The sequence below is a fragment of the Equus quagga genome, chromosome 4 (genome assembly GCF_021613505.1).
Source record: "Equus quagga isolate Etosha38 chromosome 4, UCLA_HA_Equagga_1.0, whole genome shotgun sequence".
NCBI lineage: Eukaryota > Metazoa > Chordata > Mammalia > Perissodactyla > Equidae > Equus > Equus quagga.
In genome coordinates this window covers 5,095,358-5,167,446 of record NC_060270.1, presented here as the reverse complement: position 1 = coordinate 5,167,446, position 72,089 = coordinate 5,095,358, and the positions used below count along the sequence as shown (strand labels likewise).

Below are 72,089 nucleotides of genomic sequence, written 5' to 3'. Positions count from 1 at the left end.
GTGATTATTAAATACAGTTGTCTCCAAATAGAGATTGATCTTTTCTAGGCTGCTTTACTAAACAAATAATCAGTATGAAAGAGGTGGGAGTTATATAAACACATTCTGAAAAACTTCTGGAAATTCGGAATTTTTGTTCTAACCGGTTCTTGAACATGATGACGTGTCTTTCTGGTTAAGTTATATAAAAACTGTTTTTCTAGGTAAATTCTTTCATCCCTCTTATGAATTTATTAAATTAGCATTTATTAAGTGGAGCACAGGGTACTGGATGGTGAGCTGTGTGGTCCAACAACAGACCACAAGAGGAATTAAAATAGAGAAGTTCATTACTCACCTGCCCAGGAGGAAGTCCCCAGTACAACTTGAGGGGCCACACAGGGAGGTCAAGGCAGAGTGCAGATAGAGAGGGAGAACCAGGGGTACATTTTTTTATTAGGGTCCGCGGGTAGAGTGCTTTGGGATTCCCAGGCTAGGGCCAGATTAGTCAATTCAAACCAAAAGAGCAGTGTTTTAATCAGCCCCACGGGGGTTTTATCTAAGGGGCGCATAAGGGGAAGTCACCCCGAGATAAGGAAGATTGTTGATTGTAAGGGATATTGCAGAAGTCGTATAAGGAACTTAACACTTGCTTGTGACTCTGTGGGCTGCTATCTAGGGCATGTGCCTGCATGAGGGGCCTAGAGTCAGTTTAAGGCCACTGCTGGCTGCTTGGCCGAACAAAATGGAGACCCAGGCCGCAACACCATGGAGTAGCTTAGCTAAATTCTCAACACAACTCTTTACACCAAACCCTTCCTGATGAAAGGTCTAGATAAGAATAAAAAATGATTGGGGAAAAAACATAAAGTTATGATTACTGAATGAAACACACTGATTTTGTAATACCACAGAAAAAACAAAAGCCCAATAGCTGGCAGATGCAGGGGAAGGAGGGCACTAATGATCTCTGTTTCTCCTAACTGCTCCTGAGCGCCAGGGTTGTCTTCTCAACATGGTGTGAGGTCTGGAACTCAAATTGACTGCTGAGCCTACGACCACATCTGACAGCACTGACCATGAGACAGCAGGGAATGTCCCCGGCACCTCCATTTCCATGAAGAACACTTCCAGATGTTGTCCTCATTCGTGAGGCAAATGAACTGATGTCAAAGACAAGCAAGATGGACTGAGACTGACTGCCTTCTGGAAGTCCTTCTAAAACTGAGGACTCAGCTGAATTATTTGGACTGGACAGAGAACCCTAGGGCAGAAGGACCCACAGTGGGAGGCCACACCGGAGGCCCCATTAACCTGTATTGCCTGGCTGATGTATGTCCCCACTGGGGCAACTTAACAATTACAAACTTTTTGCTTCCAAGGGTACTTTCCGGGATGGTCCTTCCTGTATGTGCATCTTGACTATCGTGCACCGCCTCAGTCCCGGAAGGCAGGAGGGGCAGCTTCAACTTACCAGTCAGAGTTGTGCTGTGCTTGAGTTGATGGCTCAGGCCAGGTAAAAAGGTTAATACAACAACTAAAGGAGAAAACCACCTGGCTTTCTAAGATTGACCTTTACGGTTAATGGGATTTGTTTCAATTGTCTAAATCCAGGACCCCCGGAGGGCATATCAGAAGTCAGTACTGCAGGTTGGGTTCACCCTGCTGCGTGAGGTCCTACTGATAACAATCTTGCTCTAAAAATGTCTTGGCCAAGAGGGTGGACTTGGCAGAAAGAGTTAATATAGCAGCCTGACTGCCTATCCTTAGGAAGGCCTCCTTGCAAGGTTGGCCCTCGACTGGTCTCTGGGAAGCCGGCTGGTAAACAGTTCCTTGCAGTGATGGAAAACTTTCCCTAATGATAAGAGCAGCTTAAACTGCTTGTACAACCAATGTGGTTTATGCTGAACAACTGCTTGTCTTCTGGAAGCCTGGAACTTTGGTACATACTAGGCAAGTGTGCCTAAATGACCAGCATCCAATAAAGCCTTGGGCTTGGAGTCTCTGGTGAGCTGCCCAGTGAAAAGCACTTTGCACATGTTGTAACAACTCATTGCTGGAGGGATTAAGCACTTCCTATGTGACTCTACTGGGAGAGGACTCTTGGGAACTTGAGACGGGTCTCCCCCGGACTTCACCCATGTGTCTTTTCACGTTGCTGATTTTGCTTGGTATCCTTTCACTGTAATAAATCTTAGTGGTGAGTCCAACTGTACACTAAGCCCTGTGAATCCCTTTAGGGAGTCACCAAACCTGGGGTGGTCTTTGAGACCCTTAATACAGGAAGGAAAGAGAACTCTTCAACCTTCGGCCAAATTCTCTCAAAGCAACAAGATATAAATTTACCCCCAAAAGAAAAGGAATTCAGTCTACACTATACAAAACTAGTCCACCTCCATTTTTTTCCTAGTTAGGTCCCTTTCTTTAAAGTAAGAGAGAAAGATTGCGCCTGCTCTGCCTGGCCCAAGGTTCTTAGGACGAGCCCGGGTCAGGGAAGGAGCGGCGGCCGCAGGTGTCCGCAGTAGCACTGAGGAGGACTCTCTCCTGGCCCGTCTGTCTCGGAAGCCGGGCCTGAGAGAGGCTCTGGCCCAGCCTGGGAGGCCAGCCCCGCTCCCCTGGCAGGGGCCCAGACACCTGCTCTGAGGACATGCTGCCAGGGGCACAGGACTGTCGGAGCGGCCCTTTTGACCCCACTCTGATGCTCTGCCTTGCCAAGCCCGCAGGGTGTACCCAAAAGCGTCAAGTGGCCGAGATAGCTGCAGCTTTCTAGAGAGCCTGTGTTTTCTTATTGGGCTTAACGTGAAAGGAATGAGCTTCCCTTGGAGGGCAGGAAGCTTGTGGTGCCCGTGTTCTCGTGAAGCAATCAGACATCACGCGTGCCCAGGGAATCGGTAAAAACGAGCCTTGGGCTGCGTAAAACGAGGGGGCTTTCAATGCCTCCTCCACGTTCGCTGCTTCACAAGACTGCAGGAATGAAAAGGTGGTTTGCCCTTCATAGATTTCATTCTCTTTTTCATTTATTTATTTCCCTTTATTTCTTTCTTTCTGCACAGCCCCTATTGTTATAGTAACTAATTTTTTAGTTCATTTTTTTCTTCACAGTTAAAGGGAGGAATTATTCCTCACCCTGCTTTCAAGCTCGCCTGAGCCACTCTCATTCTGGAAAAGAAATTATGCACAGAAGAACTATGCTGCTACACCTTTTCTGATGTAGTCAGAATACGCCAATGGTTTTTAGACAGTTTTCAGTTGCCAGAAAGCAGTGCTTGAATACTTGAAACTGTGTACTGTGTTCTCTTTAATGTCCTAATTGTCAGAATGTTCTTCTGTAGACAACATGTCATAACATAATCATGCATTTCCAAGATTGTTACCAAGTTGCACTGTGAAGTCTGCCACCCTGTCAAGGTGGGCATCAAAGGCAGACTCTTTGTTGTTTAACCAGGGGTCCTAAAGCATGTCTGTGAGGGTGCATCATCATCATTTTTTATTCCAAAAGGCTATGCAGCTTACATTATGAAAACTATTTTTAAAATACACCGTTGATGTAAAAAAATAAATGAGGGAAAGAAAGCTGTGTTTTCAGAGGTTTTCCTACAAGAATATTGGTTATATAAAAATCCAGCTACTTTGGCATGAAGCATCATTGAGTTCTGCAAGATTTTGGCTAATAGTAGGCTTCATAAATTTGAGGTTGCTAGATGTTGGAATGGGCATGTGTAAGACAATACATCACTTCTTCCACAGAGACCTTTAAACACAGCATCGCTCCTCACCAGCCAGGGATGGAATCTGTGCAGCCCTGCCTCCAGGAGTGCTACTAACTGTATGCCTTCTCCAGGTCTTTTTGATCTCTGAGCATATATTATTCTAAAACAGATTGAGCGTACTATTTGCTAAAATTACTGCTCTGTAACGAGCGTTATCAGTTCAGTTCATCAGTGTGCTACACTTCAGAGAAGGCCTCCTCCCAGTCAGGAGCTGCAATTTCGCAGAGTCTCGGGGCAGCGTCTCAGCACTTTCTCTTAACTTGAGTCCACCAGCCTCTGCATAACAAGTGCTCCAGAGAGGAACTGGGGGAACTCCAGGCCTGGGGGGGGTCTCCTTTTTAACTGGGGTGAAATTTTGCAATGTACAATAAAGCATTGGATTGCCAAAAACATAAAGGAAATTGTGACAAAATACTTATGACATGTATAAGAGGCTTTAAAAAATATTCACATTCTCTGACCCAGAAATTTCTGAGTATAAGAAGTATATAATCAGAGGTACATACAAAGGATACTTGTTCATTAGAACATTATTTAAAATAGCAAAAATGTGGAAACATCTTAAAAGTATAACAATTGGAGATCAGGCTAATAAATTATGACATATTCATACAATGGAATTCTATGCAGTCAAAAAAAAATCATGGGATTTAATGACACAGGGAACTTCTCAAAATAAAATATTTGGTGACAAAACCAAAATATAATACAGTGTGATGGTTAATTTTATTTGTCCACTTGGCTGGGCCATGGTACCCAGATACTTGGTCAAACATTATTCTGGATGTTTCTATGAGGGCTTTTGGATGAGATTTACATTTATATCAGTGGGATTTGAGTAAAGCAGATCGCCCTTCCTAATGAGGGTGGACTTCATCCAATCAGTTGATGGCCCAAAAAGAACAAAAGACTGACCTCCCCTAAGCCAGAGGAGATTCTGCAACAGATTGCCTTTGGACTGCAACTGCCATGTTGCCTCCTCCTTTGTCTCCAGCCTGCTGGCCCACCCTGAAGATTTTGGACCTGTCAGCCTCCATAATCACATGAGCCATTCCTTAAATCTCTCTCTCTCTCTATGTATATACAGACACATATATATACACATACCTGCATATATATATACACACATCCTATTGGTTTTGTTTCTCTGGAGAACTCTGACTAATAATATAGTTTATTAGTATGATCCCAAAAGTCAACTATGAATCATGGGATTTCAGATAATTTTATTTTCTCCTTTATACTTTTTTTCTATTTTCTAAAGTCTGTAAGTGGTCATGAATCACTTTTGTAAGCATGAAAAGATGTTATTTTAAAATGAGTAGTGCACATCATACTTAATGGTGAAAACAAATCTTTCACCGGAGATCAGGAAAAAAGCAAAACTACCCACTCTCACCATTCTTATTCAACATAGTACTAGAAGTTCTAGCCATGGAGGAAAAATGGGAGGGAGAGGGGAAAGCATACAGATTTTAAAGAAAGAAATAAAACTGTCTCTATTTGCAGATAATGATTGCCTATGTATAAAACCCAAGGAGTGTACAAAAACACTCCTAGAACCTATAAGTGCGTTTCAGCAAGGTCACAAGATATAAGATCAATACAAAAAAATTAATTGCATTTCTACATACTAACAATGAACATATGGAAATCAAAATTAAAAATATGCCACTTATAATTGCTTCAAAGAAAATGAAATACTTAGCCATAAATCTAACAAAATATGTATAGAATCTGTGTGCCAAAAATAACAAAATGCTAATGAAAGAAAGGAAAGAAGACTAAATAAATGGAAAGGCTTATTATATTCATGAATTAGAATAAATAGAATAAAGATGCGAATTCTCCCCACACTGATCTGTGGGTTTAATACAAATTTCTATTGAGGTATTTGTACACATAGAAAATCTTATTCTAAAATTTATATGGAAATGTAGAACACATGCAATAGTTAAAAACAATTCTGGAAATGAAGAACAAAGTGCGAGAATCACACTATGCAATGCTAAGGCTTACTGTATAGCTACAACAATCAAGACAGTGTGGTATTGGCAGAGGGAAAGACACATAGACCAAGGGAACAAAATAGAGAATCCTGAAAAAGACCTACATATATACATACCCAACTAAATCTTTTACAGGTACAAAAGCAATTCAATGGAGGAAGGATAGCCTGTTCAATGAATGGTGCTGGAGCAAGTGGACACTCAGTTTAAAAAATGAATCTTGGGGCCGGCACGGTGGCATAATGGTTAAGTTCATGCTCTCCACTTCAGCAGTCTGGGGCTCATGGCTCGGATCCTGGGCATGGACCTACACACTGCTCATTGAGCCATGCTGTGGCAGCATCCTACATACAAAATAGAAGGAGATTAGCACAGACAAGTGACAGTGACAATTTTCCTCAAGCAAGAAGAGGAAGATTGGCAAAAGATGTTAGCTCAGTGCCAATCTTCCTCACCAACAACAAAAAAAGAATCTTGACCTACATCTCAGATATTACACAAAAATTAACTCAAAATGGATCACGGATTTAAATGTCGATTATGAAACTACAAAGCTTTCAGGAAAAAAAAACAGGAGAAAATGTTTAAGATCAAGAACTAGGCGAAGTATTCTTAGACTTGACATTAGAAGTATAATCCATAAAAGGAAGAATTGATTAATTCCATCTCATCAAATTAAAAACTTTTGCTCTGCAAAAGACCCTGTTAAGAGAATGAAAATACAGGCAAAGACCAGGAGAAAATATTTGCAAACCATGTATCCAACAAGGACTAGTATTTAGAATACATAAATAACTGTCAAAATTCAACATTAAAAGAACAAACAATCCAATTAGAAAATGAGGAAAAGACAGGAAAGACATTTCACTGAAAAGGGTATAGAGATGGCAAAAAAGCACATGAAAAGGTGTTCAACATCATTAGCTGTTAGGAAAGGCAAATTAAAACCACAATTAGATATCACTCTACACCTATCAGAGCGGATAAAACTTTTAAAAATAGGGTTAACACTAAGTGCTGGGGAATAAGCAGAGAAGTTGAATAGCTCATACATTGATGATGGGAAAGAAAAATGGTACAGTCACTTTGGAAAATAGTTGGCCAGTTTCTTTTAAAGCTAAAAATGCAACTACCATGTGATCCGGCAATTGCCCTCTTGGGCATTTACCCTAGAGAAATTAATTATGTTCATGCAAAACTTGCATATGAATGTACAGATTTGATACATACAACAACTTAGACTGACCTTAAGAGAAGTATGCTGAGTGAAAAAGTCCAGTCTCAAAAGGACATATGCTGTATGGTTTTATTTATATAACATTCTTTACATAACACAATCCTTGAGATGAAGAACAGATGAGTGGTTGCCGAGGCTAGGGATTGGGAGAGGGTTGTGGCTATAAACGTTTAGCATGAAGGAGCTTTGTGGTGATGGAACAGTTCTGTATTTTGATTGTGGTGGTAGTTACACAAATCTATACATGTGTTAAAACTGCACAAACTGCAACACATACAAATGAGTGCATGTACAGCTGGAGAAATCTGAATAAATTCCACAGATTGTATCAATGTCAATTTCCTGGTTTTGACATTGTTCTGTAGTTATGAAAGTTGTCAATATTGGGAGAAGTGGTGTGAAGGGTACATGAGACTTCATGTACATTTATTTGCAACTTTCTGTGAATCCCTAATTATTTCATAATAAAAGCAAAAAGAAAAATGGTACCAAGAAAAAGAAACTTCTCTAAATGGGTAGCTACAGGATCAAAATGAAACTGAGCTAGAGGTATTCTGGGAAGATAAGAATGAAGACAGCATAGGTTTTCAATCTCTCTGAATCCCCATATAAAAACCAACAGAACATCTGTAGAGGAAAACACCCTGGACAACTCCACAACAAATACAGGTGACAAGGTATCCTCCACTATCAAGCAGAGGGTATGGGGTCCAATCACCAACAGCTGAGACCTAGTAGAGCCATCCAGGGAGGGGCAAAAAGAAGGAAGCAACAGGGCATCTGCTTGACCTGAGAACAGGAGAACCACAAAATAGCCAATAGTTTGGAAAGCACAAAGGACCAATTTGAGGACAGCGCTAACTTTTATCCAGCAACGTTGCTGAAATATTTTATTGGTTCTAGTATGTTACAGATTTTCTTGGATTTTTCTATGGAGACAACCATATTGTCTATAAATAATGAAAAGTTACTTCTTCATTTCCAATATCCTTTTATTTCCTTTTTTGTGTCATTTTGGCTAACACCTTCAGTACTATGTAATGGAACCTGGAATCCCTAACTGGTTCTTGACTTCAAAGAGAAAACTACTACCATTTCACTGTTAGGTAAGATATTTATTTAGACTTTCAGATGACTTTTGTCAAGGTTCTTTAACAAAATGTTTTCCTAATTGTGTCACAAGCAAATATGGCAAAATACTAACATTGGTTAAATTTTGGTAGAATATGGCGGTAGATTGTAAATAATTGCAACTTTTTTGCTACTTCTCCGAATGAGAGTTGGAGTATAATTCACCATCCCATGAATCTGTGCTAGCCTTAGCAACACGCTTGACCCATAAAATGGGGTAGAGGTTACGTTTTGGAAAGCTTTGCAGCCTCCGCCTGGGGCTCTTGGAATACTCTCTCTGGGAAACCTGAGCTTCCACGTGAGCCTGACTACCCTGACTGAGTGCTGGAGAGGCCACAAGAAGGTGCTCCACTGGACACTCTCAAATGAGGCCAAACTTCAGGTCATCTACACCAAGGACACTGAGAGAAGCCGTCTTGAACCCTGCAGACCAGCCCATCTTCCAGGAAAGTAAACTCTGTTGACACCAGCAGAAGAGAAGGATCAATCAAGCCATGCCCAAATTCCTGGGCAACAAAATTGTAAGCCGTATAATATAGTTGTTTTAAACCACTACCACTCGGGAGAGTTTGTTAAGCAGCAATGGATAACTGGAACATAGGTACAGAAACTGTTTTTTGTGATTTTACATTTTCTCATAATTTAACAAAATCGAGTCTCTTCCTCGTTGTTGGAAATTGAGGCTATTTTCCACTGGTTAGGAAAAACAACAAAAGGTAGAGCTAGGGAAGCATAGCCCAGAGGACCTCAGCTCAGCGCTAGAGCAGCTAAGATCAGGTCTGCAAAACCAGGGCTACTAGTCTTAAAGGAGTGAACCAGAAAACAGTGTGCTTTACAGGTGGATACTCCACTGCAGGCTCATCACTTAGTGATGGACCAGCAGCTTCATGCAAGTCAGAAAAAGGGGCACCTTTCTCCAGGCAGACTCAGCCCGACACCAGCATGTGATGCACAAAGTGCAGGCTGGACCTCAGCACTCCCCTTGCCCCAGCACCCTTGTGCAGGGCACAATTAGTATAACCTGCGTGTAATAACTTATTCATAAAGTGCAAGGCAACGTTTCTACATCTGCAAATGACACAAATTCTTGTGGGTGGCAATGAACTAAGTTAACAAGGATGGAAAGATCTTACAAATCTTTGTGAGTGGGCAGAAGGGTAGCAAATGAGCGCATAAAGTGTACATATGAGCTATCAGTCACAGCTAAGGAGAGGGAACTAGGGTTATTGTAGATTGTACCCTGAAGACAAATGCAGGGGCTCCTTCTGACAGCAAAAAGAGCAGCCACTTGATTGAATCATAAAGTGACATTCCCCTGAGAAACAAAGCAGTACCACCCACTCAACTGATGCTTTGATAGAAGTTGAATAGGGCAGAAACCGTCAGGAGAAAGTTGGAGAAAAATTGCCAGCATGAGGGCTCAGGGAAAACAGGGGCTTCTATATATCATGAGTGGGATACAAAGGAAAAACGAAGCAGGTCCCAATGGAAGCAGCTGCAGTGGCGGAGGTGGTGGCAGCAGTGACTGCAGCATGGTTGGGACTGGGAACTAGTGGCTATGATGACAGTGGTGATGGAAGCAGACTATTTCTGGTGATGGTAGCAGTAGCAGCAATTGAGTTGGCTTCCCAGCTGATACCAACAGTGTTAGACAGCAGTGGTGGCACTAGACAATTAACGTTGGCAGCAGTAATGGAGATGAAGCAGCAGTCAGGAACTTGTTCAACAAACACTTCATCAACTCTTTATTCAGCACTGACCATATGTCAGGTACCAGCTTGGGTAGATAAACAAGTTAACAAACACCCCTTGTATGCACAGCCCTGTAATAGATGCAGGAGTACAAAGATGACTAGAACATGGTCCTCACCCTTCAAGGACTCAGAATTGAGTATGGGTAGCACAAATGAGAACAATAATTATGGCAATGTGGTGATTGTGGGGAAGAAATATAAACTGCTGTATGGTCCAATGCAAAGAGAACATATTCCTTTGCTCTGACATAGAGCCTTAGAGGATGCAGTGTGTTAAGCACTGTGCAAGATACAAGATAAATCAGACATATATCCTGATCTGGGATGCCTGTAGTCCAGTGGATGAGGTAGGACAAGTATAATTCTATAAAACAGGGTAGCAAGTGATGTTTTAAGAAAGTTCCAGAAAAAGTATTTTGGGAATTTAGAGGAAGACCTGCATACAGTAGGCACTCAATATTGTTTTAAGTAAATTAACATTATTACTACATCTTGAATGCCATTTTTTCCTTCTTTGATACTTTAATATCATTTATTCAAAACAATATTTATAAGGTGCCTACTATAGCTGTTATGGATTAAATGTTTGTGTCCCCTCAAAATTCATCTGTTGAAGTCCTAACCCCCAATGTGATGGTATTTGGAGATGGGGCCTTTCAGAGGTAATTAGGATTAGATGAGGTCATGAGGGTGGGGCCTTCATCCAATGGGATTAGTGCCCTTGTAAGAAGAGACACTAAGAGCTTGCTTTTTTTCTCTCTCTCCCCTTGGTGAGCACAAAAAAAAGAGGTCATGTGAGGATGCAGAGAGAAGGCAGCCATCTGCAAGCTGGGAAGAGAGCCCTCACCAGAAACTGAATTGGCCAGAACCTTGATCTTGAACTTCTCAGCTTTCAGAACTATAAGAAATAAATTCTGGGGGCTGGCCCCGTGGCCGAGTGGTTAAGTTCGCGCGCTCCGCTGCAGGCGGCCCAGTGTTTCGTTAGTTCGAATCCTGGGCGCGGACATGGCACTGCTCATCAGACCACGCTGAGGCAGCGTCCCACATGCCACAACTAGAAGAACCCACAACGAAGAATACACAACTATGTACCAGGGGGCTTTGGGGAGAAAAAGGAAAAAATAAAATCTTAAAAAAAAAAAAAAAAAAAAGAAAGAAATTCTGTTGCTTAAGCCACCCAATCTATGGTATTTGGTTATTGCAGCCCTAGCCGACCAATACAGATTTTGGTACAGGGAGTGGAGCCCCTGGCCCCTAATAATTCATGTTCTTCTCACATGCAAAATACATTCATTCCATCCAACAGACCCAAAAGTCTCAACTCATTCCAGCATCTACTCTAAAATCTAAAGTCCAAAGTTTCATTTAAATATCATCTAAATCAGGTATGAGTGGGACTTGATATATAATTCATCCTGAGGCAAAACTCCTCTCCAGCTGTGAACCTGTGAAAGCAGACATGTTACGTGCTTGCCAAATACAATGGCGCGACAGGCATATTATAGACACTCCCATCCCAAAAGGGTGAAACAGGGAAGAAGGCAAGGGTGATGGTTCCCAAGCAAGCACAAAACTTAGCCAGGTAAATTCCATTAGATCGTAAGGGTTAAGAGTAGTCCTCTTTGGTTTGGAATTCTGCCCTCCAGATCCACTGGAGTGGCAGTGGCACCTTCACAGCTCTGGGGGCTGGGGGGCAGCCCTGCCCTGAGCTCTCTGCAAGTGCCCCTGAGGCACTGGGCAGGGGCATCCTAGTGGCCCCCCACTTTGCAATAGAGGAGGAACTAACCTTGCCCTCTGCATCTGTGGGGGGAGTGGTAGCCCTGACTTTTGAACAGCCTTTGGATCGTTCTTCTTCTCTTTTCCTGAATAAAGCATCTTTGAAGCCAAATAGCACTATGGTCGCATCTTGTGAAATCCCCAAAGTCCAACAGCCTTCCTTCATTCCTCTTTTGTTTTTGGTCCTCTTTAGTCCCAGCTGGCGGTGTTTTGCTGGTATAATCCCATCTCCATTCCCGGCTTTACTGAGATGACTAAGTCCATGAGTTATAGCCATAATCTCTTTATCACATGGTTGTTCAGCCACAACCTTAGTGTTCTCTTCAGGACAAGCTTTCTCATTTTTTGGAATATGGATAGGCTAAGAATTTTCCAGGGGCCGGCCTGGTGGCATAGCAGTTAAGTTCTCCTGCTCTACTTTAGTTGCCCGGGGTTCGCTGGTTCAGATCCCGGGTGCGGGGCTACCCACCACTTATCAAGCCATGCTATGGCAAGCATCCCACATATAAAGTAGAGGAAGATGGGCACAGACGTTAGCTCAGGGCCATTCTTCCTCAGCAAAAAGAGGAGGATTGGCAGCAGATGTTGGCTTAGGGCTAACCCTCCTCAAAAAAAAAAAGAATTCCTTACAATTAACAGTTCCTTCCTCAATTGGCCGGCACTAGCCAGGGGTTGAATTGCCGTGGGGGAGTGGAGGCGCTGCCCTGAGCCATGCCCTTCCAGCTGCAGGTACGGTCTCCCGGCTGCCTGCCAAGCTTGGCCCCTGCCTGCACCCCCCAGCACTGCCCCGGCCGAGCCCACCACTGCTTCAGCCCTCGGCCTAGGCCACTCAGGCAGGCACCCAGGGTGGTGGCGCCTGCAGCCAAGCTCCAGGAACAGCCAGCCAGAAGCACCATGAAATGGATATTCACCAAGAAAACCATGACAACTTCATGCTTCAGAAACTGAAGAACAGGGAACTGCAGAGTCCTGGGCCAGGGCCCTGACTGTAGACCACCATGTCTCTTTGCACATTGCAATGTGCTGGCTGCGGTCTCTCCAGCAGTAAAGCACCTCATCTCTATCGAAGATGTGAAGACCACGAGGAGCTCTTTATCACCCTTGACCACAACCAGCTGAGTACAGGCCTGGTGGACCAGCTCCTGGACTACTTCTACAGTGGCAAGGTGGTGATCTCAGAGCAGAACATGGAGGAGTTCCTTGGCGGGCCCAGTATTTCAACATGATGTGCCTTTGAATCCACTGCAATGACTTCCTGATTAAGACCATTAGCCTTGTCAACTGATTGTACCACCTCACCTTGGCCGAGATGTTTGGGCTCAAAGAGGTATCAGACTTGGCCTAGTCTGGCCTTCACGACAACTTCCATTACTGGACCAGTCCTGAGGGCTCCGTGCAGCCTGAGGGCTTCATGCACTATCCACCTCTCATCTTCAGCTGCCTGCTTCAAGATGAAAACTTGCATGTGCTCAACGTGGACCGGGTTCTCAGTGTACTCATCATTTGGGTGTACTTCTGGAAGGATGAGTGGGAGAAATATTTCATGAAGTTCTTTAGTTACATCAATCTCAATGCTGTCTCCAACAAGACGCTGATATTCGCCAGCCACAAGTTGATGGGCATGGAGAACAGCTCAGCCCACACAACCCTCATTGAGCGTGTCCTTGTGGAACAAAAGCAAGAGAGGCCATCCAGCCTGCTGAGCTACCAATGGAAAATAATATATAGATAAACTGCATCAATGTTAAATTCCCTGATTTTAATAACTAAAATGTGGTTATAAAAGAGAAGGTTCTTGCTTTTAGGAAATATATATGTAGTATTTAATGATAAAGGACTATGATGTCTCCAACTGACTCTCAATTGGTTCAAAAAATAATATGCATATATATACATATATACATATATATCTATACACACACACACAAACACACATAGAGAATGATAAACCAAATAGGGAAAAATGTAAACAGTTGTGAATTCAACTAATACAGAAATTTCTCACTCCATATTTGCAACTATTCCATAAGTTTGAGATTATACCCAAATAGAGTCACCAAAAACAAGTATAACATTCCCATCTTCTCATGTTACACATCAAGTAAACTGGCACATTCCAAAGTTTCTCTCACATAACACTAGTTCCAAAAGATGCTCCCCATAAAAAGTGGATTCTGGAGGCAAGTAAAATTGAGACCAGATGCTGTTGATGATGTTCCCCGCCCGAAGGAACACATAGTATAAGAACATAGTAAAGATTTGGAGATGTCCTGAACTAAAGGAAACTGTTCAACCCAGCATTTCCCAAGCTTTTAACAAGTAAACCTTATGTATCTTATGATGCTAATATCAGCACAACTAGCACTCCAGAAAATGGAAGGGGCTGACTGGTTTCCAGTAGCTAGAGGTAAAGCAGGCAATGCCCAGGCCTTCTGAGCCTGGGCCTCCTACACAGGACTGCTGGCCTCAGAGAGTTGGCTAGGGACAAAATATAGGTTTGCTCTGTGCTAACCAACATCTCTGAAAACTGAGCCTGCAACCCTGGCCTTGTGCTCTACCTGGCTGGACTAATCCGTCTAAACCATGCCACTGTTTAACACGAAAGCAACCACAACAAGGACACAAGAAATATATCCTTGCTTCATAAGTGTGCTATGTATTATATGTATTACAAGTTGTTCACTTCATGTATTACTTTACATATCTTGCTCTCTGAATAGACTGAACTCTTTAGTTAACAAGATTATTTCTTACCTCATCATTTTCTCCCCAATGCACAATGCCTGACTCACTACAGGACACCAGCAAATGTATAGTGATTACACAGTGAATTCATCATTGAATAATTACCTCTGCACCCAGATAGGATTTGCCTTGTATTAATTCAGGTACTACATAAGCAGACTTCTACAGCATGTCTGTAGGTAGTAACCCTAGTTACCCTGGCAATAAGATAGATACAAAACACTTCTAATTACAGCCCTTAAGAGAATTAAAACCTTGATAAACATTCTTTCAGCATAAGCAAAGAGAAGCTAGATGAAGGATTACCCAAATAAGAGACTTCTGCAGCCAACTCAACGCTCCCTGCCTACATGCATGCATGCACGTATGGCTTTCTCTTCTCTGGATTTCCAATAACGCTACAACCTGGAATGAGCAAAATCTTTTCCCCCAAAGCTCGGCTGAGTCAGGTTCATACTTCCCTAGACATCCACCCACATGATAATCAGCTTAGTGCACATCCAAGCACACATGTCTTCCTACCTCCAAGCACTCAAGGAAAAAGGATTATTTCTTTACTGGACCCTATCTCCAATATCGAATCTTTACAAATACAGAAGAGCTTCTTGTTCCTTAGAGGGAAGAGAGCAATATGCTACATAGAACAGCGCCTTGGGAGTCTCCTTTCTAGACACAGTTATTAACACAAATCACAATGTGAGCTTCCAGATCTCTTAAAATGAGGAATCTGCACAACCTCCTCTGCTCTCCTGCAGAAATATCGAGACTTAATGAAAATGATACTACTGCCCAACATTTACACAGAGTTCTACAGCTGGCAATGACTTGTGAAATTGTGAGATTTCATTTAGACCTGCAACAACATGCCCAGAAGTGAGCTCCTCAGCAGAAAGCAGAGGCAATCCTCTCCTAGCCAGCTCCTGCTTTCTTAGAATGTGTCTGTGTGGGTTGAATCTGTGGCAGCTATGAAGAAAGGCTAATGGCACCTGTCACAAATATTATCCACTGCCTCTTGTGGAGAATCAGCAAGGGAGAAGAGAATAACCGACAAAGGAACCCTTAGCAGGCTTTCAGTGGATTTCTCAGCAGAAACCTTATAGGCTTGGAGAAGGTAGAATGATATAGTCAAAATACTGAAAGACAAAAAATTTCAGCCAAGAATACTCTATCCAGCAAAAATATCTTTCAGACAGAGAAACAAAACCTTTCTCAGATAAACAAAAGCTGAGGGAGTTCATCGCCACTAGACCTCCCTAACAAGAAATGATCAAGAAGGCCCTCGTACCTAAAACAAAAAATGAAAAAGTTTACAATTCTTGGGCAAGGAGATAAATAGAAAGAATCAGAAAATTGCAGCTCTCTATCAGAACAGATCAGCAAACAATTATAACATAAAAGATAAAGGGAAGGAAACCATCAAAAATAACTAAGAACACCTCAATTTAATCACAAACTCATACCACAAAGCATAATAATTTGTGACAACAATAACTTAGAAGGGGAAGAGGAAAGGGATGGAAGATGCTCAGGCTAACAGAGATAAGAGGCTATCAGAAAATGGACTATCTCATCTATGAGATCTTTTAAACAAACCTCATGGTAACCGCTAAACAAAAAATGAGAGCAGAGATACAAATAATAAATAAAGAGAAAACTGAGAAAACCATCACAGAAAACCTCCAAATAGAAATGGCAGTCAGAAATACAAGGGAAGAGAAACAATGGAAATATAGAACAACTGGAAAACAAGAGATAAAATGGCAGTATTAATTTCTCATATATCAATAATTACTCTAAATGTAAATGGATTGAATTCTCCAATCAAAAGACACAGAGTGGCCAGGTGGATTGGAAAACAAGACCCAACAATATGCTGCCCCCAGGAAACACATCTCAGCTCTAAAGATAAACACAGACTCAGAGTGAAGGGATGGAAGATGATACTCAAGCAAATGGCAAGCAAAAGAAAGCAGGTGTTGCCATACTTACATCAGACAAAGCAGACTTCAAGATAAAATAGGCAATGAGAAACAAAAAGGGTAGTATATAATGATAAAAAGGATATTCCACCAGGAAGACATGACACTTATGAATATATATGCACCTAACACAAGAGCACCAAAGTATATAAAGCAACTATTAACAAACCTAAAGGGAGAAACTGACAGCAGCATAATAATAGTAAGGGACCTCAACACCCCACTTACATCAATGGATAGATCATCCAGACAGAGAGTCAATAAGGAAATAGCAGAATTAAATGAAAAACTAGGCTAGACGGACTTGACAGATATATATAGAACATTCCACCCCAAAACAGCAGAATACACATTCTTCTCCAGTGCACATGGAACAGTCTCAAAGATAGACCATATGTTGGGAAACAAGGCAAGCCTCAATAAATTTAAGAAGATTGAGATCATATCAAGCATCTTTTCCAACCACAATGCTGTGAAACTAGAAATCAACTACAAGAAAAAGAGGGTAAAGTCACAAATATGTGGAGACTAAACAACATTCTACTGAACAACCATTGGATCAATGCAGAAATCAAGAGAGAAATCAAAATTCATGGAGACAAATGAAAATGAAAATACACCATACTAATTCATATGGGATGCAGCAAAAGTAGTTCTAAGATGGAAATTCATAGTCAATGCAGGCGCACCTCAACAAATAAGGAAAATATCAAGTAATTTTAAACTACCCCTAACAGAACTGGAAAAAGAAGAACAAACAAAGCCCAAAATCAGCAGAAGGAGGGAAATAATAAAAATTAGAGATAAATAAATGAAACAGAAACCAAAAAAACAGTAGAAAGGATCAATGAAACTAAGAGATAGTTCTCTAACAAAAACAAAATTGACAAACCCTAGCCAGACTCACTAAGGAGAAAAGAGAGAAGGCTCAAATAAATAAAATTAGAAATGAAAGAGGAGAAATTACAATAGATACCACAGAAATACAAAGGATTATAAGAGAATACTGTGGAAAACTATATGCCAACATATTGGACAATCTAGGAGAAATGGATAAATTCTTAGACTCATACAACCTCCCAAAACTGAATCAAGAATAAACAGAGAATCTGAATAGGCCAATCACAAGTAAAGAGATTGAAACAGTAATGAAAACCTCCCCAAAAATAAAAGTCCAGGACCAGATGGCTTCTCTGGAGAATTCTACCACACATTCAAAGAAGATTTAATACCTATCCTTCTCAAACTATTCCAAAAAAACTGAAGAAGACAGAATGCTTTCTAACTCATTCTATGAGGCCCAACATTACCCTGGTACCAAAACCAGACAAAGACAACACAAAAAAGGAAAATCTCAGGCTGATATCGCTAATGAACATAGATGCAAAAATCCTCAACAAAATACTAGCAAATCAAATATAACAATACATTAAATGATCATACACCATGATCAAGTGGAATTTATATCAGAGGTGCAAGGATGGTTCAACACCTGCAAATCAATCAATGTGATACACCACATTAACAAAATGAGGAATAAAAATCATATAATCATCTCAATAGATGCCAAGAAAGCATTTGACAAGATCCGACATCCATTTATGATAAAACCTCTCAATAAAATGGGCATAGAAGGAAAGAATTTCAAGATAATAAAGCTCATATATGACAAACCCACAGCCAACATCACATTTAACAGTGGAAAACTGAAAGCCATCCCTCTGAGAACAGGAACAAGACAAGGGTACCCACTCTCACCATTCTTATTCAACATAGTACTAGAGGTTTGGCCAGAGCAATTGGGCAAGAAAAAGAAATAAAAGGTATCCAAATTGGAAAGGAAGAGGTAAAACTCTGTTTGCAGATAATATGACTCTACATTATAGAAAACCCTAAAGAACCCACCAGAAAACTATTAGAAATAATCAACAACTACAGCAAAGTTGTGGGGTACAAAGTCAACTAAGAAAAATCACTTGTATTTCTATACATTAACAATAAACTAGCAGAAGGAAAAGTCAAGAATATAGTTCCATTTACAATTGCAACAAAAAGAATAAAATATCTAGGAATAAATTTAACCAAGGAAGTGAAAGACCTATACACTGACAACTATATGACATTATTGAAAGAAATTCAAGAAGACACAAGGAAATGGAAAGACATTTCACACTCATGGATTAGAAGCATAAACATAGTTAAAATGTCCATATTACCTAAAGCAGTCTAAAGATTCAATGCAATCCCAATCAGAATCCCAATGACAATCTTCATGGAAACAGAACAAAGAATCCTAAAAGTTATATGGAACAACAAAAGACCCCAAGTAGCCAAAGAAATCCTGAGAAAAAAGAACAAAGATGGAGGCATCAGAACCCCTGACTTCAAAATGTACTACAAAGCTATAGTAATCAAAATAGCATGGTACTGGCAGAAAAACAGACACACAGATCAGTGAAACAGAACTGAAAGCCCAGAAATAAAACCGCACATCTATGGACAGCTAATCTTTGACAAAGGAGCCAAGAACATACAATGAAGAAAGGGAAGTCTCTTGAAGAAACGGTGTTAGAAAAATTGGACAGCCACATGCAAAGGAATGAAAGTAGACCATTACTCTACACCATATACAAAAAATTAACTCAAAATGCATCAAAGACTTGAATGTAAGAACCTGAAAACATATATAGGCAGTACACTCTTCAACATAGGTCTTATCAGCATCTTTTCGAATACTATGTCTACTTAAGGAAGGGAAACAAAAGAAAAAATAAATAAATGGGACTACATCACACTAAAAATCTTCTGCAAGGGAAAGAAAACCATGAACAAAATGAAAAGACAACCCACCAACTGGGAGAAAATATTTGCAAATCATAAACCCAACAAGGGGTTAACTTCCAAAATAAATAAAGATCTCATACAACTCAACAACAACAACAAAAAAACAAGCAATCTGATCAAAAAATGGACAGAGGATATGAACACACATTTTTCCAAAGACATACAGATGGCCAATAGGCACATGAAAAGATGTTGGACATCACTAATTATTAGGGAAATGCAAATCAAAACTGCAATGAGATATCACCTTACACCTGTCAGAATGGCTATAATTAACAAGACAAGAAATAACAAATGTTGGAGCGGATGTGGAGAAAAGGGAACCATCATACACTGCTGGTGGGAGTGCAAACTGGTGCAGCCACTATGGAAAACAGTATGGAGATTTCTCAAAAAATTAAAAATAGAAATACCATACGATCCAGCCATTCCACTACTGGGTATTTATCCAAAGAACTTGAAATCAACAATTCAAAGAGATTCATGCACCCCTATGTTCACTGCAGCATTATTCACAATAGCCAACAGGTGGAAGCAACCCAAGTGCTCATCGACTGTTGATTGGATAAAGAAGATGTGGTATATATATATATATACAATGGAATACTGCTCAGCTATAAAAAAAGACAAAATCATCCCATTTTTAACAACATGGATGGACCTTGAGGGTACTATGTTAAGTGAAATAAGCCAGAGAAAGACAAACACACATGATTTCACTCATATGTGGAAGATAAACACATGGATAAAGAGAACAGATTAGTAGTTACCAGAGGGGAAGGGGGTTGGGAGGTGGGCAGAAGGGGTAAAGGGGCACACATATATGGTGACAGATAAAAACTAGACTATTGCTGGTGAGCACAATGCAGTCTATACAGAAACTGTCTATACAGATAAATAATAATGTGCACCTGAAATTACACAATGTTATAAACCATTATGACCTCAATAAAATCATTTTAAAAAAAAAGAGCCATTGGAAAAAAACAAAACAAAACAGTTCCTTCTTCAATTCATCTCTCTTCTTGTATTTTACTATAAGCAGTAAGGATGACCCAAGCCACATCTTTAATATTTTGCTTAGAAATCTCCTCTGCTAAATATCCAATTTCATCATTCAAAGTTCTACCTTCTACAAAACACTATAACACAATTCAGCCAAGTTCTTTGCTACTTTATAACAAGGATCGCTTTCCTCCAGTTTCCAATCACCTGTTCAATTCCATTGAGATCTCACTGAAATGGCCTTTAACACCCTGATTTCTATCAACACTCTGTTCATGATTATTTATATTTCTGTAAGAAGATGGAAGCTTTGACTCCAGCTCTCCTTTTTTCTTTATGAGCTCTCACCAGAATCATCTTTAATGTCCTCTATCTACCTACAGTTCCTTCACAGCAATCTTGGCTTTTTCTAGAATGTGCCTCAAAACTCTTCCAGCCTCTACACATCACACAGATCCAAAGCAACTTGCACATTTTCTCCAGAGAAACAGAACCATTAGGATGTGAGTGTATATATATATATCTCAAACAAACAATGAATTCAGTGACCTTTAGAGCAGTTTCAGACTAGTACTAAAGCTAGAAACTATATTACAAGAGATTTTGGATGAAATGAGTGATAAATAAGTAGAGGTAACAGGTGTAGACAATTCTTCCCAGTAATTTTTCAGTGAAGAAAAAGAGAGAGAAAATGGAAACCTAAGGAAGACTTGAAAGAGAATGGAGCTTTGTATGTGTGTGCTTCATATAAGCACATTGGTGGACTCACTGGAAGGTCTGGACACCAATCAACCAGCTCTCCACCAACTCCACCAATCAGAAAGCCTCGGTGCAGCAATGACAAGTGAGGGGATAGAATCATACAACTGGAAAGCTGTGGGGAGCCTTAGAAATCATCTAATCCACTGGCCACACTACACAGAAAGTAAAGGTGCCCATAGTCACACACACAGCACAGTGGTATTAACATCTAGAATAAGAACTCAGGTCTTCTGAATCCCAGTCCACTAGACAGACTAGCTTCCTAAGCTCCAGACCAGAGAAGAGGTGAAGAAAGCTGCTTCTATTGAGTTCCATTACTCTAGCAAGAAAAAGACAATGTCTATGATAACATACGCAAAACTTTGATTTTTTAGGAAGGAAACATAGTTCTTTACTTCCCTACTTTAAAATTTAGAAAAACAGAGAACTAAGGTTTGAGTGTCTACTATTTTGTAATAAACATTACACCAAAAAGACCTTAAATATTACCTAATTAAATCTTTACTATAACCTGAGAGGTGTGTTTTCCCTATTTCACAGCTTAGAAATTTATGGATCAGATCAGTAAGTTCACAGAGCTAGTGACATTCTTACTCAGTTCTACACTATAATCAATTAGGAAATCGGGGAGAAAAGAGTTGAACAGGCTAGGGAACAGAAATGAGATGTTTAACAAAGTATAAAAGTAACAAGATGAATTCATTTACTGATGCTGACACTAAAAATAAAATCAAACAAAACCAACATTTTAGATAAATATTACTTAATTAAACAAAATGCTTCAAGAAATTCTAACATTGATTGCCTTTGGAGAGGGGAACTGGGTGACTGGGATGGGGGTAACGTTTGGATTGTAACCATAACAATCTATTACCTATTCCAATAAATAAAAGTTTTGGGGTTTTTTCTTCTGCTGAAGAAGATTCATTCACCCTGAGCTAACATCTATGCCAATCTTCCTCTATTTTGTATGTGGGTCGCTGACTCAGCATGGCTGTAGCAAGTAGTGTGGTTCTGCACTCGGAACCCAATTAGCGGAACACGAGCAACTTAACCACTAGACCACCAACCTGGCCCCAAAGTTTTGTTTTGTTTTGTTTACACTTTAAATGTTTCAGTTCCTATCAATAGTTGGTATTACTAGGATTCTGCAATCTCCTATGAGACTGAAGGAAAAATTGAAATTTCAGCAAAGAAAAATCCTAACTCTGTTCTGAAAAGGCGAGAGAAATTAGGTTAAGGGGCAGAAGACTTGCCTTTGGGGGTTGGAGATCAGGAAGAGAGAGAAGCCGATTGGCCTGCAACAACCACTAACTGATCAACTCAATTCTATTCCTATTATTTTTAGCTCATCTTTTTAGTCTGTTGCTAAGGAACCCAATGGCCTGAAAGCAGTTTACTAATAGGAACCTACAAGAAGCAAGAGAAAAACAATGATCCTGAAACTTTCAAATTAGGCCATTCTAATTCAATCAGTCTATTTTGGTGCCCCTTGATCTCTTTTTGATCTTTATGCAGGCCTACTGTTATGTTGAAAATCCTGTTATACCCCAAAGCAAAAGGATCATCTGTCAATTTTTAATATAAGGGTCCGCACACAAGTATACCTGAAATGGGAGCCATAGTTCTAGACTCTGATTCTCTATTAATATATGTCTTTTCTTTCGAAAATACTATGAATTCCAAACAATTCCTTGCAAGAGAAATTTCTGTATTTAAAGAGGTCTGGTGCAGAGCATAGGGAAAGGACTTGACAAAGCTATTAGATATATGAAAGCTATGAACCGAAATTTCGACTCGGGAATAAAGAGAGAAGCGGGCTGAGACAGCGAGTGCAAAACAAGCACGGCAGTGGGCCATCAAGCGCTGGTGTGGCTGGGGTGTCGGGGGAATCCAGCACAGGACACAAATATGTATAGCAAAGCTGCAAGCAGTGGGAACTCCGGGGCGTCACATTTCCAGTCTATCAGTTCCAGAACCTCCTAACACACAGACGTCATCAACTTCACAATTGGTGCAGATGGGAAGCCGCAGGGACCCCGTTCTGGTCGTTTTGACTGGAGCCAACCTAGGTTTTCCCGTTTCCGCCCAGTCTGATGTCTGCCATCTGCTGTTGGCCCCGATAACCTCAAGTTCGTCCGAGCTAAAATCTGGCCATGGTAGGGATAAGAACATGGGGGAGACAGCAGGCCATCTTCGACTGTGGACTCTTTCCGCACACATCCTTAAAAGTCCTTCCCCTCCGTCGGGCTCCCGGACACGCCAACGGTAACAGACCTAACAGGCGAGAGTTCCAAGCGGTGCCAACGAGGCTGGGGTCCAAACTCCGCCAACAGACCGGCGGCTCGGCCCCGCCCCCCCGCCAGCCAATCGCCTTCGCAGCTCCCCGGCAGTCCCGCCCATTCCCGGGGCCGCCGGGCCTCCTCCTCGGTTCTGACCGCCTGCGAACCACAAACCCGCCCTACACGCGCCCCTCCTCTGTGCGCTAGACAGGAGGGCCCCCTGCCCTTCTTTCCGAAAGCGGAGGGAACGACACCGGCTCCCACAGCGGCCCAAGACCCCGGAAGTTAGTCTTACGAACAGCAGCGGGGCCAAAAGCCTGCCGCGGGGTCCCCCGCACGCCCAGTTCCCTGTGACCCGGAAGTGGTTCTTCCCGCCTCCTCCGCTACGGTGGAGCGGGGAGGCCCGGGGCGGCAGGTCTGTCCCGGCATGCCCCGGGCTTCCGGCGACCTCTGGCCCTTGTCTGTCGTCCGCTCCCGCTGCCTGGCGTGCTCGCTCTCTGTCTTCCCTCCCTCCTGTCTCTCCTCGCACGCTCCCTGGTGACTGGGGCGCCCGCGACCAGCAGGGAGGCAGTGGCGGAGGACGATCGTCATGGCCGCCTCTAAGCCGGTGGAGGCGGCAGTGGTCGCGGCGGCTGCGCCCGGCTCCGGGAGTGGGGTGGGCAGCGGCGCGGCCCCGGGCACGGGGGGCCTGCCGCGATGGCAGCTGGCGCTGGCGGTCGGGGCGCCCCTGCTGCTGGGCGCGGGCGCCGTGTACCTGTGGAGCCGGCAACGGCGGCGCCGGGAGGCCGGGGGCCGAGGCGACGCGAGCGGCCTGAAGCGCCACAGTGAGCGGAAGACGCCGGAGGGCAGGGCAAGTCCGGCCCCGGGCAGCGGACACCCCGAAGGCCCCGGCGCTCCCCTGGAAATGGTGAGGAGCAGCCCCGGGCCACGCAGGTGGACCCCGGCGGGCGCAGCCTCCCCTTGACAGGTCGTGCGGGTCGGGGGCTTCCGGTGAGACGGCAGCTGCCGCCGGCTGCACGTGGGTTTAGGGACATTCAGTTCTGGCCGCTTGTAGGGACTGGAGTAGCCCGAGGGCACAGGTTAGCGACTTTCTTTGACAGTTTCCTTTTGATTTCAGAAAAATACTTGCTTTTCTCAGTGACACAGCATTTGTCCCTAGCGTCGTGAGTACGGGGGACATTTGCAAGTGTGATGATTGTATTTAACTAACTAGTGAAGGAAGCCGAATTCCAGTAAGTATTGGTAGGTCGTGAAAAGGATTGATCTGGTGATTTCCAAGGCCTAGAACCTAATAGGTAATAACCTTTTAATAACGAGCCACTCCCCTTTTTTGAAGTGTTTTAGTGTGGGGCATAGGTAAATACGGTGACCAATGGTTGGCAGAGTAAAATGGTGTTGAGTGGCATTTGTTTTGTCATCCGTGGGAGTGCGTTCTTGAACTTTTTAGGTAGAAGGATCTTAAATTCATTTTTGTTTGTTTGTTTTACCTGGAAATTTGCATAACCGAGCCTGATAAGCAGGGTACAGATTCTCTGATGTTAGGCCAAGCATCGGAGGATCTGGTGAACTGCTTTGTGTGGTTTTGTTGAACTGACTACTAAATCCTTTTGGTATCTGACAGCTGTGTGGGAAATTGGCCTGGCTGCATGTACCAAACTGGGATGGGATGGGTTGAGGGCTTTTATCTGTGTGTAGGATTATACAGTGGGAGTTCCAGAGTAAATCAGAGTTCAGAGAAACATTTGGTCAAATAACTGCCAGTTATATACATTTGCAAGTCGTTTCCACGTTATACTATTCAGGTTGAAAGTATGCTTTTACTAAGTAGTCAAATTAGCTTAAGTTTTGATGTGGGAATGAACTACCATAGTTCAGTACGTACTGTATGTTAGGCATTGTGCTAGGCCATGAGAGAGCCAGATAGGCTTTCTAATAAGAGAGTAAAACATTGCCTTTTTTTAAATATAGAAAAGAGGCGTTACACTGTGGTGGAAGAAGCCAGGGACTGTGAGAACTAGGAGATGTGCGCTTTGTATTGGGCTCTCCAGCATAGACCTTGGAAAGTCATTTTATCTATCTGACCTCAGTGTCATCCCTGTAGAATAAGAGGATTAAAATATTAGATCTCTTATGTTTCTTGTAGTCCTAAAAATTGGTGATTCTGAGTGCTGCTAATGAGAGTGGTAGTGGGGGGGATTCTTTGAATTAATCATAACTTGTCTTATGTCATTTCATGTGTCTGAAATTCTCTGGTCATTCCATGTTTCATTTGTTAATTTAATTTTAATCACAAGAATAGCAGATGAATGAAAAATACATAAAAGTTCTCAGATCTATAATATAGTTTCTGTACACGGAACTAGGTTTTGACATTTCGTTGCAGTTTCAAATACTACCCCACCTCACCCGTTTGGTATTTGATAGAATTTGGCAAGCTGTCTTTCAGATTTTAGATTTCCTTAAATCTTATTTTCAGTTTGTCAGCATTGTCTGGGTCAACACTGTGATGGTTGTTGAATTCCATGGTTTGTAGTTTTATCACATCAGTTTTTTAATTCAGCTGACTGCAGTTAAAAATTAAACTTTGATTGACTTCTTTGTGTATCTTGAAATGCTTTGAAATGATTTATTTTTGACCCAAATAAAACTGAGCAAAATACTTGTACATACTGTTGTTTGCTTTGTGGAATTTGCAGGCTTGTACCTGTAATCTTGCTTTAAATTACTGGATGATTCTTCAGTAAAGCAACAATAGGAATGTCTTTGCCATTTTTTTTAATGGAAATTCGTATTTTTGCTGTTTGTGACCAATAAATACCAAAAGATTATTTTTTTGTCTTTTTTATAGTGTGGTCCTTAGAGTTATTATTAGACTATCTAAATATAGCTGACCATTAGTTGTAATTTATTTATTATCTGTAGTTGGAGAAATTGCTCTCTTTGCATAGCATCTTTAGATTGGCAACTTCAGTGGGTTTTGTAAGTAAGGCAGCATTTGTTTCAACTCATGGAAAAAATGGCAGAATCTTGACGCCCTAACTGTTCTTTCTCCACCTGAGCAATAGCTATATTTTTTAAAAGAATGAAGGAATGGACAAATATTGTTGGTTCAGAGTTCAATATCAGTGAGCAAATGGAAAATCAGTGGGTTTTGTGTGTTAGTTTATCTTTACCTTAATGTACAATGAACTAACAAAATGATCTGGGCTTTTATCTATCGGTTTGAGATTTGCATGTGCAATGTAGACTATATACAATTATCATTTATCTGGGATAGCAAACATTTGTAAAGCAAAAGCAGAAATTGATATTTTTGTTTAATTAGGATTTTAGGATTTCACTAAAGAGAGGCATCTAATCACAGTTGATAACGTCTGAGATTGAGGTACTTAAAGTATTAAATCATGTTCCATTTGGGGCCGTTATAAAATCTAACGTGATGTGCCATTTTGCTTCAGTAATTTTTTTACAGTGTGAAGAATTACAGATTTTCAAAGTTCAGAATGTTCTGTGAAGATCATCTTGTCGTAGTGTTTCTCAGTCTCTGGGCCTGTTATCACAAGGGACTGCCACACCCACATGACACCGAGCCTGGCATCCTGGCTGCACGGATATCTTAAGTTATTTCTTTTTTTCAAACAACCTGTGACTTTTTAAAAGTGCATTTATTTACAAGTATTATCAACTTTATAATAGCTTCTTATCCAGTTATTTTTGATCTGATGATAAAAACGGTTATGCTAGTGATCAAGTTTTTTTAATGTTACCCAGAAGTTACCCACATGAAATGGTTAGGAACCACTAATCTAAGTAAGCCCTCTGGAATGGGAAGGGAGAGATGTACCTAAACATTTTAATGATGGGAGCAAAGACTGAGTAACCTGTTATCTTTGAAATGAAGTAATTTTCTTCCCCCAAATGATCTGTTTCTAGTCGTTGTTTAAAAATCAGGGTCACCAATGACATTCCTTTGTAATTAAGTCCACTAAACACCTTTCAATCTGTATCTTACTTGATGCTTGGCAGTATTTCACATTGTCATCTCTTAATTTCATAACTTCGCTGTGGCTTCTGAGACACTACATTCTCCTGATTTTCTTTGTTTGTTTTAAACTTCCTGATACCTACCTCCCTTGCTGTTTCTTCTCAGTCTCCTTTCTAGGCTCTTTTCTCTGCCTCTTCCTTTTGGTGACCTTCGTGGGCTGTCCTAGGCATTCTTAATGCTCCATACCTTCCCTGGATGTCTGCTCACCCTCCAGCAGCTTCACTTAGCACTTAATCTATGGATGGCTCTCTAATTTCTTGTCTATGGCCCAGACCTCTCAAGAGGCCACAATATAAAAGGAACCTTCCCTTCATTACCTCACACTCGGACTCCTGTTTTTCCTGAGAATACCCCTTATCAATTAATGTGCCTCATCTAACTAGTTTCCCAAGCCAGAAACTTGGATATCATACCTGACTTTTAACTCTTCCCCTGTCCTCCGCATCCAATCTAGAAAAACATCCAGGAAATTCTCTGTCTTAAATATCTGACTACTGCTTCATTCCAACCACCATTATTTCTTGACTGAGTAACTGCTACCCTCGTAACTGTCTTCCTCCAATCCATTTGGTCACTACCAGAGTAAATCCTGACAGGACCATGCTTAAAACCATTAAGTGGTGTTCTCTTCATCAGCGATAAGATAAAGTTCAAATTCATCATGATTTCAGACCCTGCATGATCTTGATCCTGTTACCTCTTCAACTTCATCTCTTGCCACTTCCTCTTGTTTCTCACCTTTGGATGTTCTGTGAACGCTGCCCAGTACCTCTACCTTCTCACCCTTCAAGTCACAAAATGTGGGTCATTTCACCTTTTCTGAAAACCTTCTAGGCCTACCTCTCATCTGTGTGAACTTTACCTCTCCGTTGCGCTCACCACATGGTCCTAGGGTTGCTTATTCATGTCTTTCCTACTATGATCTTCAATTTGTGAAGGCTGGGACCATCTCTCTCTCTCTCCACTGTATTCTCAGAACCTAATGCAATGCCTGGCACACAGCAGGTGTGGAGTGAATGAGCCAATGAAGCTTCATTCCTCGACCTTTCTAAGTTTTTATATATATATTTAATTCCACAAGTTGAATATTTTTTTCAAAACTTCCAGCTTTTTTTTAAGATTTTTTTTTTTCCTTTTTCTCCCCAAAGCCCCCCAGTACATAGTTGTATATTCTTCGTTGTGGGTCCTTGTGGTTGTGGCATGTGGGACGCTTCCTCAGCGTGGTTTGATGAGCAGTGACATGTCCGCGCCCAGGATTCGAACCAACGAAACACTGGGCCACCTGCAGCGGAGCGCGCGGACTTAACCACTCGGCCACGGGGCCAGCCCCCCAGCTTTTTATTTTTAATTTACCAGTAGATCCTGGAAATTGGTATAACAGTTTTAAACCTCATATAGACATTCTTTGTTTATAAATCACTTGATTTTTTATGAAGTACAACCATAATCCTGCAAAAGCAGCATTCTTAGAAGTAGGTTCTGCTTAGGTAAAGATTATACTGTATAATGATTTAGTAAGTGAAATTGGTTGTAGATTTTTAAAATTTCAGGACATAAAATGGGAAAGGACTTTCTTATTATCTTAGGTATTTTCTTATTATCCTGGGTTTGACTCATATAAAAGTAACAGTTGGGCAATAAAGTATTGAAAGATTGTTTCTCATGCACTAAGTGTGCCAGAGTTGATTGCCACTTCTGTAAAGTTGGGATTCAAATTTTAAAATATGCTTTTGGAATTTGGTAAATTTAAGGGAATAAAGCCATTTAAGAGAGACATTATTGAACCACCTCATGTATATTTTAACTGGATGCGTATAAATGTGTAATTGTGATAAACTAATATGCATTTTATTTTCTTACACGTGGATTAATGTCCCTAATTTTAGCTCATTTTCTTTCACAGTGACTATATGCAATCGTCAAGATAATATTATATAAATACTTGCTAAGAATTTACAGTGATTCCTTATTGCCAAATGTATGTCATTAAAAGCTTTCTGTAATGTAGTCATTTTACCATCACAGGACTTGTTTTAGAGGTCCTTTCTGGTCTCCTGAATTTCTTCAGGGTGTGTGCTAAATAACTCTTTTAGGGTTGTTTTTCCTCCTTGGAGTATTTTCCTAACTGTCCTCTGTTAGTCATCTTTGTTCCAGGGCAGATTCTTGTAAGTAACTTTCACTGTCAAACCCTGATTGTTTTCTTACTTTGTAGTCCACTAAATTCACTGAGATTGTACCTTATATCTGTAGCTTTGGTCTTTAAGTGTAATTTGTTTTCCAGAACCGATTTGCCTCTTGTAAGGGATTGGGGGGCAGGTTCCTAGGTTGTGTCTGGTAGTTGATAAGTTTCAACACAGAATATTTGTTGGAAAGGGAGAAAATGAACTTATTTACTATGTTTCTCATTCTTTCCTTTTAGATTTATTTCCTGAGTTATTTGTTTTTAACCCTTGTGTCTTACCCAGATAGTTTTGGATGTTATGTGTGTGTATATATGCGGTTGCTACTCTTTGGACTAATAATTTTCTGGTTATTAGTGGTACGATTTGCTAATCACCTAATGTACACGGTGAGATTTCAGTGTTTTGGTCAGTGGTAGTTCTTTTGAGAGGCTGCCAGTTAACTTGTTTATTTTCTGCACTGGCCTCTAGTGTTCCCTCAGAATAAAGACTATCCTGTTGGTCGTTGTACGGTGGAGTCACGTCAGATGTGCTTTTAACTAAAATGAATGCAATTGTACGTGCTTGGCAAAAATAAAGACAGACATCTAGTTGTGCTGATGCTTCCCTTTGTCTTTTCACTTAGTGCCCTTCTGCCTTGGAGTCAGTAGTGAGCAAGATATGATGCCTGAATTGGTTTCCTTTGTTTCAGTTCCAGAGTGTGAATCTGGGTGTGATTCTAATGATAAAGATCCATATTCTTCATAAAACATGGATGAAGGGAACATGGAATGAAGGGAAGCAGCTGGACAGAAAGTAAAGGGCGGGCTGTGAGCAGAAGGTGATGGCGATGTTAACCAGGTTCATGCTGTCCAAAGATGTGGGTTGGTTGCTTTCTGGAGTGGTGGTGGAGGAGCAATGGAAGAAATTTGTGATTTGATGATTTGCCTATATAATTTGATCCTTTTCCACTTAATGTCATTCAGAACATCGTTTCTCTACATTACAGTAAGGAAAGGAAATTAAGCAGGCTCTGATTTTGGCCTTAGGAGTTAAAGAATTTGTAATAATTTTTTAAAGGAAGCTATTATAAAACTTAACCAGTTGGAGGGAAATAGCTAATTGAAAGATTCAGTTCATTGGTTTTAGGTTGATTTAGACTTTGATGAATAAAAATAAGAAGTATCCATCTTTCTAAGAAGAGGAAGTCTTGTGTACCTCTCTGGGTTTCTGTCTATTCTTTTGGCTTGTCAGCCCTAGCCCCTAGCTATGGCTGCCTTTTGTATTCTGTATTATATCAGTTAGCCTTAAATTCGTAGTAGACAGGAAAGAATTCATGCCTGTTTGTGCTAATGAAACAAGGCCATTACTCAGACTAGAGAATGTTCTTTTTATTTAAGCTGCAGATCTTTAGTAAAAATGTTAAATAAATCTTCAGTGTGTTTGTAGTCAAACATACTTCTCACATGCATTTAATATGCCACATTATTTTCTATATTAACAGTCCCTTGTGTTCTGGGAGTGTATTAGCCATGTTCTCAATGACATAGAAACATTGTAAACTTTTTGCAAGAAATTGAAATAGTTTTCTTTGTATTAATGTCAAAAGTAATTGAGTTTCATTATTTTAAAGTTTTATTAGGCACGTGAAGGTTCATGGTTATGATGTCTTCTTGGCAGATTGTACCTTTTATTGATAAAACTGTCTTTCTTTGTTCCATCTGAGGCTTTTGAACGGTGTTTTGTCTGATACTGCCTTCTTTCTGTTAGTATTTGCCTTCTGTAACTTTTTTACATTCTTTTTTTGACCTGTCATTTTGTTTTAAGTCATGCCTTATGGGCAGCATGTAGAGTAACTTTTTTATTTTAAACAGTTTGAAAATTTTTGAATATGGAGATTTAACCTATTCATGTTTATTGTTATTGATGTGTTTACTGGTTCCTGCCATATGTACTCTACTTTTTTGTTTCTTCCTTTACCCTCCCTTGCCTACTTTTTGTTGTATTGATCGTCTGCCCCACTTTGGTTTTATTTTTAGTGGTAAGGAAGTTGTACACCTCTGCTTCTGTTCTGTGTTCAACCTTAAATGCTAGTTTGGCTGGGTATAAGATTTTAAGTTCAAGATCATCTTTCTTCAGAACTTTCTGCAGCTCCAAGAATTTTTCTGATATTTCTTTAAACACTCCTTTCTTTGCCTTTCCTTCTAAACTTCAGATAGATGTTGGAATTTCTGGATTAATACTCCATTGTCATTTAACATTTTTGGTTTTCAAGGTATCTAATTGGTGCACTTTAAAAGCAGGCTTTTTTTTTTTAATGACTGTGATAGGTTCTCATTCCTCTGATGTTAACTTTTCTCTTTGCTTGGTCTATCTTGCTTTCCCAAATATCAATTTTCTATTTGAGTTGGTGCCTCTCTTTTGTGGTATTACTTTTCCTTTAATGTTGGCAATTCTTGACAGTGTGGTCTCTTGGAAGACAGAGACAAGGTATACCTGTTACTTGTCTCTTGGAAGTACGGTGTCCTCACTCCTTCTGGATGGCACAGCCCTACTCCAGTCTGACTTCTGCTTCCTTCAGTGGACTGGAAGGACTGTTGAGATTGCTTCAAGTGCAGTTTTCCAGAAATCACCTTGGTAGTTGCCCCACAGAGCCCACAGCTACATAAGAGATTCCTAGTTGCCTTCTATTATGGATGTTTTGTGTGGAGGATTTTCTCTGTCGCAGTTTTTGGAAGATGATTAAGGGTATTGACAAATGGAAGATTTTGTATTTATCTATTAATTTATTTGTGCTTTATTTGGTTCCTTTCATCCTCCCACATCCTAGTTTTAAAATATGCGTGTTCCTTGTTGACACTGGCTAGCTTAAACTAGCTGTTTAGTATTCTGACCTTAGATACGTAGAATTTTCTACACATCCTTCTTTGCACACTATACTTTTAAAAATAACCATAGCTATAGTCAGACTAAAGGAGAAGGGAAACAAAAGGTAAATGAAGGGGGAAAAGCAACAAAGAGAAATAAAGCAAGAGTAAGGAGAAAAGAGCAGATGTAAGGAAGGGTTACTGTCTCCTTCTCTCTGTGACTGAGATGCCCTGGGCCCTAGGCAGCTTGCCTTTCACAGCCCCTGTAAGTTATTTGTGGAGCACCTGCCTCTGCTGCTTTTTTTGACAGTGCTCACCTGTTGGAGATTATATGGATCTTTTCATAATCACATATTTGTTAAAGTTGGATGAGGTTGACAAACAAAATTTTGGGTAGACTTGCCACAGAGCTCTTGGACCTCGTAGCTGGAACCTGAATAACTGAATTTAACTACAGAGATGCTTCCCAGATGTTAATTGAAGTGTTCATCACTGTCCTCAGCAGGTGTTAACTCCCAACTATTCTATAATGTACACGTGAAGAGTGTAAATTGCGTCCTCCAGGAAGCAGACTCTGAGACAAAGATAAGTGTGCAAAAGATTTATTGATGAGCAAACAACAGATTTGGGATAACAATTATTTATTGAAGACAGCAGCGTGTTTCTACAATCTATTTTAAACTCTTGACAAACAGCCTAATAGAAAAATAGCAACTACACATGAATAAGTGGTTTTTAGAGTAAGAAAGCCGTGTGGCCAATAAACATGAAAAGATTTTCAAATTCATTAATAGGAAAATGAAAATAATGTTGGAATATTACTTTATACGGGTAAACCTTTATAAGGGTTATTCAGCCTTGGCACTGTTGACGTTTTGGATCTGGTAATTCTTTGCTGTGGGGGGCTGTCCTGTGCGTTGTAGAATGTTAACAGCATCCCTGGCCTCTGCCCCCTAGATGTCAGTACCACCTCCTTTCCACCCCAGTTGTGACAATCAAAAATGTCTCCAGACATTGTCAGATGTGACCTGATGGGTAAAATCACCCCTGATTGAGAACCACTGTTTTATACCTATTAGACTGGCAAAAATTAAACACAGCAATGACACCTGTTGCTGACAGGAATCGCGGAAAAGTGGTACTTTAAAGAACTATAGCCCTTTATGGGAAAAATCTGAGTGTTTTTGAAATTAAAAATATGTAAACCTTTTGACTTAGCAGTCTTACTGCTGAGAACCCTATCCCATGCAGATATATTTATGAAGCAGCTTGCACTATAAACAGCCATTCTGCCCTCCCATTTTTCTTCTGTCAGTTTAGCATTTAGTCACCGTGATCTGAATCCATTCCCGTGTAGTGATAAGTGTTTTTGGTTTCCTCTCATTTTAGAACTCTCTTGATAGAGCCCAAGCAGCCAAGAACAAAGGCAACAAATATTTTAAAGCAGGAAAATATGAACAAGCTATTCAGTGCTATACCGAGGCTATCGGTTTGTGCCCAACGGAGAAGAACGTTGACCTTTCCACGTTTTATCAAAACAGAGCTGCTGCCTTTGAACAGTTGGTATGTATCCTAGGTTGTTTTTTCTCTTCTCTTTTTTCTCTTTATTTGTATAATGTTTCAGTTAATGTCACTCAAATCTAATAAATTTTTTGAAGTTGTTTTGAAATTATAGGATTTTTGTTTTGTTTTTATGTCCTTTAATTGTCCATAACTTTTTAAGAACAAATTTAGTTTTGCTGGTCAAATATAATCTAAAGTTATATATATCAGATTTTATGAAATTAGGTAATACAGAAAGTAAAAGTTTCTGGTGACCCTGTCCTCTTTGACAGTTTGAGCCTGTTTCTTCAAATTTTTGTCTCCATAAATGTAATAGTAGCATATGTGGGGAAAAATAGGCCAAAGATGAGTTCCTATTATACATATTGTTTGCAACATAGAGCTTTTCATGGAACATGCACAGCACATTCGTTCCTTTTAAAGGCTCTATGCAGTAGCTGTTGTATGGTTGTATGGTGGAAAACATCTCCCTGTTGATGAACATTTGGATTGCTTCCTGTTTTCCCTGTTGCATTCAGTGTTGTAATAAATATTTTTGCATAGTTTGGGGAGGATGAAGTTGTAGAATAAAATTCTAGAAACAGGAAATATAAAGAGGTAGCATCAGTACCTACTCCCAACCATAACGTATGAGCATATAATAATACATTTCCATATATGAGCATGTAATAATATATTTTCAGTATTCTCACTGACTGTGGGTATTATCAGTCTTAATAATTTCTGCCACTCTCCCAGGAGAAAAATACTATATTATTGTCTTAATTTGCGCTTGAGGTGTTGCTGAAGTTGACCATCCTTTTCTCTGTTTGTTGAGCATTTGTATTTCTGCATTTATTTATTCAACGAAATTTTATTGACTGTCTCATATATGGAAGGTTACTATGGTAGGAGCTGGGTTTATAAAAGGCAACAGTTATACATGGAACTCGAGGATAGCTGAACAGTAAACTATTAAATGATGTTTTGATAGATGCTTTGATGAAACACATGATTCTGTAATAGAGGAATGACCAGAGATGGGATTGGTGCATAAAATAGTGGAGAAGAGAGTGTTACAAATAGAGGAAACAGTATGTATAATTGCTCTGAGACCGGAGAGAGTTTGGTGTAATTAAAGAAGTATAAAGCGGGGCTGGCCCGGTGGCACAGCAGTTAAATTCGCATGTTCCACTTCCCGGTGGCCCGGGGTTCACCGGTTCAGATCCCGGGTCTGGGCATGACACCACTTGGCAAAAGCCATGCTGTGGTAGCTGTTCCACATATAAGGAAGAGGAAGATTGGCATGGGTGTTAGCTCAGGGCCAGTCTTCCTCAGCAAAAAGAGGAGAATTGGCAGTAGTTAGCTCAGGGCTAATCTTCCTCAAAAAAAAAAAAATTAGTATAAAGGGTCCTGGAGTAGAGAGAGAGGAAATTGGAAAGGTAGCAGAGGCCAGATCTGGCAAAGCCTTGCAATGTTTGGAAAGCTGAGACCAACAGAACTTGCTGTTGCATTGGAGGTGAAGGGCCAAGAGAAGCAGGAATCTTAACGATAGTGGAGAGGGAGAGGAGGGGAAGGGGTGAGACAGCTAAGTAGACAGTTAAGTTGAGAAATGTCTCTATTTTAGGAGAGTGGTCTGGGCTGAAGAGATAAACTTGGGAGTCATCTAATTGTAGATGTTACGTAAGGCTAGGACAATAGATGTGATCACTTAACCTGAGAGAAGAGAGGCCTGGAGGGTTCCAACATGTGGAGAGCAGTAGAGGGGAGAATTCAGCGAAGGAAATTCAGGAGGTGATGGGAATCAAGCAGAGTGGCAGCTTATCAGAGGTTTGCAGTAAAGAGGAGCTGCGAGATGGGGTTGTAGCTGCAGGCCTTATGGAATCAAAGGAGAGTTTAAACGATGGACAATACTGAGCAAATGTTTTTATGCTCCTGGGAATGATTGAGTAGGGAAGCAGATTGATGCAGAGGTGGGGTAGCTACCAGAGTGAAGTCCTTGAAGTGGGGAGAGTGTGGATCCAGATCGCAAGTGGAGGGTTGGCCTTGGATGAAGAGGAGCACTCCCTCAGTGTTAGATGATAACACTAACAGGGGAAGGAGGAGAGCGTGTGAGCACATCGATGCAGGGAGGTCTGCAGATTTGGTGGAAGAATGATGGCCTAAGTATGTCCTTGCCTATGTTTAAAAATCAGGTTGCTTATCTTTATTACAGATATTTTTATGAGCTGTTGTAATGTATTGTGGATATTAACTCTGTATGTATTGGGAATATTTTTTTCTATTGTGGGACTCTTAATACTCAGCTTAAGTTTGGAAAACTGATTTCTGTCAAATGGTGCTTCCTTTAGTGTGACTTTTTTTAATACTTTCAATTACAGCAAAAATGGAAAGAGGTGGCACAAGATTGTACAAAGGCTGTTGAACTTAATCCCAAATATGTGAAAGCTCTCTTTAGACGTGCAAAAGCCCACGAGAAGCTAGACAATAAGAAGGAATGTTTAGAAGGTGAGGGTATTTTTGTGTTTACATATGAAAATTACTGGAGGCTTTGTAGTCATTGGTTAATTTACATGAAACTCAGCTAGGAGTAGAGAAATCAGTTGTATTTTAAAAGTTTGACTCTTCCTCAGTTGAGACTCTGTTTTCTAGTTTAAATTGAGATTGCTGATACTTGAGTATTGTCTCTGTTCCCAACTATGGAATTAAGTGAGTATTAAGAGTTGAAATTTATATACCACATATTTTAAACTTGGCAATTAATGAGATCAGTGTAATTCCATGAATAAGAAATCAGAAAAGAGGTTTTAATAAGTGATAGTGTTTCTAAGATTCTACATATTTTCAGTTAATATCCTATATAAATATGAAATAATTTTGAGGTGAATCACTAAGGACAATATTTGTTTTTTGCCTTTGGTATTTCAAGCATTATTTTATATCCAATTAGCGAGTATGTAATTAGTAACAAGCATGGGTGAATTTGCCATTCTCACTAAATACTGTAACTATTCTGCAGCCTCTAATTGGCTATATCTGCTGCCAAAATTTCAATCAGAATAGAGGCCACTGGCTTTTAAAGTACATTCTTCTAAGTGACATGGAGCTAAACCAAAGTTTAATTTCTGCAATCTAGAAGTGCTTTCCACCACATATTTAAATCTGCTTTAAAAGCATCGATAATCAGATCTAGCCTTAATTATTTTCTAAAAATAACATTACTATTTAAAAGGAAAAAACATTTTTATTAAAAAAATCTGGATTACCAAGTAGAGCGGTTTAGAGAACATTTTAGAAAACTTTGAGGTTTTGTGGTGTCATGTTCTCTGTTGGTGGGTAGAAGGAGTGTTGCTTTGGAAAAGAGAATTCTGAGTTTTGAGCCAGGCCTTGAAGTTATTAACAGATAATAATTTATAGAGAAGACGTTAAATAGAGTTTAGAGAGGAGAAGTGAGATGGGAAAAAGGCATTGATATTGGCACTGGTCAAATTATCAGGAGGACATATAGTAGATTGACTTGTTTGGAAGAGCAAGGATTTGAAATCGTGAGAAATTGAGTTCAGAAAGATGCAAGAGCCAAGCTTGAGAGGTTAAGGAACCACTGATCTTTTTAACTTCAAACCAGTGTACCTTGAGCTGTGGCATAACCAGAGGAAAATGGTATTTTGAAGCAGATTTAAATTGAGAGTTCTGTGGCAGAATGGCTTTGGATACAAGGAATAACCCTGAGGCCTGTAAAAAATACCAGACATGAGAGAGCCATGTTATGTTGATTTGGCCTAGAGTTACTGGCCAGAAGGGAATATTCCTGGGTTCCCTTTTTTTCTTTGCTATGTAGAATGTTAGGGTGGTGAGAAACGTCACAAATCATACAGTACAGTCCCTTTCATTTCACAGGTGAGGAAGGTGAATCCCAGAGAAGTGGAGTGACTTTCTGAGCTTTGAGTTTGGTCACAGATATAAAACTAAATTGTTAATCAATTTATTGGAAATGAATTTGATAGTCACATTAGGCTCTGAATTTAGTTTGGCTTTCTGTGGTAACATTATGCCCATTTGATGCTGCTGATCATCTTTGCAATAATTCCATATTTACTCTTGTTTTTACATCATTTCTAGATGTCACTGCTGTGTGTATATTAGAAGGGTTCCAGAATCAACAAAGCATGCTGTTAGCTGATAAAGTTCTCAAACTTCTTGGAAAAGAGAAAGCCAAAGAAAAATACAAGGTAAATTATTCTGAGTTGGTTAGTAGAGGGGGGAAGTATATATTGTGAAGGGTCATTTCTAATTTATACTGCTTAAATTTGGTCAAGAGGGCAATGGGAACGACTGAAATTAGATCTGGATTATATTTCTTTTTCCTGTAATCTTGGTCTTTTGTTGCTTATCTTTTCAAAATAAGAATATAGAGACTGTGTCCGATATTGTACCTGGGGAATATTGAAAGAATTCATTTGTATTAGAGGTGGTTCAAATCCAGTCTGCCCCACTTGTTTTTATAAACAATGTTTTGTTGAAACTTGGCCACTCACACATTGTTTTGGGCAGCTTTTAAGCTGCAACAGCAGAGTTGAAGTTGTGACAGAGACTGTATGGCCTGCAAAGCCTAAAATATTTGCTCTCTGGCCTTGTTCAGAAAAGCTTGCCAACCCCTATTCTGTATCATTAAAGTTTTTAAAGGTATACTGGATAAATTGGGATTGGTTTTAGGCAGTTAGTAACAGATGGTTTAATTCAAGAAACATTTATTGGACAAAGCTCTGTCGTGGGCATTTTAGAAGGGTGGGTACAAAGGCATGATTCTTGCCTTTACCGAATTACAGTTTGGTGAGAGAGACTATTAATAAGTACAAAAGGCACATTCTGGTGAACTGTCACAGAGGGATTAAGTAGAGTACCGTAGGAGTACCATAGACATCACTGCAGATGTTCTGCTAAATTTCAGTAATATTGAGGCTATTTTTCCTTTTTTCTTTAATAACTTGCTTTTCTCTTAAATTGATTTTAATGAGCTGTATGTATTTTTAACTTTATGTCTCTGAATATTAGAGTTAAAACAAGTTTCTTCACTGCAGGACTTTCCTGTGCTAGGATGTGTTGTGACTCTCCGAGAGGAGCACAGCATAGTGGCTCTCAGTCTCCAAACTATGGAACCTTTTTTCCCTCACGCGTCTCAGAGACCTGGTGTTCCTCAGAACGCTTGGTAAAATACTGTCTTGGAGTCTCAAAAATTGAACTCAAAGGAACCTAGTTTCCTTGTGTGTTCTAATATCTTGTTACTGTTGAGTAGTTAGACTGCTAGCACTGCAGGGTGGTAAGAAAATGTAAGATAACCAACATTTACAGAGGTTCCAAATCAGTTTCCACATGTATTTTCTAATCTGTTTGGCTGCCACTTTGTAAATCACAAGATAGTTTTCATATTGTTTTTATTTTTACAATAACCCTATAAGATAAATAAGGCAAGTATTTTTATTGCCATTTTAGCGATGAGGAAACTGCAAATGACATATGTAAGGTCACATAGCTAATAAGTGGCAGAGCGAGAATTTGTATCTAGTTCCTTTGATACTTAAGTCTGTTACTTGTAACATTGTTTTCATTTTCAATTTGCAACTCTGTGGAAGACAGAGAGGTGGATAGCTTCATTTTCTAAGCTGAACTAGGAAACTAAAAGATATTAATGATTTACTCAGCCTCCAATAAGTGCCATTTAAATTTCTGTTTAAGCTTTTCCCCAGAGTGGGAAGTGATTGCTGCTGTATTCTCCTACTCAGAGTCTGTAGTGAAGTACTGAAGTTACGCATATTTGTCACTCGATGAGTGGCCATTTGATTTAAAATATTTATCTGTATAATCCTAAATTAAGACACATTGAATGTCTCTCCAGAGAGAGCACAAAAACAGGGGTTTTCCCTTAGGTTTCCTGTTCAGTTTTCCTCGTTCCCATTCTCATCTATCCTAGATCAGATCATTTACTTACAAAGCCAGATTCCTTTTTTTTCCTTCCTTCAAATACAAAGATATTAAATCTACCAAAATAATGGAAATGATATTTGTTATACGTATAATTGAAAATACCATATTTCCGTCTTGAAATCTTTGGTCTGGGTTATGTAGATAAAGGATCCAAAATGTATCATGCCCTTTGGCTATTTTATTCACTCTTCCCTCTTCCTTTAAAACTTTATCATCTCAAATGTACTATAAGGAGGAACAAAATACTCCTATAATTATGAATCAGGTTGCCATGCCAAAAAGTAATAATTAAAATGGGAAATGTGATTTCATTCTGTCAGTGGCACTTACTGTAACGGAGATCTTTGGATGCAGTACAACTAGAGGACAGACGAAAGCCCATGGTAAATGGACATCACGTCTCAGCAGCACTTGTGTAAGATGTGGGCTTGAGTGATAAACTGAGAGGCCAGTCTTCTAGCACAGGGACCAGGAGAAGGAGATAATTTTAACTCAGCAGCTATTTGCCTTTTGTGTTCCAGATTTCACCTTCCTTTACTTTTAGTGGTTCTAAGAGTTCTGGATATTTTATAACTTTGGAGAGGGGAAAGGCTCTCATTTAAAACCTACTTTGATGGATTTAGCCCCAACAATGGTGATATATGTTTGTTGACCTTCCATTCCCAGATGATTTGGACAATGACATTGGCATATTAATGACTGGGAACCTCCATTCCTCTCCCAACTGCTCCCCAGTTCCCTCCCCAGGCTGTCCTTCTGGAATTGGTGTGGGCTCTCACTTCCAGCTTGGTCAGAGCCAGGGTGAGCGTTTTCTTTCTGGAGAAGCACCTGAGGAGCTGAAGCAGCAGCCTCTGGCCCTTGGGTATTTAGTCTCAACTGCTGAAGCTGAGAATCTCCCCCAGTGGTTTTGGTCATCGTCTTCCCGTGCTCAGAACAGTGCCCCCTCTTCCTAAAGGCTTCGCTGCAGCACCACATTTCCGTAGCACAGGTGGACGAACTTCTCCCTGCCAGGAATTCTCAGCGGGTTCCACAGCCTCTTCACTCCAAAACCACATCTGATGTTTTAAGGTTTGTTTTGGGGTAGTACAACGCTCTGTCCTGGCTCAGGTGCAATCAGCCCACCCAAGACCGTACCTCCTGCCTTCCCGTCCACTTTGTGGTGCTCACTCAGTTGTACAATGCCATCATGAATATACTTTAATTGGGAAAGCAAAAAATAAAAAAAAATAAAACCTGCTTTGAACTGTTAGGACTGGCAGCTTTACCATTTCCACTGCCTCTTAAAAATGAGATTCCAATTTTTACGACAGTCATTCTCATTGTTCTACAAGTGTACCTGCTTCTTTAGTGTTTTCTCATTCTGATGTATTTAAAATGATTAATTTTCAGAATCGTGAACCTCTGATGCCATCTCCACAGTTTATCAAATCTTACTTCAGTTCTTTCACGGATGATATAATTTCTCAGCCCATGCTTAAAGGAGAGAAGTCTGATGAAGATAAAGACAAGGAAGGGGAGGCTTTAGAGGTGAAAGAAAAGTAAGTGTGTTAAGCATAGTGTCTGCTTAATGTTTTGGGGGGGATTTTTGGTTTTGTTTCTGGTTTTTTGCTACCATAGAGCCCAATTGGGACTCTGAGTCATCTCAAAAAAAAAAATCTATCTATAGATAGAAATACACTAAAAATTATATAATATTATTATGATAAAAATACTTCTCTCACACGTGTCTGTTACACTGTGAGAGTTACTTGTCTGGTGACTCAAGGTTTTCCTGCCTGCAGGAGCTGCTTTTAGAACCCTCTGTGACATTCTCCAGAGGACTCTCGGTGCGTCAAGTGGTTCACTAAGTGAATAGGGCACTTTCCGGAAAATTATCGTCTGGTTCAACATCTAAATGTTGTAGTGCAGGAAGTGTGTAATTTATAACCTCTGAGATGCTTAGGAGTACCCAAAAGAGAAACTTTCTTCAAGGTTTTTTCTGCTTATCTAAGAAAATGCCATTCTTTGGGCTTCTTGTGTTTGCTCCTATAGAGAGCTGAAACCAAGCAAGATGCTGTGTTTACAACTGGAGATCAAGTGATAAATGTAGTATCTAAGCCACCTAGCCTGCTTATCCATTTGTAATTGTCAGTACTTGTGTTTTGCTGTTAAGGTTAGCTCTCTTCTCTAAGAGATGGTATAATATTATTACCAACATGACGTTTTTTAACGAGTGTGGAAGAGAAGGGAATATTCTTATAGCAAAGCATTGTTTTGCATCTATGGCATATTAGAAGGTTTGAGGAAACAGATTGCCTTTGATTGGCACCTCCCCATTTTCTACCATTGTTCGCCACCTTTTAAGGGAGTATACTGTGTATACTTGTACCAAGATGTTCAAAGTTTAATTAGTTCATGTGCAGTCTTTTCAGAAAATTGTAGTTGGAAAGTAAAGGTTTAAGATGATGCCAATAATTTCCTCTTCTGGTTAGGAAATAGTCCTTGTCCCAGAAAAGCTATAATGAAGTTAATACTGTTATTCTAAAAACTGTGTTGAGAGGTAGCAGGACGTGGATGCCTCTCACCAGAGCACCAGCTGGAATTGGACCTGAGTTAGGCTTTTTGTTTGTTTAGCTAAAGGAAGATGAGCCCTGAGCTAACATCTGTGCCTGTCTTCCTCCACTTTGTATATGTGGGTTGCCCCCGCAGCATGGCCAACAGTGGTGTAAGTCTGCGCCCGGGACCCAAACCTGCAAACCCAGGCCACCGAAGCAGAACTTAACCACTAGGCCATGGGGCTGGCCCTAAACTTGGATGTTTGAATTCCGTTTTACTCTGAACCTTACCTACATCATTTTCAAAATGGGGCTAATAATACATACGTTGGAGGGTTAGTGAGAGGTTTAGAGGTCGTGTTTGTAAGTAGCTAGCATGGAGGTTCTCCATAAGTAGGAACCAGCATTACTTCCAATCTGATTTAATAATTATATTTTCTTAGCCTAGTGAGCTGAGAAATAAAACTAGAGTGCAGAGAATATTAGAATGTAGTTAAAGGAAAAGTTAGCACAGAGTTTATACAATTTTGACCAATATAAATTTAAAGTCACTTGCCAGTTTTCTCTATTCAGAATATGTAACAAATGAAATGAGAAAAATGTACTTTAATTTACAGTGCCTTATATATGTAACACCTCATATTGGTCATCCAATATAAATTTCTTTTCAGTTCAAAAAAATCCCTTTTGCAAGCATCCTCAATAAAAGTCATCATCTTAGAAGAATAGTGATATTGTGGTCACTGCATTTTTAAAAGTAGGAAGGTGTGTGGTTTTTTTTTAACTCCTATTTGATGGAAGAGACTTCCTTTAAATTTGCTTTTTTGATGTTTCCATCTCTTCGTTCTAGGTCTGTTCTTTTAGGTGAAACCACACAAGTTCTGGGTGAGAGCCCTTCAGCTGTTTCCCTACCTCCAGTCTTGCTCCTTACAGTCCATTTCCACAGCACAGCCAGAGTGGTCTTTACAAAGCACAGCTCAGGTCATGCCTCTTTCCTGGGCTTCTGTGACCCTAAATTCACTGGATTTTTCCCTATTTCTCTGTTCTCTCTGTTAGTCATGAAATAACTGGTGAGTGACACCAGTGTGCCACCAATATGAAGGTGAATAGACAGGATCCTTGCTCACATTGCAGATCAGTCTGTCATTAGCTCATCCTTCCACATATCTAAATGTCGAGGCCTGGGCAGTAACCCTAGGTTTCTGCCATTGACTCTGCTGGTTCCTTTTTTAAAACTCTTTTTCTAAGGCATCAAGAAAATCCAGTCTACATCAAAAATCCTATCTGTTACCCTCCTGCCCTGCTTCAGTCCCACGCTGGCTGATTAACTTGTTAAGGGGAAATGGACAGTTGCTTAACTCAGGTATCCTAATGTGGCAAATTTTAGCATTTGATCCTTTCTTAGTAAATAATTTCCTGTGTTCATTTTTATTTTCAGTTCTGGATATTTAAAGGCCAAACAGTATATGGAAGAAGAAAACTATGATAAAATCATAAGTGAATGCTCAAAAGAAATAGATGCTCAAGGCAAATACATGGCAGAAGCATTATTACTACGAGCCACGTTCTACCTGCTTATTGGCAATGCCACTGCGGCCAAACCAGATTTAGATAAGGTCATCAGTTTGAAAGATGCTAATGTGAAGGTACATTTAAAAATGTGTGTGTGTATGTGAAAAAAATTAGTAAATAAAAATGAGGCTTTTAGATATGCTTTACCAAATTTTTCACATTTTGATTGCCATTCTCCAAATGACTGTTTTTGTTTTGGAGGAAACTACACCTAACGATGATGGAGTTGGTACAGTGAAACTGAAATGTAAATATCAATGATATTTATCTCGAGCTAGGGAAGGAATTTTTTTTCTATAGTGTTAGTAACTTCAGCTTCTCCTGTGGCCACTGCCTGCTGTGTTGGACTCTACTTGGGGAGGGGTAAGGGGAGTAGAGCAGCGCTGTGGTAACACTGCGAGTAACATGCGTTGTAGCACAGGATTGTCATTCAGTGAAAGTAAACACATTTAATAATACATCCTGAAAGATGTCATGGTACGTGAAGCAAGAAACAGGTTCTAAAAATATGATATAGAAATATACTGAAGTATACCAAAAGTTTTTGGAGTTGTGTGGTTGGAACAGCTTTTCGTTTTCCAAGTGTTATCATGTGTATGTAATTATTTCCATAATTAAGAGGGGGAGAGGGTCTCTTGAATTATATGAGCCTTCTATTCAGTGTAACAAGACGGAGCTTAGCCACCAACTATTCCTTACTAGTTTGTTAACATCTCTGTGGCCTGTTTCCTCAGTGAATTAAGTTAACTCTGGCTTTTTTCATCTCCGTTCATGTGTTTTGTGGAATATAAAAGTTATTTTCAAGGCCTGAGTGTTACTAACAAAGTATGTTAACTTCTTGGTAAACAAAAGTAATGACAACTAAGTATTTGTTGAAAGTTCCTTTCAAAATAAGATTTTCAAATTGAAGATACCCTCTAATATTATCTTTAATTTTATTTCCTGTTGATTACAAAGATGTTCTGTTTTGTATTTTTGTTATAATTGTGGGGGCATCCTTGTTTGTTTCATTGAGGAAGATGTTTTTATGTACTTTTGTCATGAAAAATTGATTGAAAAATTGTTTCGTGATCGTGAATCTTGGTTTTAATGGCAAGTAGTAATGATGCCTATCATATGCCATGTACAAAAATTAACCTAAAGTAGATCAGAGACTAAATGTATGTGCTAAAAGTATAAAATCCTAAAAAGGAAGCATGGGAGGAAATCTTCTTTACCTTGGCTTAAGCAGTGGTTCCTTAGATATGACACCAAAAATACAAGCAACCAAAAACAAATAACTTCATCAAAATTAAAAACTTTTGTGATTGAAAGGGTATCATCAAGAAGAAGAAAACACATTCCACAGAATGGGAGAAAATATTCACAAATCATGTATCTGATAAGGAAATTGTATTCAGAGTGTAAAGAGAACTCTTGCAATTCAACAATAAAAAGACAACCCAATTTAAAAATAGAAGGATCTGAATAGACGTTTCTTCAAAAAATACATACAGATGACTAATAACATGAAAAGATGTTCAGCATCATTAGCCATTAGGGAAATGCAAGTCAAAATCCAATGAGACATATCACTTTACGCCCATTAGGATGGCTATAATCAGAAAGATGGATGTGGAGAAATTGGAACTCTCATACATTGCTGGTAGAAATGTAAAATGGTAAGTCCCTTTGGAAATTAGTTTGGGAGTTCCTCAAAAAGTTAGACGTAGGGTTACCATATAACCCAGCAGTTCTTCTCCTAGGTGCATACTCAAGAAGTGAATACAAATGTCCTCACAAAACTTGTTCATGAATGTTCATAGCAGCATTATTCATGATAGCCAGAAAGTGGAAGAACTCGAATGTGCATCAGCTGATGAACAGATAAATAAAATGTAGTAAATCTGTACAATGGAATATTATTCAGCCCTTAAAAAAGAATGAAGTACTGACAGATGCTATATCATAGATGAACCTTGAAACCATTATGCTAAGTAAAAGAAGCCAGACACAAAAAGACAGCATAATGTATAATTCCATTTATATGAAATTTCCAGAATATACAAATCCAATAGAAATAGAAAGTAGATTGATGGTTTTCAGGGGCTGAGGACTGGGGGGAAATGGGGAGTGACTGCTAATTTATATGAGATTTCTTTGGGGGTTGATGAAAATATTCTGGAATTAGATAGTGGTGATGGGAGTTCCTCAGAAAGTTTGTGAGTTACCATATGACTCAGCAATTCTTCTGGGTCATATTGCACAACTCTGTGAATATACTAAAAACGGCTGATTTGTACACCTTAAAAGGGTGAGCTGTATGGTTGTGAATTATATCTCAATAAAGCCATTATTTAAAAAAAAAAAAGTTGGAATAAAAAGTAGTAATGATGAACCTTTTCTCATTTTGGATATGTAGCTTAGAGCAAATGCTCTCATCAAAAGAGGCAGCATGTACATGCAACAGCAGCAGCCTTTGCTGTCTACTCAGGATTTTAACATGGCTGCTGACATCGATCCTCAGAATGCAGATGTTTATCACCATCGAGGACAGGTAAATCTTAATTTTCTTACCAAAAATTCTGACCTTGGGGTTGAGGAATTTGATACCATTTTTGAGAATGTTCTCTCTCTTTTTTTTTTTTTTTCCTGAGGAAGATTCCCTCAAAGCTAACATCTGTTGCCAGTCTTCCTCTTTTTGTTTTGTTTTGTTTTTTTGCTTGAGGAAGATTAGCCCTGAGCTAACTTATGTGCCAGTATTCCTCTATTTTGTATGTAGGTCACCACCACAGCATGGCTGACAAGTGGTGTAGGTCCGTATCCAGGATCTGAACTGCAAACCCAGGCCATGAAGCTGAGTGTATGAACTTAACCACTACACAATGGAGCCAGCTCCCAGAGAGTGTCTTAGCGTTTTCTTACATCCCTTCTGAGGGCTGTGGACAGAGTGCCACAGTGGTTTACAGTCTGGGTTGGCATTTATTTAGTCCCATCTTAAGCATTTGTCCCTATAATTCTGGTATTTGCTTATTAAAGAAAGAGAAAAGGAAGACTACAAATGTTGGCTTGCCAGTTCAAGTTTGTTTTTCAGGTGTTTCTGGTTCATAGGTTTTTAATGAGTAAAACATTGAAAACATTTAGTGAGCATTTTGAGTTAATGTTCAAATTAACAGTGATTTTTGTAGGCTTCTTGCTGTAAGGAAATATTAGCCTGGACTATCCAAACAGTACCAAAAAATCTCTTTTATAACATGCATACTCATTTTTTAGTAAAAATACATACTGAAGAAAACAGTTCCCAATTTTAGCCTGATCTGGGGAAAACGTGGCTTTATAACCTGCTTGTTTTACATGGCTTCTTGGGTGCATTATGGTGTTATGTTGGAAAGTATGGGCTCCATATAATAACAGAAAAGCTGAAGTTCTTTCTTGTGGAGAATTTCATGTAATATTTCTGTCTGAAGGGTCTTAAGAAATGTTGAAATAACCTCTTAAATTCTTGACATTTTGATCTTTACTGGTAGTATCTTAAGATTAATTTGAAAGGTAATTATCTGATGTCTGATCTTTGAAATTTTAAAGTACAGAGATGTTTAGTTTTCTAGAGGACGAGGGTTCTTGCTTGAGAGTCGTCAGAACTTCAGTGCAAAAGTGGCAGGTTTATAGTGCTTTGTAAAAAATCGGACACTACGGTTAAGTTTTAGAGTCTTTCCTTTAAAATTACAGGATTTTCTAGTCCACTGAAGTACTTCTTTATTGAATAATTACTACGTGCTTAGCATTATGCTGAGCTGTGATAAGAGACACAGTGTGTGCTTAAGCGGGGCTCCTGTTATTTTGCATTTTGTTTATTTCTGTGTGTTTTTCTTAGCTGAAGATACTGCTTGATCAGGTTGAAGAAGCAGTAGCGGATTTTGATGAGTGCATTAGATTAAGACCCGAGTCTGCTCTGGCTCAAGCTCAGAAGTGTTTTGCATTGGTAGGTTCTACTTTCTTTTGTATTTTTCTAAACATCATTTTTATTTCCCATTGTTAACAAAAATGAGTATCTCATTGTCTACGAAGTCATCGGTTTTTCCCCCCACAGGATAACTGCAGGGGGAAAGCGCATTCATTTAGGGCAATAGAAGTGTATGTCCTCATTGAGGTACTGCTCCTGTGTGTCCCGGGATGTTTTATTTGAGGTCCTCTTGATGGGTCTTTGTCCCTGATTTCATGCTCAGTGTTCTCCCTGCTTCTCTACATAAACGAGTCCAAAGGACAGAAGCATCTTGAGGAGATAACTCTGCAGTCACAATGCCACATAACTGCTCTGTCCTCTCAATTTTCTAGAGCTCTTGATAACACAAAGCTGAAAATCAGGTAAAGTCAGTCCATTTCTAGTGAAATGAGGCACTTCCAGTTAGCCTGAGTCCTAAAAGAATTTTTCTTTTATTGGAGAAAAATTGGCTCACAAACACATTTATATTATAGCTGAAAATGCTATTAGGTGAAGGAGCTTTATAACACTTTCAGTAAACTGATAATACATTATAGTAGATATAAAATTCCCCCGTTTATATGCAGAGTTAACTTTTTACAAGTTAGTACACCCTCTCCTGGAGCACTGAACATCTTGGAATTGTAGAGTGGCCATGAACTCCTAGTTGTACGTAGCCTTTGGATCCTTGGAGCCCTTTTAGATGCCACAAATGATGTTAGCAGGTCACTGCTTTTCTGGAAATATGTCTGTAATTTTGTGTGACTGTTGTAATATGTTAACATTCCTTGAGTTTTTGAGTTCTTAATTTGATAGTCCTTTTTTGATTTTTTAAACAGTATCGCCAGGCATATACAGGAAACAATTCTTCACAAATCCAAGCAGCTATGAAAGGTTTTGAAGAGGTCATAAAGAAATTTCCAAGGTGTGCTGAAGGCTATGCACTGTATGCCCAGGTAAATGTGATTTTTTATTTTTTCTGTTGCCGGTCCTTTTTTAAAGAACTGCATTTGTATGCTGAATCCCAGTATGGAAATCAGAAAACAGTGCTTCCCTGTTGCAGCTTCTGGAAGCAGATGGCTTTGTTCCTACTTTGGTGCTGCTGCCCCCCAGGGTGGTCCTGAGTCACCTCAGGAGGGTCTCCTTGTGTTACGCAATTTGAAAACCGTGGCCCTAAACTCCTACATGGGGAAGCGCAAGCAGAGCATTTCTCTCATGTTTCCTTTGGATTGGATTTGCAAAATTTAATTACCTTAGGAACGTTTACTGTATGCAGTTGGTGGGAAGAATGTCCTTGGAAACAGTTTTCTTTCTATTTGATCACTGTCCTTTTAAATGGTTAGATAGGCTGTAACAGCTTGTTTCAGTTTCTCTGATTTGTCTAAAGTTCTTAAAGCTTTCCTTGGTTTAGGATTGAAGCTATGGCAAGTATGACTTAAATTTGAATTGTTTTCATTTTGTGGGTTTTTTTGCTGAGGAAGATTGACCCTGAGCCAACACCTATTGCCAATCCTCTTTTCACTTAAAGGTTGTCCCTGAGCTAATATCTGTTCCAGTCTTCCTCTGTGTTTTATGTGGGACACTGCCACAGCATGGCCATCCATGAGTGGTGTAGGTCCACACCTGGGAACTGAACCTGGGCTGCCAAAGTAGAGCGCACCAAACTTGACCACTAGGCCACAGGGACAGCCCCTATTTTCACTTTTTAATTATAGTCTGAAGTCTTTGAAAACTTGTTTGTTAATTTTAAATCACCCATTTTAAATGAAAGTGATTAGCTTCTTATAGCCACAGTTAGACTTTCTTCCAACTAAATGAACTCTGAATGACTATTTTTTCTCTTAGTCTTTAAGTTGAAAGTTGCTTTTGGTGTCTACGTAAGCTGGCCATCTCAATACTCTATTTAATATCTTTGCTATCTTAATTCTTTTTATTTCAAATAAATGTTGTCTGCCCCCACCCAAACATCACAGAAATAGGAAACATTTAAAAATGACCATCTGTGGTTGACTCCTGCCTCCAAACCATTCTTAAAGTTGTTTTGTTTTTAATTTTCTTCATGCTATCTTTAGTCAAATTATAGGAAAAGGTCCACAGGGTGAAACTTTTTTTGAGGGTTATTGAGAGGAATTATGAGAAGATGGATTTGTGTTGGATCTGCTCTTTAAAAGTCCTGCATGTCACTGCATTTTTAGGGATTGAAATTCTGGCGTATGACATACAACCCAGAAATTCTTTAACTTCAGTTTGAAATAGTCCTACCTATTCAGTCTTTGTTCTTACAATTCCTAGACAGGATGGTGATGATAAAAAAAATGAAACATTGGTTGCTGACTACATACTCTAATTGTGAAAGAATATACTATATAATATAAAATTTCATAGAATGTATGGAAGTTAAAATAGGACAAACACAAATTATAATTGTATGACATTTGTATTGAATAGGATGACTTGGGTTTGTGCCTTGTATTTAATTATGAACAAACAAGAAGGTGACAGCACCATTCTCATCAGTGAAGTGAAATTCAGAAGGGCTTTTATGATGTAGATTTCTCTAGGCAGCTAAAAGAGAAAAGGCCACTGAATAGCTTGTAAAGAAACGAATACTAGGTACAAGTCTTCTGCAGAGCTTTCCTAATCTCACATGTCCCTTCACTGTGTTACCTTCAAAATTGTTTTTGGGGAGCTGGCCCAGTGGCACAGCTGTTAAGTTCGCACATTCTGCTTCTCGGCGGCCCGGGGTTCGCCGGTTCAGATCCAAGGTGCGGACATGGCACTGCTTGTCAAGCCATACTGTGGCAGGTGTCCCACATATACAGTAGAGGAAGATGGGCATGGATGTTAGCTCAGGGCCAGTCTTCTCAGCAAAAAGAGGAGGATTGGTGGCAGATGTTAGCTCAGGGCTAATCTTTCTCAAAAAAAAAAGAAGAGGAAAAACATCAGCTTTGGCTTCCGTGAGCTGTCTCCCCATCAGCGCTGGCGTTATGACAGTCTGTTTGCACTCATCTGTCCTTTGATCCCTCTTCTGATTTCTGCTTCACTATATAGATAGTGACATGGAATGTAACTTTTTATTTATATATATATACATACACATGCACACATAGTTATATACAATTACATACTGTAATTTTTAACTCTCAAGCTTCAGGTCAAATGCTGGCCAATTCTCAAAGTTAGAGTTTGGACATAATCTGGTATCCAGATAGCCAAGGCTTCCACTTCTGTCATGGGATTTGCCTTAAAATAGTTGATTGTAGCTGCTTTTTTTCTTTTATCAATCATTTTTAAGGAATGACTCTGGTAAGAGTCAACATACATGCCTGAACTTATCCTTCTAAATGAGTATTGTCTTTAAAGTAATTCCGGGGGCCAGCCCCAGGGCCTAGTGGTTAAGTTTGGTGCACTCTGCTTTGGCAACCCGGGTTCAGTTCCCAGGCGCAGACCTGCACTGCTCTGTTAGTGGCCATGCTGTGCTGGTGGCCCACATACTGAAAAATAGAGGAAGATTGGCATGGATGTTATCTCAGGGCGAATCTTCCTGAGCAATAAATAAATGAATGAATGAATGAATGTAATTCCCTTAGGATATATTACGATAAATTATGATTAAGTGACATGAGTATACTGTGAGAATCTGCTATTAGAATTGGCACCAAGAGTGGGATTTTCTGTACTCTACAGTTTACCGGATCATCTCTTATTGCATATAGTTAACCACTTACCAAAGAGAGAGGACTCTTTAAGATTTCATATTTGTATCAATGCCATGTAAAAACCCCAAGAATTAAGATGTAACATTTTGAGTTAGTTTGTATCGTCACAACATCATAATTTGGTAATGAATAGATAAATGGAGTAAGTTTTAATAATTAATAATCAATATGCTTTTAATTGCTTAGATTGACAGTTACCTTAATATAACTGAAATATCTCCTCACATAGGCATTAACAGATCAACAGCAGTTTGGCAAAGCTGATGAAATGTATGATAAATGTATTGATTTGGAACCAGATAATGCCACAACATATGTTCATAAAGGGTATGTATTTTGTGGTTCTGTTTGTTCCAGTAAGAAATTAAATTTCCTGCATGGTAACAGGATGGATTTCTTTTGGTCACTGAGGCAAAAGGGACTGTGGTAGAGTATGAGTGAGTTAATTGACAAATTTCTTAATGCTCTGGATGCTTCACTGTTACTTTTTAAATTTTGCTTATGTTTCATTCTTATACAGCAATTAGTAAATGTACTGTTTTCAATCTAGTTTAAGGATTTCACTTCTGCACATCCTGTCAGATGTTACTTGTATCAAAATAAGAAACATACAAAATAAGTTTTTCTTGTCCTTGTGTACTTTAATTATCATTTAAAAACTTCACTTAAATTTATACAAAGTAAAACATTAAGCTCTGCAAGACACTTAGTAATGAAGCCTAGACCATTGGACACTTTTTTTCATAATAAGGAATTGAGACTACAAAACCAATATAAATTGAGGGGAAAAAGCCCAATTTGCTGCTGTTATATACTGATTTAGATTTTGTTTTTCCTTGTAAATTAAATTGTGAATTCATCGGGGGCAGAAATTGAATGATGCATTTATATTCTCTTGATGCTGGGCCATGGTCACATCTGACTGCCGTTCTGTATTTGCAGTTTACTTCAACTTCAGTGGAAGCAAGATCTGGACAGAGGTTTGGAGCTTATCAGCAAGGCCATTGAAATCGACAATAAATGTGACTTTGCGTATGAAACCATGGGAACTATTGAAGTGCAAAGGTAACTTGTAGAGTCAGAGAATCTAAGGCAGCTCCATAGATAGTTATCCTTTTGTTCTTCTCATTACAGATATGTTGTCAATATCTGTTAAAGTTTGAAGGCGTAATATGTTATGCCTTTTGAGGCAGGCTTCCCTCAAAACTGTCCAGCTTTGACATACATTGTTTTGTTATTTTCCAGTTTAAAATTCACACCTAAAAAAGTTATTTAAGTCTTGCATGTGCATTAGAAAGGGAAACTTGATCTTTCTCTAATCCCTTAGTGTGTGTGTTGGAGGAAAGAACACACACCTGCCTCGTGCTTGGGCAGCGCAGTGCAGCCAGGAGATGTAGACCCTGCTACAAGAAGCCACCAGCCGAGCGAGCGACTCGGCAGGCTGCAGCATCATCTCTGAGCCCCTGAGATTTCTTTAAATTCAGGGAGTTGGTTTAGACTTTCTGCAACTCTGACTTCCCATAACTTGTTGTTTTTTGTAATTCTTTATTCGGAGTTGCACTTGAGGTTCACCATTACCAGGAGACAGCTCTTTATGCCATTAGAGTCTAGCGTAGTACACCGTCTTCATACTGGTATTGCCGTCCACTTGAGTACCTACTCTGTGCCAGGTACTGAACTTGAGCTGTTTTCCAAATAATATTTCAGTTGATCTATATCCCAGTCCTTATAAATGTAGAGATTTTATGATCCTCAATTTAACTGAAGAGTGTAGAAACTAATGCCCACACTGGTTAAGTTAACAAGGTTACACGGTGAGCCAGTAGTAGAAACAGGATATGAGCCCATATTTCACTGAGGCCACAGCAACTGATCTTGCTGGGTTCGCTTGTCAGGAACGAGTAGGAGTTGTCTTAATTACCCATCATTCAGCCCGTTCTGCTCCAGAGTAGGCTGAATACATATAGGCTCGTGAAAATTTTTCTGCATCTTTTGAACCATTCTATACTGACAGTTGCATGTAAATAGTAAATTATTTCTTAATTGCCAGTTTTTTAATGTGAATAAAATATTCTCATACTAGAATAGGATGGAGTAGTGGTTCTTAATCTTTTGAGCAAAGCTCTCGACTTTCTTAGAATAAGCACATACAAAAACACTTTGCATTTAATTTAAGTTGTTTATAGAGCCTGGGTTAAGGACCCCTGATTTATGGGATATGATGGATTTTGTTGGTGTGTTAATTGTACTTCAAGGAATCCATTCTAAATCCTGCCTTACAAAGAAATGAATGTGAATGAATGAATTAATTAAATGGCTGATTATCCTAGGATTTAGCAGGTCCGCTGTCTACCTAATTTCTGAACATGAACTCTTGAAAGAAGTTGTTTTTTAAAAAAATAAGTCTATCATGTAGCCATATATTGTGGTAGGAGGTTAAATACACCCCAGAGGTACGTCGTACTTCTTAGAGTCTAAGCAGCATATATATAGTAGGGAATTAATAAATATTTATTGAAAGATTACATACATGTATGCATATGTACATAGCTAATATCAGTTACTTAAAACAGTTCTTGGTTCTTGGCGGGTATATAACGCCTAACCACACTTAGACTATAGGAGGTAAATTATCTGTTTTTGACCAAGCGTAATCATTCATTTAGTCAAAAGACAGACACTAATTACTAGGCATTGTACTAGGTCCTGGGAATTGAGAGGTGTCTTTAATTATGGATCTAGCAGGACAGTGCTGTAAACAAATATATATTCACCTGACTGTGCGTAGGCTGTCCATAGAACGAGGAAACGCTAGGGGAGGGTGTGGCCAGCTCCCCTGGAGAGGGAAGGGGAAGTACTTCTCTTGAGGAGACTGTGTTTAAGCTGGGCCTTAGGAAGGTGAGGGTTTCACCAGAATCAGGCAGAGAGGCAGTAATCATCTGAGCACTGTGTGCTGGTCTGAGGGCGTGGCACAGAGAACTCGGGGGACCTGTGGGTCTGGATGGAGGTGCACGAGATGGGAGATACTGGGAAGAGATGAGGGGAAGGAAGGTGGGCCCACACAGATCTGTGAAGGTCAGGCCCCAGTACATGAATATTCTCTGAGGCCAGGTCACTGCTTTCTGAAGCCGCTCATCGTACAGTCGAAGCATGCAGGGTGTAGGAGCCAGACAGGATAACGATTTTACATAAGTCATTTAATTTCTCTAGCCTCACTGTTCTTCTCTGTAAACAAAGATGACGATAGGGATAACGTAAGCACGTAGTATTTGTAACTGTAGCTGACATTCATTGAGTGCTTGCTTTGTGCTGGGCATTATTTTGTTCGTTAAAAAGAAGCACTTTGTTAGAACCATAGTTGAACCTTAGTGGACACACTCCATGGAGCATCACTTAGAAACTTCATCGTGTTCCATGAAGTGCTTGTTGAATCTGAGACGTTTAAAATCTTTGTTCTTTCAGAGGAAACATGGAGAAAGCCATTGACATGTTCAACAAAGCTATTAACCTGGCCAAATCAGAGATGGAGATGGCTCACCTGTACTCACTCTGTGACGCTGCCCACGCCCAGACAGAAGTTGCAAAGAAATACGGATTAAAACCACCAACATTGTAAAATGGGGGGAGGAAAATGATCCTCTTTTTAGAGAAATTTACCCCTCTTCAGCTGACCCCTAAGGACACTGTCATGAACTGTGGTGACCGGTGGAACCTCGTATTTCTGTGTGTGCCGTGGTTGTGCGTCACGTCTGTGTCACGGTAGCTGTTGAAGGGGTCTGCAGTGTCGCAGCTTTTATTCCCTGTGCAACAAAAGCTTAGAACCTGTTAAAGGGATAGCAAAACAGAGCTGCAGAGTACCCGTGATAACTGGCCATGCAAATAAAAACTTTGATTTGTTGATTTGGCTTTTCTTTTGGAGAGGGATAGAGGAGTGATTGTGTTCTGGATGATTTCTGTCTCTGTGTGTGTGGGTGTAGTAAGAGTATTTTTATAGCATGTTGGTTTTTAAATTAACATAATTGCTGTAAAATAGGTTTCTTTTAGGTTCAATTAATCTCTTTTAGTTGATTTTTTTTTTAAGGAAACAAAGCTTAAATGGGCATTTTGTGTTTAAGGCAGCAAAGTTGAGAGACCCTTTAAGCCACTGTGGGCGTGCACAGTGCCTCTGACTCTGCGGGCGCCAGAAAGACTCAGGGGCAGCTGCTAAGCCCTTGGGCCCCTTCATCTCTAAAGGGTCATGTGTCTCGTTCTTAAAGTCCACAGCAGCTGGCTTTCATACAGTAAATTATTCAGAAGCGGAGGATTCTGATTGATCTCTGTGCTGGGAGACTGAGTCTTCGCGGGAGAGTGGACCAGGCGCGAGGTAAGAGGAAATGGAAATGTGTTTGTAACTGCCCCTGGCTATTTTCTGTAATAGGTACTACTGTTTAATAGCATACTTTTTAAAGAAAATGCAGGTTGGTCATGTGTGTAAGACGGAGTAAGTGTGATCTGTGGGAGTATTTAATTCGCTTGAAATTTCTAGTAGAGAAAATGTGGCTAGAGGTTCGGAAAGGATGTAGCGGGTCTGGGAACCAGAAGTGCAGCGTTTCCTGGGGTGGCGAGTGCAGTGTGTCGGCCACGGCTGCATGTGCTTAATGGCTTCTGAGCCAGTGTCGCCCCAGGCGCTGGAGCGCACAGTGCTGCTCAGGGCCTGGCTGTCCCTGGTCCCCACGGCTGCTGACTGCCCGGGTCCAGCCCTTCGCTAAGGATGCTGACAGCAGACTTTTGTTCATTTTATCTTTACCTCGCCTTCTTACTTAGAAATCACTTTATGGTTTTTTTCCACTTGTCACTTTTATAGACCATCTTTTTGCTTATCTGCTGGATTTTCCTGGTGGGGGAGAGGTTGTGTTCTTAAGGAGCATTTTGCTTTGCGATATTTGGTGTTGGGAAAAGTTTATCCAAGTCTGAGTATAATAAAAGAGCAAGCCTTCACCTACACTTCTCTGGAAATGAAGTCTAATTAGAGTTTACATCATTGGGAGTAAAGGAACATTTTACCCCTCTTTAAAAGGGTGCTTTATCCTATCGAAACCAAAAAGATTTTGTCTACAAATGCTGTCTTTTTAGAAACTATTAGAAATGATTCCTTTCCAAAGTCAGAGTCTGGAAAATATTGAGGAGGGCTCTAACTAATGAGTGGGGGAAGTTAACATGATTTGAGATGACTCGGATAATAGAAAGTTTGAGAGCTCTGCATTTTACTTCTTAAATTCTGCACCTGCTAGGATAACCCTGAAAGAGAAACGTTCTGTGTCTCTGAATGACCTCTGCCTTAAGAAGTTTTTATTTGCATGGCTGTGTTTACGTGAACACTTTTCCTGTCTTCTACTCTTCTCCCTTCCCACCCCTTGGGGGTGGGTATAACAACACACAAAGGAAGCGGAAGCATGTGCCATCAATACTGTCATTCCAAATCCTCGTGGACTGTTCCCTGTTCTCAGAAATATTTGAAACCGCACTGAAAGCTGCATCTGTCTGTACCTTGACTTTTGTAAATGACCTCACATGTAAATTCACCAAATAAATATTACAGTCAAGCTTTCCTATCTATTCCTTAAATAGAGGTAGTTTATTCATTTATTATAGCATTGGGTAAAATCATGATCATTCTCTCATGGGCACAAACTAACTGAAAGTAGGGACATGCTGGACACGTTAGTATATAAAGCAAAGTAAGTTTTTGGTGTGAATGGTGGAGTTTTCTGCCAGCTGTCGTCCTTCCTCCTGGTGAGCAAAGCTCTAAGCAGAGCTGGAGGGGCCAGCTCAGCCCCCGCTGCGGTCTGCCAACCCCCACGCTTACAGGCGGCTGGAAGGGGCCGCTTGCACCTGCCTGTGGCCCGTTTGTCCTCAGACTGCGCTCTCACCGTGAGTTCTGATCAGTCTCCCCATGGCAGAGTCTTTCGGAAGGGACGCCTTGTACGAGCTACCCAAGTGACTGTGATGCAAACGGAATCGATCCCACATAGTAAGAAGCTTTGGTTTTGAAACAAGTCACATAGAACTTTCTGCCCACTGGGGACTCAAATTCTAGTTTATATAGTGTTGTGTCCCAGTAGAGCTCAACTAATTGTCATCTTCTTAAGGATGTTTATAAACAGGAGGACCATGTAATTTAACCAACTAGGAAATTTTTTAGTGTAAAAGTCATAATTACTCAAGACTGTCCTGGGTAAATTGGGTTGTATGGTCTTTGTATTTCTAAGGAAATAACATAGGAGTGAGGGGGTAATAATTAATCCTAATCTCAGTCCTCTGAAGAATTGATTTTTGAAGAAAGTGACAGAATTTTAACTTGATCTATTGGTAGAATTTATAATGGCCCCCCAAAAGATGTCCACATCTTGATCCCTGGAACCTGTGAATGTTACCTTATATGGCAAAAATGGACTTTGCAGATGTGAGTCAAGGATCTTGAGATGGGAAAATTATCCCAGATTATTTGGTGGGCCCCAAATGTAATCCCAAGTATCCTTGTAAGAGGGAGGATTCAAAAAGAAGAGAAGGCAGTGTGAGCACAGGCAGAGATTGGAGTGATGTGGCCACAAGCCAAGGAGTGCTGGCAGGCACCAGAAACTGGGAAGGCAAGAAACAGATTCTGCCCTAGAGCAGAACTTGGCCCTGTGGACACCGATTTCAGCCGGTGGAACTGATGTCAAGACTCCTGGCCTCCAGAACTCTGAGGGAATGAGTTTCTGTGGTTTTCAGGCACTAAATTGGTGGCAGTTTGTTACACATAGGAAACAACGCACGCTACTTTGGCTCATGTGTACAAGGCGGCTTACAGTTTAATGGAATTCTTTTGAGTGTCTCAAAGTACAGCATGACTTCACACGTACTTAAATTTTGGCCACAGGAGGTTATGCAGCAAACGTACATCCCAGCCAGACAGGAGGTTCTAGTCAGGAGCGGGGGCGTCTGTGACGTAAATTAGATGTGATCGTGGCAGTATAATCACCAGGCCCAAAGGCTGCTCTTCAGATGCCAGGGAAAAGGTGAGATGCCTCAGCCAGTACCTGGAAGAAATAGCAAAAGGAAAACTATTTCCAAATGTTTTGAAACTCTTAAAATGAGGCAATATGAAAATAACTGCAGTGTGGTTTAAGGGGAGAGTTCACACATTCTCCTGGGGGCTGAGAGTGAGACCTTCCAGATGGGCTTCATGCTGGAGGGATTCAGGAGCCTGTGGATCCCTGGGCAGGGCTGGCGGTGGTGCCTGGCCCCACCCAAAGGAGGGGAGGAAGTTAGGGGTGGGGACAGGCCAAGGGCCAAAACCACTGCTGCCTTTTGGAGCTCAGGGACACAGGACTCAACTTCTCCCGTTCTGCCCGCAGTGAAAGATCGCACGGCCGTGTGCAAGTGCTGTCCTCGAGGCCGTGGGAGGGCTTGCCAGGCAGGTCCTCCAGCAAGTAGAGCGGAGGCAGGCCGTGACTGGAACTGACTCCTGGGCATCATTTTGGAGAGTGGAAAGATTAAAGCAAGGGGGACCAGGTAGGGCAGGGGATTTTCTGCAGAGATGACCCAGGTCTGAATTATCAATGATGTGCGTGTTAAACAACCTTCACCCAGTTTTATTGCTCAGAAGATCTGCCTCACATCAAGAACAGTGAAGGGTCTAAGATTTTACCTTCTTGCAAACTACAGTTTCATGAATGCTGGTAGAAGACATGGGATCCGGGCTCCGAGACAGCAGACTTAGCCACGTGCAGTGCGGCAGGCAGCATGCGCTCCACGTTCGCTTTGCTTCCCTTGCACCCAGGTCCCATGGAGACCTGGAGTGATCTAGGTGGGTGCTGCACACGCAGAGGGGTCTGTGTCACAGCTGAGGACTCAGAGCTTCGGGAACCCAAATCGGGATTTTTTGCTGAGGAAGATGAGCCCTGAGCTAATATCTGTTGCCAGTCTTCCTCTAGTTTGTATGGGGGACACTGTGAGCACAGCATGGCACGGACAGATGAATGGTATACATCCGCACCCAGGAACTGAACCTGGGCCCCTGAAGCAGAGCGCGCCAAACTTAGCCACTCAGGCACCAGGGCTGGCCCAGGAAACCCAAATCTTTATAGGCTGGCTGCAAACAAACCTGCCTTTTACATCAGAGGGAAACATTTTTATTATACTGGTTAGAAAACAAACCCATCCTGTGCTCCAGAAAGAGACAGTTTCTGTGTGCCAAAGCTGTTCAGCATACGGTTTTGAAAGGAAGAAAAGCTATCAATGCCTCTGTTCACAAGATGTGCAGGAAGAGACCCACGGAGAACTGACCATACATATATTAATTCACCTCAAGCTTAATCTTTCACAGGTTTAGAGGATTACAGTGTCTATTTTAGACACCAGCGTGGAGCAGGGAAAAGTATTAGTGGCCTGAGCATCAGGCGACCTTAGTTCTACCTAACACTGCTTTCACCGGCTGTGTGATCCTAAGTAAATGGAGGTCCCATCCAGCTGTAAATTACAGGAAGCTACATCATGTCCCAGATCTTCCTGGATTAGAATCCCTTAGGGTAAGGGAATCATTCCAGAATATGTAGAAGTTATTTAGCCAGAAAATTTGCACACGTACAAGTGTAATCTGTAGGAATGAATTCATTCCAACGCAGCACTTACTGAGCACCTGTCAGGGTGAGGATTAGCCATAAAAAGATAACATAAAAGCCTCAAAAAACTCCAAAACTAGGATGACAGTTTTGGTGCCATAAAGTTATATACAATGTGTATGGAAACACATGAGAGTAACAAATTCTGCTAGGACTTGAGGGATAAATAAGATTTAGGTAAGGAGCTTTCTAGTAGATGGAGAAACCACCAAAGTTAAAAAAAAAATCTAAGGGAAAGGACATTAGGAGTCTGAGCTGAAAAAAGCCATCCACATTCGAATCGAGTCCAGCAAGATGTTGTTTTTTTTAAACTGGCGAGGAGACACCAATAGTGGAACTACAAGCTTGAGAATTATGTAGTTAAGACTGTGCATGCAGATGAGATTACTCTGGGACAAAATTTAAAGGGCTGAAAATAAAACCCTGGGCTAAAAAAAAAATCAACATCTAAGGGACAAAGGTGGCAATGAAAATGTGGTCAGAGAGCCAGTGAGACCGAGGTCACATCGACGGTGTTAGGTTTCAGAGAGTTCAAATGGGCAGGCAGGGCTGCAAATAGATCCTTCGTGATCTTTGCCAGAGGAGTGTCCCTGGATGGCGAGGGTAGAACCTGGCCGCAAGGCCTCCCTGAAAAGTCACTGAGACAAGGATTAACTCCTGAGCAGAAATGACTCCTTTAAGAAATTAGGTGAAAATAATGTTTTTTTACCAGAAAGTATGGTTTTTGTTTTGTTTTGAAGGAGAAACTTCGAGAATGAATCTACAGACAGTAGTAAGAATAGCTGAGCATGAAAGAAAACATTTGTAGGGTTTAAAATATTTCAGGAGGAGCTGGATCACAACACTTAGAATGTTACTGCTGCTTGCCCACCAAGCTCCAGTCTTCCAGATTCTTGTTCATTTGGTGAATTATGAACCAGCTATGAAGAAATCATTGAACAACAAGTAGTGGCCTTGTATGCATGTGTTTTAGTTACCTGACTGTAGATCTGGGGCTTAACTTTTTAATTCCAGATTTTAACAAGACCATTTTATCCTAAAGTGCATTCTCTTCCAACAACTAGCTTTTACTTATCCTCCAATCTTCATTCAAGAAGAAATAGAGCCGGATGAAGATAATAATTTAACAAGAAATATGAAACTGCAACACAGGTGTTTCTAAGACACAAAGGAGAAGAGACTATATTGAGCCGGCTGCACTGGCACTGTGTCTGATCAGTGCAGACTCCACAGAGCACACATCTTTTCCCTTCCCATCGTCTGCTTCCTCAAGCCTGCTCACCACCAAAACCCGACCAGCAGTGCTGAAGGGGGACATAAAGATTTAGAGCTTGTGCCAATGGAGCAGAATATTCACCCCCAAACCTAAACTCTAGTCTCAGCCTTTTTGCATTTGGTATACTTTGTACAAACCTAACTTTTGGTGGCAGCAAGGAGTCCTTCCCTGAATACCCACTTGATGTCATACTCTGACTACTATTTAGTCATTTTAAACCCTGTAACGTTAGTAATTTATTCATTTGCAACCAAGGCAACACCCATTTTCTGTTAGCTCTCAACTTCAAACAGCTAGGTCAAAGTGAAGTGGCACTTTCATGGCTGACTACACATCCTGACTTATCTCAACACAGGGTACCATCCTGGTAAGGGAGTCACTTCAGTGAGGTGTGTTGCCTCATCTAAACTGCAGGTGACAGGTGTCCAACATGCAACAGCAGACTTCAAAGTATTATGCAAAGAGTATCACTGCCTACTCACTAGGAAGTCAGGGAGTACGGGGGAACATTGTGGGGTTCATACAGATGTTGAAGTACAGTGTATGACAACAAAAAGAAAGGGGTGAAATGCAGTAGACTACTATAAGATTCTTATGTCAAGTGGTGCATTACTTGAAGGTAGACTGTGATATGTTAAGGATGTATACTCTAAATCCTAAAGCAACAATTAAAATAACACAACAAAGAATTAGAGTTTATAATCCAACAAAGGAGATAAGGTGAATCATAGAATGATATTCAGTTAATTCAAGAGTGAAGAGGAAAAAAGAAGCAAAAAACAAATGGGATAAATACAAAATAGAAAGATGGTAGATTTAAATCCATCCATATCAATAATCACATTAAACATAAATGGTCTAAACATCCCAATTAAAAGGCAGAGATTGTCAAATTGGATAAAAATGCATTATCCAGCCATATGCAGCCTAAAAGAAACTCACTTTAAATACAAAGACTCAGGTTAAAATTAAAGGATGGATGGAAAAAGATGTATCATGATAATACTAATCAAAATAAAGTTCAACTGGTTTTATTAATATCAGACAAGTCATTTTAGAGTAAAAATACAGGGATAGAGTTATTCCATAATGGAAAAAGGGTCAATTCATCAAGATGACATAATAACCCTTAAGATTTATGCACCTAACAGAGCTTCAAAATACATGAAGCAAAAACTGATGAAACTGTAATGAGAAATAGACAAATCCACAATTATCCTCAGAGATATCAATATCCCTCTGTTAATAACTGATGGAAAGAATGTGTATTCTGCTGTTAACTGAAGTGTTCTATAAATTTCAGTTAGGTCACAGTGGTTGATAGTGACTTTCTGTCTAATTTTTCCAATTGCACATGGAACAGTTACTAAGACAGATCATACTCTGGGCCATAAAACAAGGCTCAATAAATTTAAAAGGATTCAAATTATACAAGGTATGTTATCTGGCCACAATGGAATCAAATTAGAAATCAATAATAGAAAGATTTGGAAAATCTCCAAATATTTAGAAACTAAATAACATAAATAATCCTTGGATCAAAGTCAAAAGGGAAATTAGACAGTATGTTAAACTGAATGAAAAAACCCCACAACATATTAAAGGTTGGGGGTGCAACTAAAGCATTACTTAGAGGGGAATTTATAGCACTAAACACCTGTTGGAAAGGAGGAAAGGTCTCCAATCAATGACCTCAGCACCCACTTTAAGAAACTTAAAAAAAGAGCAAATGAAACCAAAACTAAGAAAATAAGGAAAATAAAAGCAGAACTCAGTGAAAGCAAATTTGAAAAACAGATAAAAATCAATGGAACCAAAAGCTAGTTCTATGAAAAGATCAATAAAAGTATTAAACCTCCAGCCAGAATAATCAAAATTGAGAGATAAGATGCAAATTACCACACAATTCTCTAGACCACTGAAGAGAAGGAAATACTTCCAAAGTCATTTTATGAGACCAGCAGACCCTGATACCTCAACCAGACAGAAGTATTACAAGAAAAGCAACTAGAGACCCTTATGAACGTAGATGCAAAAATTCTTAAAATGTTAGCAAATCAAATCCAACCATATATAAAAAAGGACCTTAATATATTGTGGTCAAGTGAAATTTATCCCAGGAACACAAGGTTGGTTTACCATTCCAAAAGCAACCAAGGTAACTCGCAACATAAACAGCTAAAGAAGAAAAATGATATGAGCATCTCAATAAAGGCAGAAAAGGCATCTGAAAACATCCAGTATCCTCTCCTGATGGAATCTCTCGGCACGCTAGGAATAGAAGGGAGCTTCTCCAACCCAAAAGAGGGTGTCTACAAAAGGTTAATTGCCTTCTCTAAGATCAAGACCGATGCAAATACATCCACTCACTACTTCTCAACACTGTACTGCAGGTTCTAGCTGAGGCTATGGGCCAGAAAGAAGAAAAGGGAGCCAGGTTGGAAAGGAAGAAGCTTATTTACTTTGCAAACTGTCTTTATTTGCAGACATGACCATCTATGTAAAAAATCATTTGGAATCTACAAAAAAAATGCTGCCAGAATAAGTGAGTTTGGCAAGGCTGCAGCATAAAAGATCAAATACAGAAATGAATTATATTTTATATACTAGCAATCAAAAATTAGAAATTGAAGTTTACAAAACAATACTACAGGGCCGGCCCTGTGGCCGAGTAGTTAAACTTGTGCGCTGGGCTTCAGCAGCCTGGGGTTTTTTCACTGGTTCTGATCCTGGGCGCACAGACCTAGCACTGTTCATCAAGCCATGCTGAGGCAGCATCCCACGTAGCACAGCCAGAAGGACCTACAACTAGAATATACAACTATTTACCGGGGGACTTTCTGGAGAAGAAAAAAAAGACAAAAACAATACAGAATCAAAAAATCTGTAGTTTTCAGAGTAAATTGGACAAAAGATTTGCATTATCTTTTTTTTTTTTAAAGATTTTATTTTTTTCCTTTTGCTCCCCAAAGCCCCCCCGGTACACAGTTGTAAATTCTTCGTTGTGGGTCCTTCTAGTTGTGGCATGTGGGACGCTGCCTCAGCGTGGTTTGGTGAGCAGTGCCATGTCCGCGCCCAGGATTCGAACCAACAAAACACTGGGCCGCCTGCAGCAGAGCGCGCGAACTTAACCACTCGGCCACGGGGCCAGCCCCAGATTTGCATTATCTTTACACTAAAACTAACAAACATGGCTGGGAGACATTAAAGAAGGCCTAAATAACTGAGGAGATATCTCATTCATGGGTCAGTGGTTCAATATGGTTAAGATGTCAGTTTTCCACCAAACTGCTCCACAGATTCAATGCAATCCCAATCAAAATCCCAGCAGGCTTTTTTTCGGTAGAAATTTACAACCTGATTCTGAAATTTGTATGGAAGTACCAAATACCCAAGGACTTAGAATAGTCAAACAATTTTGAAAAAGAAGTTGGAGGATTAACACTACCTGACTTTGAGAGTTATTATAAAGCTACAGTAATCAACACAGTAAGTTACTGGTGTAAAGGTAGACTAATAGATCGATGAAACTAGAGAGTCCAGAAGTAGATTGAGATACATGCGGCCAATTCACTTTCAATAAAGGTGCCAAGGCAATTCAATGGCAATAGAATAATGTGTTCAACAAAAAGTGCTGGGAACAACTGAATAGCCATAGGCAAGAAAAAAGAATCTCGACTCTTACCTCATACCATAAACAAAAAATTAACAATTCAAAATGGGTCATAGACCTAAATATAAGAGAGAAAACTATAAAACTTCCACTGAAACATAGGGTATGTTCCAAAAGAAAACCTAGGATAAAGTCAGTGACTTTGGGTTTGGCAATTGCTTAAATGCAACATTAAAAAGATGAACTTCAAAAAAGAAAAAGCAATTAATTGGCCTTCATGAAAATTTATAACTTTTTTTTGAGGAAGATTAGCCCTGAGCTAACATTTGCTGCTAATCCTCCTCTTTTTGCTGAGGAAGATTAGCCCTGAGCCAACATCCATGCCCATCTTCCTCTACTTTATATGTGGGACGCCTGCTACAGCACGGCTTGACAAGTAGTGCGTAGGTCCACACCCGGGATCCAAACCGGCAAACCCCAGGCTGTTGAGCAGAACATGTGAACTTAACCACTGCACCACCGGACCAGCCCTGAAAATTTATAACTTTTGCTGTTTAAACAATACTTTTAAGAAAATGAAAAGACATTTTTTTCCTCAGACCTGGAGAATATATTTATAAAACATAATACCTAACAAAAGACTTTTATTTGGAGTATATGAAGAATTCTTATTAATCAATAAGAGGATAAATAACCCCATAAAATACAGGGAAAAGATAGGAATAGACACTCCACCACAGAAGATATACAGATAGCAAAGAGGCACATGAAAAGATGCTCAGCATCATTAGTCATCAGGAAAATACAAATTAAAACCATAATGAAATAACATTATGTGCACATTAAAATGGCTAAAATTAAGACTCATCACGCCAGGTGTAGGATGTGGAGCAAATGGGACTCTGATAGACAGCTCGTAGCTCAGTGAAATGGCACAAGCACTTTGGAAAACAGCTTGGCAGTGAGATACACATACAACCCCACCACTCTCCTAGATACTGACTCAAGAGAAATGAACAACTTGTACAAAATGTTTCCAGCAGCTTTATTTGTAATAGCCAAAAACTGGAAACAACCCAGATGTCTTGAGAACGAGTAAATTGTGGTGTATCCATACAGTGGACTGTTATTCAGCAATAGAAAAGGAATGAATTACTGATGCACACACGTGGATCGATCTCCAGATTAATTATGAGTGAAAGCAGACAAAAAAGTACATACACAGTATGATTCCATTTTAAGGTAATTCTAGAAAATTCAAACTAATCCATAGTGACAAAGCCGACTAATGATTGCCTGTGGATGAGAGGAGTAGCTAGGGGGTTATAGAAGAGCAGGAAATTTGGGGGGGGGGGGGGTATGTTCATTATTGCGATTGCAGCGGGTTCATGGATGTATACTCTGTCAGACTTGACCAAATTGTACACAATTTTAAAAAGCCCTTTGCCTTTTTCACTCTCGTACTCTTCTGAGGACACGATGTCATCATTCTTACAGTTACTGAATGTGTGCTCATGTATTCTTTTGTTTTAAAATTGTTTTATTTTCCAGTATGGGAACTGTCTCTACATACAGTGATGTGTCAGAGCAGACTGCACCAGCTCATGAGAGCCGACTGCATCTGAGCGCTCTGTTTAGAGGTGTCACATTGACGGCCTGAATTTGGCCATGGTGTAAGTATTTACACTATGGAAGCTGGCAAATGCTACTACAAAATCAGGGCTTTTTCTCCGACAGCTGGTTGTTAAACGTTTACCAGCCCAACACTAGCCATAACATACATAAATTAAAGCTCATTAGAATTCTTGATTTTTAATTGTGCAAAAGGAATCTGAGAAGCACCAGGCTGAAATCTGCATTTATCAAGCTAGAAATGTTACTAGGGAGAAAAGCAAACAGAAAGCTTTCCAGACACTCATCCTATCAGGAAACCTGCAGAGACTCATCTTCCGTTGCCTGGAGCAAACGCCGCACTGGGCTCTCTGTGGAAACGTCTTTCCCCTCGACCAGGGGCGTCTGGGTTGCACTGTCAGCTCCCTGAATTCGAAGAGCCCAAAGGCTGCTAGGAAGAGTGGGGCTGCCACCTCCGCTGGCAGACACCAACGACCCACCACCCTGCTCCCATAGCCACTCGGAGCAGAGCGTGAGGTACTGCTCGAGAAGGAGCAGCCTCAGACCCAGGTTTCTGTGTAATGGACTCCAGTAGTGAGACGAGAGGCTCGGGACAGATACATTCGTATCCAGTGAATCGACCACCAGGACACCAAGATCGGAACTTCCATCAACTGCTCTGAGGCAACTTAGGTACAGAAGGAGGCTTGGAGCCATCCCTGGCTCCCCTGCTCTTCAATGCCAGCCCGAGTCCTTCTGGACTATTTAACACGGTGTGGAGATGTCAGTGTGCTGACGCTCCGTCATCTCAATGGAGAGCTCCCAGGAAGGGAAAAGGCTGAAATTAAAACAAAAAACAAACAAACAAAAACGACTCCATTAAAGAATTCAGCAGGGAGTTGATTATGTTGCAGAAACACATCTTCTTGTTTCATGACGCGTTGGAAATATAAACCTTAGGGCTTCTTCGCCTCCACTGCATAGAGGTCTAATCGCTTCTGGCTAAAAATAGGGATTTGCTGGCGTATTTCAGCCAACTTCTTCAGGTCTGCAAAAACAAGAAAGTGCACTATTAATAAGATGTAACTCCCCACTAACCAAGGGGATTTCTTCCCCCAAACAGTATAAAGACAATGAGAGCGTGAGCAAGAAACTCAGCAACACAGGCCCTGTCTAGAGGCACAGACGCTGGGTGCTGCCCCCCGAGCATCTCAAGCCAAACCAAGAAAACTCGAGCTGAGCTCCGGCCCCCAGGGCTTGGCCAGAGAACCAAGGATAAGTGAGGAGGGGCATACAGGAGCCCCTCCAGGTGACAGGGTCCTCCAGGTGACAGACAGCCACACAGTCTGGCCTGAGAGCAACAGGGAACCCGAGACCTGAACTGCCAGGCAAACCTCACCGATGTCCGAGTACACAATCATCTCTTCAGTGCCAGCCGTGGCGAGGACCTCCCCCCTGAAAAAGATGCAGGAGCACGTGAGCAGGCTCACTGACGTCCGCCGACGCTCAATCTCTCTCTGTTTCTCCTCCCCATCCCACAGGCCAAGGGGGAGGGAATCTGAGATTTAACACAAGAAGGTAGGGGTACAGATTCCTGCTCTACCATTTGAGTAGCTGTGTGGCCTCGTGGCAGGTCATTTGGAGTCTCCATTTCCTCGTCTGTAAAGTGGAAACAAGAGCTCCATGAGGACTCAGTGAGGCAATTATGGAGTATGTTTTGTAAACTGCAGATTGCTGGGAAATGGTAGTTATTCTATGAAATGAACATTCGGGAATGGAGCCGCCTGTGACCAACATCCTGTCCCCTCGTGAGTGCAGGTCAGCACGGCGCCTTCACAAGGTAGCCTGCCTCTGCTTCCTCACGGCCCCCGGGGCTGCTGCTCCACCCCTGGCACAGTGAGGCTGGGCCTGGGCAGGGCCCGGATCCGCGTGGATCTCTGGTCTGGTGCCTCTGATCTCTGGATTCTGGTGTTCATGGGTTTTGGTTTTTGATGGAAAGGTTTCAACTTGCTGGCCTGGGTAGAAGTGGCAGGAGCCACCGGCAGCCCCGCTGGCAGGAGCCTCAGACTCACAAACAGCAACACTGCTTCATAAATCCAGGGACAGCTGTCTGGAAAAGCGTTTCCAGAGCTGAGTCTCTTGGCCCACACAGGGCTTCAAAAACATATCTAATGAAATGAAATTTCTTCAAAGCCCAAAAGGAAGTCATCTGACAGAACAAACAACTGACATAATAACTGGTTCTCCTGACCAGAGGGCCACAAACAAATTTTTGGCACAAATGAGCTACAAACACCATCATTAATGCCACTTAACTGAATTCTTTTCTATTTCTTCCCCATTTGCTCTAGCATCCAAAGATCTATGTTAACCCCAGGAACCCATGCCAACAGTGATCGGAGCCAGCGGACCCCCAACCCCACAGATGGAATTCTGGAAAGGAAGAAATAAAGGTAAACCTTGTACAACTACTTCACGTCAGAAGCAGCCTGCTTGATCGGCAGCAGGTTCATCAGGAGAATTAGTGCGGAGCAGAGCTACCCAAAGGCCAGGAAGTCTGTCACCAACACCTGGGCAGAGGAACTTGAACAAAGCTGGAGAAAATTTTCAGGCCAACTTAATCCTTCCGGGCTTCCACTGCCCAGGTCCTAACGTGCAGGGGCTCCCTGACATCGCTCCCTGGTCACATCTGCCTCCCCATCACACGCTTTAAGCTTTGGGTCCTATAAAGTCAGAAGAGAGAAACTGGAGGGACCCCACACTGATAGTCAGCCCTCTTGGGCTGTTACTGGTATATTTATCCTGAAACTGTAGACATACACATCAGTGAGCGTGTGTGTGTGTCTGTGTGTGAGTGTGTGTGTGATCACACAGATGTTTGAGGAGCATGAAATAAATCCAAGTCCTGAAGCCAGAAGTCCCAGATCCCAACAGCAGTTCCAGCCCCTTGATCCTGTGAGTACCAATCCCACTATCCATAAACTGGACTTAGCACAGAGTCAAACTGAGGCGCTGTGTGATGATGCTATGCACTACAGAGACGCGGACCACAAGATCTGTGTATTAGTGTGTGACATCTGTTGAGCTGGGCAGCCTTTTTTGCCGGTTCCACTGAGTAAAAAGATGCTTTGCCCTCTCCTGTAGCCTCTGAGTAATGAAATGCTTCAGCTTTTCTCTTAATGGAGCCCATCCTCTCCCCTCCTGTAATTGTTATGCAGGAAGCAAAATCCTCACCCTGTAACTCACTCCTGCCCTAGGGCCAGTCACCCAGTCTAAATTTTAACCAAAAGCCCAGAGTTTTGGAGCCTCTTCTACCAAAACCCCCATCACTGCTGCCTTGTCTCCCAACATGATCCTAATCTGACTGACAATGCAAGCCCCTCAGAAACTCAGCATAGGGGGCCAGGCACTCAGCCAGGAGAACAGGACCAGTTCTTTCTCACAGGGTTCTCAAGTGAAGCTTCTCTCACAGAGAGAGGGAGGCCTGGCAGATGTGGGGATGTGTGGGGGGGTGGGGGGAAGGGCAGGGCTGCTCAGGACCAGACCCCCACCTGCCCAGGCGTCATCTCTCTTGAGCTCCCAGTGAGCCTGTCCCTGCTTAGCCAACTCACCAAGGGGTCACAACGGTGCTGTGTCCCCAGGCAACATAGGAGGCTTTGTCATCCCTGGCAGGAGAAGCCGTGGCCACATACACCTGATTATCAACAGCCCTGCAGTCAACGGACAGAGAAGAGGTCAGCCATACATTGTGGATCTGCAACCTTTTTCTATCCTCAATGCACAGCTCCTTCTTTTAAAAGGAGGACAGGACAGGCTGGCTCAGATATGCAAGGAAACCCCTAGAGCCATGGAACCCTCTCTTCAAACAGTATTTTACTGCAGAGGCCAGTTCTCAGCTGGGGCATGTGCCAGTATCTGGAGACCTTTTTGACTGTCACAATTAGGGGGTTGCTACTGGCATCTAGTGGGGAGAGGCCAGGGACACTGCTAAACATCCTACAATGCACAGGACAGGCCCAACAAAGAATTATCTCGTCCCAATGTCAATACTGCCACAGTTGAGATACCTGGCCTGAGCCAACCTGTAACATGCACTCCATCTCAGGAGGGCTGGTCCTCCCACCAAACCAGAAATCCTCCCACAAAGAAACAGTGAGATGCTTGAAGGCATGCTTGAGGTGCTCTCTTACCTGCCTCGCTGAAGGAGCTCCCAGTGGGCTGGTCCAGTGGTCAGATTAAAAGCTCCAGGATATACCAACAGCTGGCAGCCTTGGGGAGAGAAAGGCCAAAGAACGGTGGGTGCAGGTGGGCACCCGACCACCTAGTGCCTCCCTGCATTCCTTAACCAGGAGGACCAAACCCAACCTTCCCAAGCATACGGAGACGTCAGCCAAGTCAGACAGGGTCAGCAGCATTAAGTTATGGCTCTGAATTCCTTTAGAAACACACATGAGACACAGAGACCCACAAGAAAAGTATTGACAACCAAAAACACAACATGTGACTTTGCCTAAACAAAGTGGAAAACTGTCAGTCGAATTTCTCTCAGCACCATATGGCCAGCTCCGCATGGCCAAGGACCATGTTCTGTAATGTTCTCCACTGAAATGAGGGGCAGAACAGGTGCTCTAATGCGTAGTGATAAGACTCAACAGACTCTGCTGACCCAGAGCCCACGCACCTCCACCTTCGGCCGAGCAGACGGACTGTCTGCAGCCACTTCATTCTGTTAAGTGAAGTCGAATTGGAGTCAGAGTGGCTTCAGCAGCTGGTAGGGATGCTAATATTTGTTGAGCACTATATGAGGAGCTTTATAAATTCTCTCTCCTAATCCTAACACCATTCCTGTGAGAAAACTGAGATCCACAATGCTCCAGAGATTAAATAATTTACCCAAAGGACCGTGCAATTAAGGGGAAGAGTAGGAACCAGAATCCAGGTCTCACTTGACCTGGTGCTCTTCCAGGATGGTAGGCCACTTCTTCTCTGGACCAAAATGTCACTGACTACATTTCTACTACACCCAGGACCTAGGACTACTGAGCGGAGAAATCCATGAGAGCACAGACCACGTCTTCATTTCCACCGGGCTCCAAATGACTCTTTCCAAACACAGTAGCAGGAAGGGCTTCCAGGACAGAACAGATGCTCAGCAGCCTGAGGAGCCTGGCTCCTGCCCTAGCTGCACGGTGTTCAATCACAACCTCTGAGAAGCCATGCTGTCCATACCCAGCAAATGTCTGAGAAGCCAGATGCAGGGAGAGACTAAGACCTCAGTTTTTCTGACTAAAGG

At 40.9% G+C, this 72,089-nt stretch overlaps 2 protein-coding genes across 2 annotated transcripts in view; one reads left to right on the top strand and one right to left on the bottom strand.

Moving 5' to 3' along the window:
• Positions 1 to 23,704: 23,704 nt before the first annotated feature.
• TOMM70 (translocase of outer mitochondrial membrane 70) lies at positions 23,705 to 55,552 on the top strand. Its single transcript, XM_046658978.1, has 12 exons — positions 23,705 to 24,180; positions 33,734 to 33,907; positions 36,268 to 36,394; positions 38,006 to 38,115; positions 41,258 to 41,406; positions 43,841 to 44,048; positions 46,376 to 46,510; positions 47,828 to 47,935; positions 48,775 to 48,891; positions 51,884 to 51,981; positions 52,597 to 52,719; positions 55,117 to 55,552. The coding sequence occupies exons 1-12, from the start codon at positions 23,863 to 23,865 to the stop codon at positions 55,268 to 55,270; spliced, it is 1,821 nt and encodes a 606-aa protein (XP_046514934.1). The 5' UTR covers positions 23,705 to 23,862; the 3' UTR covers positions 55,271 to 55,552.
• A 10,144-nt stretch (positions 55,553 to 65,696) lies between these two features.
• The window catches only part of NIT2 (nitrilase family member 2), an 18,369-nt gene continuing 11,976 nt past the window's right edge, over positions 65,697 to 72,089 (bottom strand). The window contains exons 7-11 of the mRNA XM_046658969.1: positions 70,987 to 71,065; positions 70,408 to 70,506; positions 68,196 to 68,251; positions 67,752 to 67,844; positions 65,697 to 67,634 (exon numbers count right to left, since the gene is read on the bottom strand). Coding sequence (XP_046514925.1) covers positions 67,753 to 67,844; positions 68,196 to 68,251; positions 70,408 to 70,506; positions 70,987 to 71,065 — 326 coding nt within the window. The 3' untranslated portion in view covers positions 65,697 to 67,634; position 67,752. The remainder of the gene's footprint in view (positions 67,635 to 67,751; positions 67,845 to 68,195; positions 68,252 to 70,407; positions 70,507 to 70,986; positions 71,066 to 72,089) is intronic.

Coding starts and splice junctions, on each gene's coding strand:
- TOMM70 (XM_046658978.1), top strand. CDS start 23,863: ATGGCCGCCTCTAAGCCGGTGGAGGCGGCAGTGGTCGCGGCGGCTGCG. Junction 47,936..48,774: donor CTCAGAAGTGTTTTGCATTG/GTAGGTTCTACT, acceptor TTTTTTAAACAG/TATCGCCAGGCATATACAGG. Junction 51,982..52,596: donor ACAACATATGTTCATAAAGG/GTATGTATTTTG, acceptor CTGTATTTGCAG/TTTACTTCAACTTCAGTGGA.